Source organism: Xyrauchen texanus, chromosome 32 (assembly GCF_025860055.1).
Source record: "Xyrauchen texanus isolate HMW12.3.18 chromosome 32, RBS_HiC_50CHRs, whole genome shotgun sequence".
In the NCBI taxonomy this organism is placed as follows: domain Eukaryota; kingdom Metazoa; phylum Chordata; class Actinopteri; order Cypriniformes; family Catostomidae; genus Xyrauchen; species Xyrauchen texanus.
Window position 1 is genome coordinate 7,841,113 of NC_068307.1, and position 54,813 is coordinate 7,895,925.

Sequence of the window (54,813 nt, forward strand, 5' to 3'; positions counted from 1 at the left end):
TTATTGGAGAGATGTTAAAGAGGCAACGTTAAGGGTGTTGCTTGTTGCCGCTGAGAGGATCTCTGTCGGCTTTATCCAAGTGGGACCAGCGGGAATTTGCGGTAACCGCAGCCGCTCAGATGATTGTTGGTGTTGAAAATGAAATATAACTCCGAAACACATTTAAACATAATAAAGGGGGAAAAAATTAATAAATAAAAACTGATAAAAGTGATCAAATTAGTTAGTACTGAATTTATTTAAAATGTAAGTAAGTTTAGTGAATGCGCAATTACGCACGTTTGTTATGGCGATAGATAACGGTTGGACACGATGAAGCCATTGACACTAAACATGCGGCTCTTTTGATATCAATACTCTCCACTTAGCCCACATATTATAATGCTGCTATAAAAATAACCAAGCTCGGATTTGATAAAAATGCGACTTGCCCTTTTCTGTCAGTTTGGACACACCGTAAGCACCAATAAGCGGTGGAGGAGGTGACACATGATCATTTCTATGTCCGTGACCTTGGAGGAGATGATAAAAAGGTGTCCGGCCACTTCCCCCGTTCAGTCCGTGTAAAGGTCAGTTACCGGATTACGACTGGACACTTTATAATTTTAAGTACTCGTGAATTTGTTTATAGTGCAATAACAACAACAGCGGAAACAGTAATTATAAAATGTCATCTAAACTAATTTCATAAAACTTCAGTCAAAAATGAAACTTTTGTATCATCAAATGTTGAAAAAAGAAAAACGATTTCTTCTATTATTATTTTTATTTCAGGAATTGTCTTATTATTTCGTTTTTGTCAAAATAATAGTTATTGTGCATGCGTTCTGCATTTATTTTGAAAGTTATTTCTTTTTCAAATGTAAAGAAAATATTTGTTTTCTATTAAGGTATCTGAAAAGTCGAGTTTTATCGGATCTTCAGTGCGTAACGGATCGGTGGATTTATCATCATGTCTAGACTGCTGGATATGGAGGAGTTTGGTGAAGCTGCGCCCTTTCTGCGCAAAAGCGACCAGGGGCTGATGGCAGCCCAAACTGTGGCGTTTGATGGTAGTCTGCAGACAATACATTTTCGAATGAACAAATATTTGCCGACGGATACAAACATTCCAATTCTCTTTGAAACACTTACCCTGATTTTACGCGGCGGCTTTTACGTGTTCGTACTTGCATGTTACGTGTAACTTGTTAGTTTTGAACAAGCATGTCAAAATTCATGTAGCCATTTGAATTCTTGGATTTATAACAAACAAAGCAACGATAATCTTTGTGGGCGCCTGGAGATTTCACTGAAACTGCCTCCCTTGTGCGCAGGAAAGAAACGCGCTTGGATACCAGATGAAATTGACGCGTACGTTGAAGTCGAAATCAAGGAGATCGATGGTGACAAAGTCACCGTTGAGACGAAGGATGGAAGGGTAAGACTTTGATGTGACTTAAACCCTCTGAAAAATTACTTTTTCATTAAATAATTGCACTTCTTATTTTTATTTTTGCATAACCTACTCGTGTTATGTTGTGTAATAGTGCTTTTGACTCAAGGGTGCTGATCTCTAAATTGTAATACTGCCCGTCAATCCTGTAGTGTCTAACTGTCAAGGAGGATGACATTCAACAGATGAACCCCCCGAAGTTCAACATGATAGAGGACATGGCTATGCTCACACACCTGAATGAAGCCTCAGTGCTATCTAACCTGCGGAGACGCTACAGCAGCTGGATGATCTATGTGGGTACCATCACAGCACAGCTCAAAGGAAAGACCTGCCCTTTCTCACTAATCTTTGATGCCGCAAATAACCTGACCTGAGCATTAAACATAGAGGGGCAGCACTAGCTATACATAGAACTTCACCCTCATAGTAACACATTTACCACTTGTCCTTGCCAAGGGACAAATACAAGTGAATTCCCAAGTGGCGTGTCCTTTATAACTGCCACTGTTAAATTACATCTCTAATGTCAGGTCAGGAAGGTTTCCTGAAGAGCTTTTAAAAATGGCATATTTTGTCTTAAGAAATAAGTGTATATCCTGACTACCAGAGATACCTCTGATTAATCCTGTCAAATGCACTCTTTTTCTTTCTTTCTTTCATGTCAGACCTACTCTGGACTGTTCTGTGTGACAGTGAACCCCTATAAATGGCTTCCTGTCTACACGGCCCCTGTAGTGGCTGCCTACAAAGGCAAACGCCGCTCCGATGCTCCACCTCACATCTATTCCATCGCTGACAATGCCTACAATGACATGCTGCGCAGTAAGTATAAAATCAAAGGATGCATGCCTCTTTCCCTTCCCTATGTGATGACTTTAAGTAGGGATCCTTTCTTCTAGTGCACTTTGGCCACTTCAGTGTCAGACAGAAAGTGTGTTCAGGAAAGTCTTTTATGCCCTGAAATTTTTTTTTAATTTTCTTCGCTTACAGATCGTGAGAATCAGTCCATGCTAATCACGTAAGTTTGGAATTTTACATACTTGAAACCAATCTTCCTAGTCCATTGATGAATAAAAAAATAATAATTATAATATTATTTTTTTTTTAAGTAAATTGAGCTACTGAAAAAAAAAATGTTTTTGTTAGTTTTTTTTTTTTGCTTCTTACAAAAATATATATTTTCAATGGTTTTGGCTTGTGGTATTTTTATTTTTTATTTTTTCAAATATGTCTTAAACCTCAATGATTTCTTGGTACTCATAGCGGAGAATCCGGTGCTGGCAAAACAGTTAACACGAAACGTGTAATTCAGTATTTTGCCATAGTAGCGGCTCTGGGTGAAGCACAGGCTAAAAAAGGAGTAAGACACTACGTTCTATCGATTTCCCTCACCATCATTCCCTCTTCTTTTTTCAATCAGCCTTTTTTACCTCTCATGCTGACAAGAGTTCATTTTCATTTTGAAGTCGCTCCTCATCTAGATGTCTGGCACATTGTTTGCAACAACAATACAAAAATGTATTGTAACATGTTTTTTTCCAATACAAATACGTGTTATGGACATCTAGAGTGAGGTTTGACTATCCCTTTCATTTGCATATTAAAAATGTTTTTTTGTGGGGTTAACTTGACTCCGTGTGTCTTTTATAGCTTAATCCCAACATATCTCCCCCACATTTGTCCTCTATGTTTTTTGATGAAGTTTTGATTTTCAACCAAAGTTGTGATTAACGTTAAATGTTTTCATTCTTTTTGGTTACAAGACCAAAATTTTCTTTTTTTTTTTGGGAACTTCTTTTTTGTCTCCATTTTTAAATTAATTATCCATGGCCTAATTTTTTTGTACTCTGTTTGCCTCTGGTTATCATATAGGGTGTGACTGTCCGATACTTTGTTGTATTTGATGTGAGCTAACAAAATATACCATAATATTTCTAATTCATAAGCAATTCTTTCTTTGAAAAAGCTTTTACTTGTGTTCTTAGTTATGGCCAATTAATTTTGGTTTATTAGATTATTTTTGAAGACATCAATCACTGTAAACCCTAAGTTAGCAGAACTAAAACATTTTGAGGCAATCACTTACATCAAATTATTTAAGTAAAAAACTCCAAAGTTTAAGTTAACAGAACATTCCGATTTAAATTTTGTATTACACATGCATTTTAACCCTTAAACAGGCACGGGTGGAAAATGATTAGCAAAAAATCTTTTCATGTCACTTTTAATATAATTTGGACTTAAATAAAACATATCCAAATACATTTTTGATATATTTTGAATTTTATGAGTTGTATTTCCCAGGATACATTGCCTATTTAGGGAAAAAAAGTCAAAGTCATCAATATTTCTGCTTTATTTGAGGCAAAAAATTATCCCCTTTTAAACATATAATTTCTGTGTGTGTGTGTGTGTGTGTGTGTGTGTGTGTGTGTGTGTGTGTGTGTGTGTGTGTGTGTGTGTAACAAAACTGAGAAGATTTTTTTAGTTGCATGTATGACATGTGTTAGTTAGGTTTCACTGTACCTTGTTGGTGGAATGATCTTCTTAACTCCATCCATGAAGTAGACTCACTTTCTGACTAAAAAAAAATGACTAAAGACTCTTTTCCACCATGCACTCTTGAATTTAAAATGAACAAGTAATCTCAACTTAAATCTTCAAGTTGAGTAAACCTAGCTAGTACTAAATAGAATAAACAATGAATGCTAACATGCTAGATGTTAACACTATGCATTGAGTAGCATAGTCAACCTAAGCTCAAGCTCCACTATTCACAAAAATAAAATAAATACTCCAACATAAACGTAACACAACAAAATATAAAACACTTCTACCCCTTCACATTCATCTTGCACAAAGGCTCATATAAAATGAATAATGAAAAGTTAATAAAAAATTGTATAACCCTTAATGTTAACATTTACTCTCCCTGTCCAGTGCTGGAAAATAGAAATCCCCTCCCTAGTTTCATCAAACTCAAAACAATACCTAAAAAGTGTCAAAAGTAACTTTCCCTGCACAATTAATAATTTAGAGCATTAGGGTTTACAGTGATTATCAGCTCATATAATACAATTAAAAATCTTCCAAATAATAAAAAATGGATAATAACAAAAATTCACATGTTCACATTAATTAAGCTGAGAAGTATTTACACTTTAATAAAACAACAATCTTATTTCTTTAGGCACCTGCCACTAAAACAGGGGTGAGTACATCTTCATATTAGGGGACTTACTGCATAAACTGGAATGAAATAAACTGAAAAATCAAATCAATAATAATTTATTTTCCCAGGGTACATTAGAGGACCAGATTATTGAAGCTAACCCTGCCATGGAGGCTTTTGGAAATGCCAAAACACTGAGGAACGACAACTCGTCCCGTTTTGTGAGTATTTGACACAAAAGACAATACAGGCCAGCGTTGTAGACCTCGGGTTGTTCTCATGGTCTCTGTCTTTTCCTCATACACACTGAGAGTGATGCTACTATATTGTAAAATAAAATTGCTGTATTAAAATGACTGCACATTTTAAAAGATATCAAGCTTAGTCTTGGCCATTCTTGGTTTTGGTATTATTGGTGTTAATTGAGTGTGCTTTGGTTACAACCATTCTGTGACTTGATATAATAGGTGATGTGCAGATTCATTTACACTCTTTTCCGGTATTTACTTCAACCCCTCCACAGGGTAAGTTCATCAGGATCCATTTTGGACCAACAGGGAAACTGGCTTCCGCTGACATTGACATATGTAAGTAAATGCTTCAAAGACAAATTATGTCATTCCAGTTAAGGTCAACCCAAAATGTAAAACCAATGCAGTCTTTTAACAAATCCCTTATTTCTGTAGATCTTTTGGAAAAATCCAGAGTGATATTTCAGCAACCTGGAGAGCGAAGCTACCACATCTACTACCAGATCATGTCACAGAAGAAGCCTGAACTTCTTGGTATGCTGCTATACTTGTGCAACTGCAACAGCTCAATATCTTAATGTCCTAACATTAGCAACAAATTCACTCTTTCCTTTTTGGATTTCAGACATGCTCCTGGTTTCTTCAAACCCCTATGACTACCATTTTTGCTCCCAAGGAGTGACAACGGTGGAGACAATGGAAGATGGGCAAGAGCTTATGGCTACTGATGTAAGCTTATCATTTGACTGGACATTGGCACCTAACATCTATTAATGAACTGCATCAGACCAAAATGCATTAGTGCAGCAAATTAAAACCATATTGCTTATATAATTGTAGACTATAAGAAAATGCTTTTTTCCCCTCCAGCATGCCATGGACATCCTTGGCTTCACTCCAGAGGAGAAGTACGGCTGCTATAAAATAGTAGGGGCCATCATGCACTTTGGGAACATGAAATTTAAACAGAAGCAGCGGGAGGAACAGGCAGAAGCTGATGGCACTGAAAGTGAGTGTGAAGAATCAGATTTTGAAGTGTAATAGTTCTCTGCACTGTTAGCATCTGCTGTTTTCAAGGGATAGTTCACCCAAAAATGACAATTCTGTCAGCATTTTCTCTCATACTCAAAGGTTATTCCAAACCTGTTTATCCTTCTTTCTTCCATGGAACACAAAGGGATTTATAGATAAAATGACATCATCAGACACCATTCACTTTCATTGTATGGAAGAAAGATGTAATGAAAGTGAATGGTGCCTGAGACTTTTGTCTAACATCTCACTTTGAGTAGCACATAAGAAAGTCATAATGGATTAAGTAGGATTAAATATATATTTTTTTCATCAGAGATGGTTCAATCTTGAATAAAATCACACTCTCATTACTTTTGGTTCCCACCAATCATTTACAACTAAATGCTGTAATTATTTCCCCTGTTATTTCAGGTGCCGATAAAGCCTCCTATCTAATGGGTGTTAGCTCAGCAGACCTCATAAAGGGTCTTTTGCACCCTAGAGTGAAGGTGGGCAATGAGTATGTGGTTAAAGGACAGAATGTTGAACAGGTGAGAAGTAATTTGAAATGATACAATCATAAATTATCTTTTATTTACAGTTATCAATTTTAATTTGGGCTTATTCCTACTTTTCTATAAAAAAAAAAAGTGCCAGTGAGGCACATACAATGGAAGTGAAACAACAAGTGTAAAAACAACGATTTAAACAACATTGCAGTTAAAATAATTCAGTTTTAACAGAATAATTAATGTAAGTGTTTTTACAAAATTATAAGCTTTAGTGTTTAAACCCTCACAAAATTGGACCCATTCACTTCCATTATAAGTGCCTCACTGTAACCTCGATATTGCTTTTTCTTTAAGAAAAGTCAAGCGGGGCGGAGCTAGGGGATGGCCAGTATGAACCGAAGCATGGCCACCCCATTGGCCACCCCCCGAGTAGAAATACATTTTTGTGGAAAATTACATTATGGCACGAATGCTGTCGATTGAGCTTAACTTTTACACTGTGAAAGAAAAACTGAATTATTACTGCTTGGGGTAATTTTGCTATGCCAATAATAATCCTTGTTTAAACCACTGACATTAAATGTAGATCTATGCTAAGATAAAATGAATAAAGCAGTTTGAGCAATCAGCCTGTATCCAGGCAACTGTTGCAATCCATGTGAGTGACAGCTGTGGTCTTCATGTGCTTTCTGAATGTGTTCCGCACTTATTATGTGGTTTTATCAGGTTAACTATGCAGTAGGAGCTCTGGCCAAAGCCACGTACGACCGCATGTTTAAATGGTTGGTGGGGCGTATAAATAGGACGCTCTACACTGTTCTGCCACGCCAGTTCTTTATCGGAGTGCTGGACATCGCCGGCTTTGAGATCTTTGATGTGAGTGACTCTAAAATTCCACACCACACTGATCTAGATTTCCGTCCGCATTTACTCTAAGGCCTGTGCATCTGTCATGTGAATTCTCTCAACAGCTCAACAGCTTTGAGCAGCTCTGCATCAACTTTACCAATGAGAAACTGCAACAGTTTTTCAACCACCACATGTTCATCCTGGAACAGGAGGAGTACAAGAGAGAGGGCATTGACTGGACCTTTATCGACTTTGGTCTTGACCTTCAAGCCTGCATTGACCTCATTGAAAAGGTATTAGAAACAGAGAGTGATTGATTTGATTAAATCTGAAGTGTGTATTTTCTGTGCCATTAGCATCAACCAATGGAATTGAAACAATAATCACTGTTTTTAAACTGATTCCAGAAAACTCCCACCTTAAACTCCTCTAATTTGTTAAGCAATGTAATGTAACATATAATTGAATTACATTTCGCAGAATTTTTTGTTTACCATGATTAACGCATTCACCAATTTTCACATTAGATTCTTACATTTCATTCAGCTCCGTCTGAGTCCTGAACACTGGTTGGAATAGGGCGAAACCTTTGTGATATGTCACTGACGCGCACACCACAAACTCACACAACAGTGATTCCGTGTCAATGATTACATGATTGAGAAAGGACTTCTTAATCATATTTTATTGTACAAATCAAACCTTTGAAAAGCTGCATTTAGCTACATGACTCACTAAAGTGAAACATCATCATTTCCCCAAAACCGTTTTGAGCTTCCGTCTTACCGGACAATTCGGATGAAGTATCGTTAACACATGCAGTGTCAGCGCTAAGAGCAAAACAAGTTCAATATGGTGCAAATCATATGATGTGACTTGTTGTGGAGAATGGGGGGGAAACTATGGGGGGTAGATCTTTCATTTAGTCAACCTCCCAATTAGACTTTGGGAAATGTTTAGTGTCACTTGAACTGGTGCTATTTTGGTGCACTTCTATCTTTATATGGTGGAATACTTTGTTTGGAAAATGTTAATATAACATTAGATTTACACATTTTGTTTTGGTCACAAAGTGTATCAAGATAATAAAAAAATAAAAATTGTAAAGATTATGGAATAACAATTTATTTGAAGAGAAATTATAACAGAAGGTTGTTTTGATTAAAATTGTATTTAATTTATTTTGCCACACACTTGGAGTAAAAGGCCCCCAGGGTGGTTATACTGATATCGTGTAATGGGGACAATAGTTATAGGGCAAATTTTTTCAACTTAGGCAAATTCTTTTGAGATAGCAAGATTTTTGAGTAGGTAATACTTTTTCCAAACAACCACTTCAGAATGCGACAACATTAAAATAAATATAAACAAAGATAAACAGAAGCAATTCACCAAATATTTTGCTTAAAAAAAGATGGGGCTCAAATGAATTAGTGAATCATTTATGTGAACTATGTGCATTTACATAAACCGTCCGAACTAACCAACTCATTAAATTTACTGGAGTTTACATTGTGACCAATTTATCATTTTGGGATGACGCAACGTGAATCTTTAGCCCGTTGCTGGAAAAGCTACACTATTTTGAAAATAGCTGAACTACTGTCACGCTATTGAAACATGTAGGTTAGTTTTAGCTAGGTACTCTTAAACACTTATTATAAAATAAAAAATAAAAAAAGTGATATAACAGCAATAAAATATAACGATAATAACAATATTTTGATTATCACAAGATGTGCTAAAAATTAAACGATACCCTTTAAAGCTGTTTATTTCTTTGTTAGCCATTAGGAATCATGTCCATCCTTGAAGAGGAGTGCATGTTCCCTAAAGCAACCAACACCAGCTTCAAGGCTAAGCTGTTTGACAATCACCTTGGCAAGTCCACCAATTTCCAAAAGCCAAGGCCGGACAAGAAGAGAAAGTATGAGGCTCATTTTGAGCTTGTGCACTATGCAGGAGTGGTGAGTTTGTTCCAATAATTAAATTAAAGGTCTTAAAAGGTCTCTTAGGTAGCATTTGATACTAAATATATACAAATTTTCAGTATCTTTTCTGCATCTGCATAAAGATATTTAAGATATTCTTTCCATCTTTTTTTCTGAATACAGGTGCCATACAATATTTTTGGTTGGTTGGACAAAAACAAAGACCCTCTGAATGAAACTGTGGTAACCTGTTTCCAGAAAACATCCAACAAGCTTCTGGCTAGCCTGTATGAGAATTATGTTAGCTCTGATTCAGGTAAAAGAAAAAAAACAGAAACCATAAAATGGTTCTATAACCATAAAATACTACTTATACAAAATTTAACTAAGTGTTTCATTTTAGTCTCAGACACAAAGACAGGAGCCAAAGAAAAGAGGAAAAAGGCTGCTTCCTTCCAGACAGTGTCACAGCTACACAAGGTGGGAATATGACCAAATATTACTGCTACTTGTTAATTGAAATGCTATAACTGAACTAAAACTTATATTATAATTTATGGTCGCTAAAAGAAAAAAAACCCTCTTGAGTACTGAGAGGGAGGCAGTTAAGACTTGCAGTGATGTTTAGAGAAATGAACACATAAACATCACTTTAAGTCTGTGCTGGCTCCTGTTCTATCTGTTTCCACAATGAGCATCAACCAGTCCAGGTAAGTCTTTTCAAGAGGAGAGGGAAACCTTTGCATTTGTTTTCACTGAATGCATTTGCTTTATGCAGTGTAAAATGTTGAGAACTGCCATACAACATGAAATACAGGAATTGTGTCTGCATCCACTTGTATTGTCTCATGATTGCATGCTTGATTGCATCTCTTTCAACTGCAGGAGAATCTAAACAAGCTGATGACAAACCTGCGGAGCACTCAGCCCCATTTTGTGCGCTGCATCATCCCAAACGAGACCAAAACTCCAGGTGCTGTAACCACTTGTACTTCAACACAACCACACCGACAAGCTGTTGATGAAAATGACTATATCTAAGACTCAGTCATACCACTTTATTTTCAATGTGTAAAGCTTAGCCATACATTTAAATAATGTAACCTCAGTATAAGAGTCTAAAATAAACATTTCTATCCATCTGTAGGTATCATGGATGCTTTCCTGGTGCTGCATCAGTTGCGCTGTAATGGAGTGCTGGAGGGCATTCGCATCTGCAGGAAGGGATTTCCTAACAGAGCTCTCTATGTCGAGTTCAAACAACGGTGAGTAGAGGCACTATTAAAACTGATGTGTATAATTTTTTCTATGTTAAAATTATTTCTCGTAACCCAGCTTATGTCTACTATAAGTAAGCCCTTTATATGTTGATTATAACTAAAAGTGTAACAATTTGGCTCTGTAGTGCTATCAAAACATGGCTCTGTTTGTTTAAGTGACCCATCCAGCCTGATACAGCAACAATGGCTCAACCAATGCTGTGAGATTGGGGCAGGACTATCTGTTTGTACAACCAATGAAAGATGGGAGATGTAGTGTAGTGTAGTGTTCTGGAATCAGTTAGAAAACTGTGGTCATTTTTGCAATTTCGTTTGGTAGCGCAAGTGGAGCAGAACTTGCATACTTTAGCTTTAGGCAAGTTTATTTATTTATTTATTTATATATGTGCAACCCCACATTCACATGCATGCACATTGTATTTTGGCTATATGCAATGCATAATTTAAATGAATTTAAACAACCTGCATAGTGTTCACAACACTTTAGACTGTCATTTAAGGGTTAAACATTTGGTGCACAGTCACGTGACACAACAACATGGTGTCGATTTCTGTGAACTGCTTTTATAAAGTGCTACTACTTAAAATCAAAAAGGGAAAAGGAAAATGGAAAATGCACACAAAAGTCATGTTCAGGTCTGAGGAGGTTAATGTAATTCCACTATTTCTTTACAACCCCAATTCCAAAAAAGTTGGGACAGTATGAAAAAAGCGAATAAAAACAAAAAGGAGAGATTTGTAAATTATATTCACCCTTTGCTATACTGAAAGCACTACAACTAAACATTATATGATGTGAATTGTATTGTTTGTTTGAAAAAATACAGTAATTTCAAATCAGATGATTGCAACATGCTCCAAAAAAATTGAGACAGGGGCAATTTAAGACTAATAACAATTGGACAAGTTAAAATAACAAGGCAATGTGAAACAGGAGATGTTAAACAGGTGAAGCGATCGTGTCATAGTATATAAGGAGCCTCCAAAAAAAAACCTAGTCTTTCAAGAACAAGGATCGTTCACTTGGCAATAGATGCTTCAGCAAATAATCCAGAACTTTGGAAGGATTTTGGGCATTTCACCCTCTTCAGTACACAATATAGTTAAAAGATTCAAGGAATATGGTAAAATCTTGGTGCGTAAAGGGCAAGATGAAAAGCACTTCTGAATGCACGTGAGCACAGATCCCTCAGACGTCACTGTCTTAAAAAACATAATTCATCTGTAATGATATCATGAACATGGGCTTGGGATTACTTTAGTAAACCTATGTTAGTCAAAACCACTCGCCGCTGCATCCACAGATGAAGTTAAGACTTTATAATGCAAAGCAGATGCCATACATCAACACTGCCTAGAAGCGCTGCTGACTTCTTTGGGCTCGGTCTCATCTTAAATGGAAAGTAGAAGAGTGGAACTATATTTTTTGATCCGATGAGTCCACATTTCAACTACTTTTTGAAAACACAGCCATCATGTTCTCCGGGCCAATGAAGAATAGGACCATCCAAGCTGTTATCAGCGTCAGGTCCAAAAGCCAGTGCCCATGGCATGGGTAAGGCGCACATCTGTGAGGGCACCATTAATGCAGACAGATATGTAAAAGTTTTGGAGCAACATATACTGCCATCCAGCACCGTCTTTTCCAGGGACGTCCCGGAATTTTCAGCAGGACAATTTCAAACCACATACTGGCCGAATAAGCAGAGAGAGCAGGTCCTAGATTGTTTTTTCTGCAGTCTTGACCATCTCCAGTTGAGAATGTGTGGTGCATTACGAAGCACACAATATGGCAACAAAGATTATGCATTATAGATGAATGGGGGAAAATTCCACTTTTTAAACTTAAACTTGTATCTTCAGTGCCCAAATGCTTAATAGTGTTGTAAGAAAAAATGGTGATGTTTCAAAGTGTTAAACACTGAGTAGAATTATGAAAATAATATTGCATCCAAAAAGGTTTTCCAAAATCTCTAACCTTCCCTTCCACCCTGTCACCTGTCTGCACTGCTTGAGCAAACAGACCACCATTGGTGGAGACAAAAGTTAAACAAACAGAACACTGTTTTGAAAGCACAAGTGATTGCACTTTTAAGCGATTCAACCTATGAATGACTTACTTATATTTGTCTCTTCACATACAACTACAAAGTACTTCAACATTAAAAAACCTACACTCTTCACATTACCTTTTCGTAAGTCAGCTTGTTCATAATAGTCCAAATGTATACATATCCACTAAACCTGAAACAATTATTAACACTAATATTTTTGCTATGCAGATTGGATAATAATAAGTGAATAAGAATAAACTGAGTTCACTCCACCTTTTTAAAGGTACCGCATTCTAAACCCTCATGCTGTTCCAGATGACAAGTTTGTGGATGGAAGAAAGGCTGCGGAGAAGCTGCTAGCTTCACTAGATATCGACCATAATCAGTATAGATTTGGAGAAACTAAGGCAAGCTGTTCTCAGACTTTAACCAATAAAAGTGGGCATTGTATTTATCTTTGAATACAATATTGGTTGTATTTACCAGTCTGTGTGTCTGCACTACAGGTGTTTTTTAAAGCTGGTCTGCTGGGGCAACTGGAGGAGATGAGGGACGAGCGTCTGGCGAAAGTCCTCACTCTGCTGCAGGCCGCCAGCCGTGGCAAGCTCATGAGGGTGGAGCTGAAGAAGATGACAGAGAGAAAGTAAGATATAATTTAAGATAAGGTAGATCTGAGACTTTCCCGTAGTTTTCAACCATACCCAACTTGCAGTTTTCATACTATATGCTTTCAGCCCACTCGTATATGGAAAGGGGCTTCAATACTCAATATCATATTGTTAGGCTGTATGTGAAACCAATGACTGCCTATGACATAACAGTAGGGATGTCAGTTGATTCAAATTTGTAATCAAATTAATTACAGGATATTATGATTAATAAATATAATTAATAGCATATATCAATATTTACAGAAAGCTCCTCATTCTGTCCTGTTTTCACAGGATTTGTTCTTGAGTTCTATTTTAAATTATATTGTTGGTCTATGTACAAATGAAGCTGTGCTATCTTGATGTAAGATAACATCATTAAAACAAATTTAAGTGAGCTATTGCAGTAATCATGCCAATACAGTATTTAGTGACTACAATGCTTGTTTCTTGGTAAAAACGAGCAAAAGGAGTCATAAGTTGAAAATAAAAAAACTAAGAAAGAAATATTGGACATTTCTAAATTAATTTACAACTTTCAACCAGCATTTAGTCTTTTTCACCAACTGCCAAACTGCAAGTCATTGCTGGGTCAAAGGTGGTGCTCCCCCAGATTTTTTTATTGTGCCCCACCAGAATCTTCTGAAGCCCCCCACCCCTGTTCGATGGCAAAACAACTGACATTATCCTGTAGGATATCTTAATAAACTAGGGAATACATTTTCCCCTTGATGATGGCAAGCTGTCCAGGCCAAGTTTAACGTTTTCCATACAGTAGACACATGAACAGAGATGTTATCCATTTCCAATGATTCCATAAAGTCTAGTGTTCTTTTATTACCTCACTGAGCATTCTGTGGTGTGCCCTTTGAGTCATCTTGGCTGGATGGCCACTTTTAGGGAGAGCAGCAACAGTATTAAATCATCTCCATTTATAGACAATTTGTCTGACTGTGAACAGATGAATATCTTAGCTCTACAAGATATTATTATATAATTAAATTTATAACCCTTTCCAGCTTCATGCAAAGTAACAATTTTTTGCAAGGCATGGTCCACATCAGCAGATGCTTCTTGTGAATAGCAAAACAAATTTGTTTTAGTCCTTTTTATAATTTAAAGTAGCTCTAACCCACACCTCCAATCTCGTTTCATTAATGGGATGCCAGGTTTGCCAACTCTTGACTCTAATTAGCTTTTGTTGATGCCATTAGCTTAGGGGTTCACATACTTTTTCCAAACTACACTGTGAATGTTTGAATAATGTATTCAATATATAGAAGAACAATACAACAATTTGTATGTTATAAGTATAAAAAAGACAATGTAAAGATAAATGCAGGTATTTCTAAAGGGTTCACATACTTTTTCTTGCCACTGTTTATGCTGGCTTCAAAAACCGATTGCATGATTTGCAATGCATGTTATGCAAACATTGAATTCCTGGAGGCCTGTTTATTCAATCAAACCCTACTCAAAGATATTATAGAAAAGGGCTTCCATACTCAAATTCCATAGTCTAAAAAGATGCCCTGCCATACACACACACGCACACGCACGCACGCACGCACGCACGCACGCACGCCACGCACGCACGCACACACACACACACACACACACATACATATATACACACACACACATGCACACGTATACACAACTGATTTATTCACTCCTAATAAAGTTAGCAAAAAGCTGTTGTCACATGATACCTCTTAAGGTATTTTGGGGCCATGTGGATGGAGTGTGTGAGGCGTGTGACTTCAAACATGTTTTTGTCCATGTCGTCATATGTTCCAACACTCTTTGAAACACGCAAAGTTCTCCATGACCATATCACTGACCTCCACCCTTTCCCTTTATTAGACAATGCAGGCGGTGTCCTTAAAGCCCAGAGGGTCACATGGCAGCTGCTCGCCCACCCTCCTCACTAAAAATACAGGCCAGCACCATTCTGTAAGGCTTGTTTTGCCAAGGCGCCTGTGCCTCTAAAGGACCACGTTCAAAGCATATCTGCAGACTGGCAAAGGATTAAAGCTGCTGGTCCAACAGAAGGCCTCAGTTTCTAAATAAATATTAGGCACTTCACCTTTTGGGTGGCCTAGGGCACAGTGGCACAGCAGTTATTTGATCAGACCAGATTCTCCGACCAACACTGCCGTCATCCACAAACATGTAACCACAGCAAGCGCATGACATCTGAAAGTAGCCCAGTAATAGACTAACTAAATTAGGCCTCATTTCATTCATTCATGGATATAAGCCAGTGGGTCATTTGGGGGTGACACAGTCTTCTCATGATGCGCTAACAGCTGATGGTTTCATGTGGTTAACAGTTGTTTTGCCATTAAAAAAACACATGAACGGTAAAACTGCAGGAATGTTTGTGTTACAGTACCAAAGAACAAGAGGAAAAACCTTAATTGTGAAAGTATAAACAACTTTTTCAATTATACTGTGAAATTGAAATATCCCTTGTCATTAGGGACGCTCTGATGATCATCCAGTGGAATATTCGGGCCTTCAACTTTGTGAAGAACTGGCCGTGGATGAAACTATTTTTCAAAATCAAACCCCTGCTGAAGAGCGCAGCCACAGAAAAAGAGCTGGCTGCTATGAAAGAGGAGTTCCTGAAGCTAAAAGAGGCTCTCGAAAAATCAGAATCCAAACGTAAAGAGCTGGAAGAGAAACAGGTCAGCCTGATCCAAGAGAAGAATGACCTTTCCCTGCAACTTCAGGCAGTGAGTATTTCACAATATCACTTCAAGCAGAAAATTATATCAGTTTGCTCACAAAAACCACAAAAATACAGTGGCCAGTTTCCCCCTCTTTGGACTTTCACGTATCTCTCATCAACAAAGTTCTCTACAATGTTATACCAAATCACCTAGACAGATTAAAGACCTTAACAGTGCACTCAGTAACACTTGTGTTTATGTTGCGCTAACTCCTAGCAGTGTAGATGCAGCATCACGCATAAAAACAAGTTCTCAGTAACTGGTGTCAGTGTAAAACTGTGGTATTTGCAGTCAGCCATGATTCATTTATGCCAATAGTGAAAGCATCTATTTAAAGGAGATTATTGAGATAAAGCGAGTAATATTCAGCTGGATATCTGATCTCAACATGGTGCTCATGATTGTGCGTCAAGCACCATGTGTAGAATGAAGCAGTTTCTCTTTAAGACTGATATGACTGAACTCTTCATCTTATGTGAGTAAACATTTTAAACATATTTTTAAAAAATACTATTTTACTAAAACTATGTCTTGTGTCAATCCATAGGACTGTCAATCGTTTCAAATTTTGAATTGAATTAATTACATAGCATGCCGAATAATTAATCAAATTAGTCGAATATATAAATATTTGCAGAGAAAGCTCACAAATAACAATAATTAAATATATAATTATTAAATAATGATATTTCAATAATTATAAAAGTATATGATATATTATAATTTAATTCAAATAATTAAAATGCATTACAGTACTGTTGTAGATGAATAAAGCATTGATAAGGCAATACAAAAATAATCTTTTGAAGGCAATTGTTTATGTCTATAGTATTAAACATAAGCCTATCATTGGCCTACAGCAATCCATTTTGCAATTGAATTTGTCAATCTGTCCGGGAGAGATTTATTATAAAGTATTTTCTAAGGAAGTTTCAGAAAATGGTTAAATGCAAAAAACTATTCCTCCCCCAAAATTACCTCTAAAGTAACTACCTCACTTATCCAAGTCATAATTTGTTATCTTACCTCATAAGACCTGACTGGGAACACCAAGGAATATAACAAGTAAAAAATATTACATGCAGGAATATTAAATGTCTGGATATTTTGGACTTTGTTTTGATTCTGGCAACATTTCTCAGTAAGGGTACAATATCATAGTTTGATGCAATAAATTCAAAATGAAACCGTTTGTGAAAAAGGCGGAGAGAAATCTTGGGTATTAAGATGCTTGAACTCACTTCGTTATCAATCTATAGGAGCAGGACAACCTGGCAGATGCAGAAGACCGCTGTGACCTTCTCATTAAGACCAAGATCCATCTTGAGGCCAGAGTGAAGGAGATTACTGAACGTCTAGAAGATGAGGAGGAGATGAACGCTACTGTTCTTGCAAAGAAACACAAATTGGAGGACGAGTGTGCAGAGCTTAAAAAGGACATAGATGACTTGGAGATAACTTTGGCCAAGGTGGAGAAAGAGAAGCATGCCACTGAAAACAAGGTGAGCTCTACTAAGGAAATATGAAGGTATTCAGCTATACTGTGAAGTCTGTGAACATAATCATAGGACCTTTCCATAGGTGAAGAATCTGATAGAAGAGATGACAGCTTTGGATGAAACAATTCTGAAGCTTACCAAAGAGAAGAAGGCCCTACAGGAGAGTCACCAGCAGACTCTGGATGACTTGCAGTCTGAGGAAGACAAAGTCAACACTCTGACTAAGGCCAAAGCTAAGTTGGAGCAGCAAGTAGATGATGTAAGTCAATATGTTGGATAAATCAGGAGTTTTCAAACGGGGATCCGGACTAATCAATTGTATTGAAAATGTTTGTCATCATATTTGTATAATAAAAGTTTGAAAACTCCTGGGATAAATATTAACAGATCACTGGAGGTATTCAAGCAATCAGTAATACACTATAATCACCTGTTTTAGTTGGAGGAGTCTTTGGAGCAGGAAAAGAAATTACGGATGGACTTGGAAAGGGTCAAACGCAAGCTCGAAGGCGATCTGAAACTGGCCATGGAATCTCTTATGGACCTTGAAAATGACAAGCAGCAATTAGAAGAAAAGCTAAAGAAGTAAGATTAGAATGAAAGAATGCCATATTTTGAACTGTTCTTCTTCAGTCAGCGTAAAAACAAAGTTGTTCTTTTTTGTTTTTGTAGAAAAGATTTTGAAATGAACCAGATCAGCTCAAAAATTGAAGATGAGCAAGTCTTAATTATCCAGCTTCAGAAGAAGATCAAGGAATTGCAGGTACATTAAACAAGGCCTTATAGCTCTAATAAAAAGCACTAAAAGTGTCTCTCTCTATCAGAACAATAAATGTTCTTTCACTTTGCTCCCAGGCTCGTATTGAGGAGCTCGAGGAGGAACTGGAAGCAGAGCGTTCCACCCGAGCGAAGATGGAAAAACAGCGAGGCGATGTGTCCAAAGAGCTGGAGGAGCTCTGCGAGCGTCTTGAGGAAGCTGGAGGTGCCACCTCTTCCCAAATAGAGATGAACAAGAAACGGGAGGCAGACTTTCTTAAACTGCGCCGTAACCTAGAGGAGTCCATGTTGCACCATGAGGCTATGACTGCTGCATTGCGCAAGAAGCACGCAGACAGCGTGGCTGAGCTGAGTGAGCAAATCGACAGCCTTCAGCGTGTCAAACAGAAGCTGGAGAAGGAGAGAAGTGAGGCCAAGATGGAAGCCGATGACCTCACCTCTAATTTAGAGCAGCTGGCAAAGAGCAAGGTGGAAAATATGACCAACGTTGCATAGCATTCCCATATTCTGATCTAATTTAACTAGCATTAAATTAGCATTGACAGTTACTCTGAGATTTCATTCAGAAGCTGATTTTAATTCAGAAGCTGAGCTCAATTTTGAAACTATGTCAGATGGTGGGATTTTGCTCGCTGACATTTTGGATATCCTGTTACAGGCTAACACTGAGAAAATGTGTCGCCTGTATGAGGATCAGATGAATGAGTCAAAAGCCAAAGCAGAAGAGCTTCAAAGACAACTCAGTGACACCAACACACTGCGAGCCCGTGCTCAGACTGAAAGTGGTACACAAACAAATTACTCCTTTACTGACCAAATTCAACCCTTAAGACCACATGAATTAAAAAATTTTGTTTTGGTCCATGTCTTTTAGCCAGGAGGCCATCTATATGCTAGTGTACTCAAAATAGCTTTTAGTGGATATACGCATTTCTATTTACAGTCTTCCTCTTCCAGGAAAACGAACCAAAAATACTGATACCCCCTTAGAGAACAGGAAGGGAATCATGTTCTCGTAAATAGTTTTGTGTTCCCTCGCAATTAAATTATCCTTTTCTAATGAAAATGAAACATTATTTTATTTCAACAACCATAGTTTAACTACATTTACCATGGTCTTACTACAGTATCTTTATTTTAACCATAAAAACCATGAACTATATTGAAGGGCTGGTCCCTATGTTTTTATTTATAAACCATGCTCAATTTTTTTAAATCGAGGCAACCCAAAATATTTGCAAGGGATGCAAAACTGTTTGTGAGGGAAAGCAAAACTATATAAAAAAATTATCTACCCCCTGTTCTCTGAGTGGCTAAATTACAATCAGAAATACAGCAACACTGTAAAGAAAACTGCTTGTCAAGCAATTTCATGGGGTCTTTTAAAAGAACTACTGAGGCATCCATACATTGACGATGAGACAGCTAGTGTCCCTGCTAACTATAGGCCTATTTTACATGATTTTACAGCCGAACTGGGCAGAAAGCTGGAAGAACATGAAACTCTGGTGTCTCAACTGCAGCGCACTAAGAACTTCCTCAGCCAGAACATCGAGGAGCTTAAGAAACAACTAGATGAAGAAACCAAAGTAAGGGACACTGAGGAGAAATGCCAATTCTGCCCTCATGCCACAATGACCTTGACATTTGACAAAGGCTCAATCGTGTTGTTTTGGCATCTGCTCCTTTCAGTCAAAGAATGCCTTGGCCCATGCCCTGCAGTCATCCAGGCATGATTGTGATCTACTGAGGGAGCAGTATGATGAAGAGCAAGAGGCCAAATCCGAGCTGCAGCGTGCCCTGTCCAAGGCCAATGCTGAGGTTGCCCAATGGAGGACCAAGTATGAGACAGATGCCATTCAGAAGACAGAGGAACTGGAGGAAGCAAAGTGAGTGTGTGAAGTGCACAGAAAATGATGGCTTTGTGGTGCAATCTTAATCATTAATTTTTTTACTTGACAGGAAGAAGTTGGCTGTCCGTCTCCAAGAGGCTGAGGACCAAGTTGAAGCATCAAATGCCAAGTGCTCCTCCCTTGAAAAGACCAAACATCGGCTGCAGTCGGAGATTGAGGATCTGGTAGTAGATCTGGAGCGCTCTAATGCAGCTGCTGCTGCCTTGGATAAGAAGCAGAGGCAATTTGACAAGATTCTTGCTGAATGGAGGCAGAAGTATGAGGAGTGCCAGTCTGAGTTGGAATCTTCACAGAAGGAATCTCGGAATCTGAGCACTGAGCTGTTTAAACTCAAGAACTCGTATGAGGAGGCTCTGGACCATCTGGAGAGTATCAAACGAGAGAATAAAAATCTTCAGGGTATGATTTCAATTGTTTAATGAATTGTGGTTTAGAGAGAAAATCAGTATTACTGTCAAAGATGCAAACTCTGATTGATAAATGCCTTTTGTTCCTGACAGAGGAGATTTCCGACCTGACTGACCAAATCAGCCAGGGTGGGAAGACCATTCATGAGCTCGAGAAGATCAAGAAGGGCTTGGATTTAGAGAAGAGTGAGATTAAAGCAGCACTAGAGGAGGCTGAGGTAAGTCTCTTTTTCGCCACTGTAAACTTTTGACATGGTAACTGAAATGTGAATTGTTTTTAGATTTATAAACAATTGACTTCACTTGGACAAATTCAAATAAGAGACTCAAGACAACAAAAGTCCTGGTTTCTACAGGGAGAAATACCTTCTCTGATCACCACAACACATTTTAGATAAAAAGGAGGGGGTAATTATGTTGGCTTGACAATGCCAACATACTGTTATTTTACAAACATTATTTAGTTTTTCCCAAAATCCCTAAATTCAGCCAAAACTTTCTAACATTAACTCTTCCAAGAAAATATCCACCAAACTTGGCACAGACCTTCAGACCATTCTGGAATAGTGTTCTATGTCTTTTCTAACTGATTTGAAAAATGGTTTTAACACAGCGGACAATCAAATATTGCATAGACTTACATTGACAGAATGCTCAAATGGGCCAACGGAATGCTCGTTAATTCAAACTCCAACTCCCAAAAATTCAAATGTAAACAAACCCACAAAAGGCCTTTAGGCCACATCAAAGTCAATCCACAGTCAGCCATCTTTGCTCTTGGGAGGCTATTTCCAGTCTGACAGTGCAGTTCCTATCTACTTGAATGGGGAAAGATTGAATTATCCTAAACTGATGATCAATATTATGATCAAAGAACATAGTTCAAATCAGCAGTAAAATCTGAGAAAACTGGAATTATAAATAGTGCCTCTTTTCCTCAAATTATGCTAAAAAACTAATTTTTCCCAGCTTATATAGCTAATGTGTATGTACTTCTTGGTGATGTCTTTATCTAAACAGTGATTGGCTCTTTTACCTGTAAGGTGGGACTTCCTTTATAAATCTGTTGAAATGCTGGCTGGCATTGGGCATTCCAATTTCTCCCATTCATTTGAATAGAGGTGGCCCATCTCTGCTAAATAATCTCTGGCTACGTCCACACTAAAATATTTTTGTTTTAAAAATGCATTCATTTTGCTATGTTTACATCTCTCATCCACTCTGGAATGGCACTGAAAACAGAGACTTTTGAAAATGCTTTCCATAAATGCATCCTTAAAAAACTATGAGGTTTAGAAACAAAGAAAGTTTTCAATAGATAACTATAATGGTCTATCTGACTTTCTACCCTATGTGTCAGTCTGTCTGACAATCTATCTGTAACGTTTGCAGGAAGGAGTCGAGAGAAAAAGGACCTAGATGCAGGCTATTTAATAAAAACGTACATTTAAAATAAACATCAAATCGAAAATAAAACAAACGTTACATCCATGAATGGAAAACAACTGACAAAGAACCCAAGGGATTAAATACACAAGAACCAATGAAACATAAGACAACGACAAAAACTACAAAACCCATAATCAACACACAAGACAGGCAGGGAAACAATTAACAAAAATGGCGACCCCTAGTGGTCACCAGGGTAATCGTGACACTATCTATCTAGCTGGCTGTTTGTCATCCAAAGCCTGTATATCCATCAAAATTCCAACTTTTAAAACTAGTTTAAACTTTCCAAAAATCTTTGTCAAGCCAAAATTTGACAAACTTTACCTACAGTATCTATTTCCCTATTGAAATGGGCATTTACAGAAAGAATTCAGAAAGTTGTGTCTTTTTAAGATCCATGGTCATGCAGTATAACAGAATTGACAGTATTTTTATTAATCTTGGTAAATGTGATTTTTATTACATATACTAATATTTTTTTACTTTAAAAGTTGCATATGTTTTCATTAGTTATGAACTAACATGAACAAACAATGAACAAAAGTTTATTTATTAACAAAAGTTTTGTTAATTTTTTAGTTCATAATACCAAATGAATTAAAGTTAACAAATAGAACCTTTTACCTTATTTTTTATCCCAGGGTACTCTGGAGCATGAAGAGAGTAAGACTCTTCGTATACAGTTAGAGCTCAACCAGATCAAAGCAGACATTGACAGGAAGCAGGCCGAGAAAGATGAGGAAATTGACAATCTGCGGTGAGTTCTGCCAGATAAAATGCAAATAATAAAGAGAGTCATGACTAGTGACAAGACCATCATTTTTACCTTAAGGCCTCTTAACTTTTTACTCACCATTATCACCTACTCTAGGCGTAACCATCAGCGTGCCATAGAATCCATGCAAGCCAGCCTTGATGCAGAAGCCAAATCCCGTAATGAAGCCATCAGGGTGAAGAAGAAGATGGAGGGAGACCTGAATGAGATGGAGGTTCAGCTGAACCATGCAAATCGTCTGGCAACCGAGTCCCAAAAAATGGTCCGTAATCTGCAGACACAGATCAAGGTAAATCCCAAATGCATTTTATTATAATGTACATATCAAATGTTCATTTTGATGACGGTGCAAAATATCTTCAAAATCTTACAATCATCAATTCAGCTGTTTTGTTTTAGAACCCACTTTGCTTTAAATTTAAAGGACCTCCAGATAGAGCTAGATGAGACTGTTCACCAGAATGAAGATCTAAAAGAACAGGCTGCCGTTACTGAACGCAGGAATAACCTTATGACTGCTGAGGTGGAAGAACTGAGAAGCCAGCTGGAGCAGAACGACCGTGTCCGCAAACTAGCAGAGTTTGAGCTCCTGGAGACCACAGAGAGGGTCAACCTGCTGCATTCCCAGGTAACTATCAATGGGCGAATCTCACATTAATCAATTTTCGACATTCTTTTAAGTAACATAGTTACGACATAAATGGATCCTCCCACGGTTTGTTCCCCTTGGCATGCTCAATGGGAGGGTTGTAATGCACTACTATTTTATATTTTTCTATAAAGCTTTTCTGGAACAATATGTTTTGTAAAAAAGCACTATTCAAATAAAACCGAACTGAATTTCTCCAAATCATTTTCAATAATCCTTTCTGCCTCTCCAGAACACATCATTGCTCAATCAAAAGAAAAAGCTGGAGAGTGATCTTTCCATGTTGTCTAGCGAGGCCGATGATGCTATGCAAGAGAGCCGAAATGCAGAAGAGAAAGCCAAAAAGGCCATCACTGATGCAAGTTGCTTATTTCTCTCGAAGAGGTAAAGCTAGTGTTGTGTATTGTATTATAGAGGGAATTAAAACTGATGCTTTGAACATGCAGGCTGCCATGATGGCAGAAGAGCTCAAGAAAGAACAAGACACCAGCGCTCATCTGGAACGCATGAAGAAGAACATGGAGCAGACCATCAAAGATCTGCAGATGCGTTTGGATGAGGCTGAGCAGATTGCTCTAAAAGGGGGCAAGAAGCAAATACAAAAATTGGAAAGCAAGGTGACAAGGACACAAACATAGATATACAGGAGGATTTTTGTCAACATGCATAAAATGCATACATTGATTTTTTTGGTTCCACGTTTGAATAGGGAGGGGGCTTTGAGAAACATAATACGTGAAAAGGCATTTGCTTCATGCTTCAATTTACATTTGCATTTTTTTATTTTTCTCAAGGTGAGAGACCTGGAGAATGAGCTGGATTCTGAGCAGAAAAAAAGCAACGAGTTCCAGAAGGGAGTCCGCAAATATGAGCGTAGAATTAAGGAGCTCACCTACCAGGTACAACATCTAGACTCCCTTTGATGGAGCTTATATCAAACAAGAGATTTCAAATCAATTGGCAATTGTGCACGAGTTGCACTACTCTGAAAGAGTAAAGTATATGGCGCCACCTGCTGTTTCTGCAGACTGAGGAGGACAGGAAGAACATGGCCCGGCTCCAGGAGCTTATAGACAAGCTACAGGCAAAAGTGAAGACCTACAAGAGGCAAGCAGAGGAGGCGGTGAGTCTTAAATGTAATATATGTGTTAAATCACATCCACCATAATGTATGACACATCACCAGTGATGATTTCTGCTGATTGGATTGTAGGAGGAACAAGCCAATACCAACTTGACCAAGTACAAGAAGATCCAGCATGAACTGGATGATGCAGAGGAACGAGCCGATATCGCTGAGTCTCAAGTGAATAAGCTGCGTACACGTACCAGAGACCCGGGCAACAAGGCCAGTCCTAAGGCATGTAGCACATTCTAAGCCTTATTAATTGGATAGCACGACTATACATTTTCGGTTCCACTGAATCATTAAGTTATTAATCAGCTTTGCTTCCAATCATTTCAGCTTGCAGAGTGAAGAGGAAGGCTCTCTCGAACCATGGGCACAGCTCGTAGTTTAAATAGTTTTGCGTGACATTGAAATAAAGCCTACGTCAAAAGTTATGACCAACATTTTACTTGGGTTTTTAAAATAAAGAAAAGGTTATTTTATATTGATGTAGACAACATACACATGTATTTAGGTATAGCAATGTATACTCCAATTTATAAAAAATCAAACACTGGCACTCATTTCAGCAAACCTCTTTGACTTTAAACTTCAAGATTGTTGTTTTCTAGGTAAAGTGAGGTGTTTATCATAAAGAAACAATTTTTAAAGTTGATGACTAATGCCGCATTGCAACACTCACCAGTTTCAGCAGTTAAAAAATTAGAATTTATCAACAGTACTGTAGAAATGCAAATCCATAAAAAAAATGCAACAGGGCAAAATAATTTTGTCAAATAAAAGCAAAGTATTACAAGAAATGATTTTTTTTTTTTATTGTAATGTTGGCCCCACTTAATATTAGGTGTCTTTAACTACTATGTACTTAAGAATATACTACAATGCACTTTTTATATACATAAGTGTTGCATTGTAATTACATTTAATCTCCTGAGACCCGAGCGTGACTGTGTGCATTTTACCTTCCCCATTTTGTTTTGTAACTATTAGCCTCTAGGAAACATGCTATAAAATAAAATGTTATATATATATATATATATATATATATATATATATATATTAGGACTGTCAATCGATTAAAATGTTGTATCAAATTTATTACATGATGTCCCGATTAATTAATCGCAATTAATCACATATACAATATTTGCTGAGAAAGCCCCTCATATAACAATAACTCAATATATAATGATGAAATAATTATACATAGTAATCTTAAAATATTATATATATATATATATATATTTGTTTTTAGAACACATCTTGAGATGACTTAGATCGAATTTGCGCTCCATCAAATGTTTTGAAGGCAAGAACATAACGCATGTCTGTCTTGTGCTGTATGGTTATTTTCTTCGCTGTAAAACTGCACATTGCTACACAGCTGAAATGTCAATTACTGCCCTCTGGAGTAAACAGGTGGTACTACAAGCTCGCATTTCTCAGGAATCTTTCGTATTACAATCCGGGGGCATTGCGATTAATTGCGTAGCCTACATTTTTTTTAACGCGTAATTTTGAGTAAAATTAATGCGTTAAATCGACAGCCCTAATATATAAAAAATCTTTACCAATTTTTTTTCTAAAAATAGATGGAATCATATTTGGACAGTGGGATTAAGTTGTCAAATTTTAAATACCAAGCAATTAAAAGTTTTCTGTTTTTTTTTTTTTAAATTGTTCATTAGGTTTCCAGGAGTGTTGGTTATTCATGTTGAGACGTTACAGACATTACATCAGAAATTAGAATAAATCATTCTGATTCAAAGTAATGGCCAGCAACTTCTGCATGAAAAATTATGAATCTATGTAGCCTACTAATTACCGTTGTCTCATGTCTACCAAACATCTCATGTCGAGTGGCCCAAACGTCATCTGCTGTCTGAAACAGAGCCTTTTGACCCTAACAGATAAACTGTACCCTGCTCCTAAACGTAGCAGCAAAAGTTAATCTTGTGACAATTTTTCAGAGCAACATGTTACACAATATATAAATTGTATGTATTTAAATGTTAGTACATAGTAACTAAAGACACCACATATAAAGTAGGTCTGTTTTTTTTCTTAGTTGGGGTGGAGTCAAAAACGATTATATTTTCGGTTTAATTTTTAAATGTATATAGTCATGCGGACTCGCTTGCACATGTTGTATAAGACGAAGAACGCTGGTGAAAGTGTTTACATGCAACAACATGCCATTGGGGTAATGGACAAAAATTGACACTTGCCAATTGGTTTATGCTTTAACAATTTATGGCCTTACCCTGATAAATGAAAACTTTTACATGTTGTCATCCTTTTAAGCATAACTGTTTGAAGATCGGTCAAATAAACGCACTTTTGAAAGAAACAGACGTATGGACTCTGGCCAAAAAACAAACAAAAGACTCTGGCTCTCCAAATATGAACCATTGATCAAGACATTCTAAAACATAAACACTATCAAATGTCAGAGTTAGAATATTGAACTCAAGTTTATTTGAAGCAAGTTTACTGGGCTTGACATGAATATCACTTTTCCTAATTTTGTTTTTTATTAAACTCCATCAAGACAGCTACATAAAATCATGTCACTATTTCAAACTACTCAAACCAATGTGATACATGTACCAAAGAGCTGTAGTGACATTCAGATCTTATGTTTATGCAGCAACCATTCACATCACACTTACATTTTGTCAGAAAAAGTACATTCACACCACTGCTGATATTATTAGGACAAACTGTATAGGGAGTGACCAAAACTCTAACATTGTAGCATTCAAACCACTTTATATGAATTGTACGAAATTGTGTTTTGCCAATGCAGAGCACTGTGACAGTATATCAATTGATAAGAGAATATACATAAGAGAATTGTGAACATCCACAGGTAAAAGCAAAGCAATTCTCATGAAACGTACATTTAATCATTTATACACAAGAACTTTTGCATACAAAGTGAAAATAGGTGCAACAGATTAAGCCACAGCATGCTTAAACTACAGGAGTGGTTTTTGTTAAAAAACAAACAAAAAAAAAACAATGAAAAGAGGTAGTTGATTGGACGTTTTAAGTTTAGCGCTTCTAGTCTAGCTCAGATAATACATCCAACACAAAGCGACTGCAGCGGACCACTGCAGGTTCCCAGTCACTAAGCAAGAGCCACGTGTTTGAGTGCAACAAAGATTGTCGACCTGTTAAGTTAGAGGATGGTTATTTAGTTTGCGACCAAAATAACAGATGGCAGCATGGAGATGAAGGCTAGCTAGATATTTATGTCCATGTTGTGAGTGAACCTGCATAGATTATTTCTGTTAAAACCCTTCAGTGCCCATATAATAAGTGTTGTCAGAAATTAACAATGGGATGATACCTACTATTAAAAAGAATTTATACAAACAATTAAAACAATAACTAAAAATGTCTTATTTTGCATGTAATTGATCAAATCTAACCAAGGAGAGAAGCATTGGAAGGTATTGGGTTTTACAATGTCATTATGAGAGCAAATTTACATGAAAAATACAAAATAAATAAGACTTATCAAAATCATTTTCTGTCTTCCATCATCTATATTGTGCAAACATTTTGACATCACTCGGTGTAGCTGGAGAGCTGTTCACCCCATTCATCAATTCAACACTTCCTCTCTTGACGTTTTCATCCTAAATTAAAGAGAAACTCTCTTTACATTGAAGGCCGGCTTTGGAGTTCATAGATACTTAGATCATCAGTTTCTGATCTATTCGATCCAAGACACTTTCAACACTTTTGCTGAAACTCAAAACTCCTCTTAAACAGATTTGCTGCATTATATGCCTATATATTTTTTCTTTGTATATTTCTGTATAAAAGGCCCCATACAATTGCACCGAAAGAACACCACCGAAATACAAAAAGACCATTTACGATCAGAGGTTCAGATTTAGCTTGAGCTGTTCAGGAACTGCGTTCCCATGCGAATATGACGGGATGGGCTATCCTCTGCGGGACATCCTTTGCACCCTGTGACCTGGAGATGAAGCGGAACATGGGCACCAAGTAGAGAATGGATGGCTCATTGAGCCATTGCATGCAGTTGGATGAGCTGGTAGGTCTTTTCTTTCTAATGTCTCTTGACTGAATCAGAGTGGAACGTGCAAGCCCCTCCCTCCCAGCCCTCTTTCGTCCTAACCACACCCCATCAAAAAGTCAATCTTCTAAAAGGTCCCTGTCTAGCTCCATATAAGGCTCATCTATATAGCTGATAATGGCACAGGGAGAAGTCCTGTCCTCTCCGAGCAGCACTGAAACCGTCTCCTTCCAGAAACTGAAGGGAATACAGGAGCTCTAAAGGAAAAGAGAGGGCACACAAAGTTTGCACAAAGACTGAAACAGATACCAAAATTTGTAAATAACTAATATGCAAAACTTAGTGCTTTTATTTTGCACATCACTATGAAGAAAAACATTTACTTTAATCTTTCTCATCCCTACATTTACAAATGCAGTTAAGACGGGTGTGTGCATTAGTTTAGGACACACACACACACACACACACACACACACACACACACACACACACACACACACACACACACACACACACACACACACACACACACACACACACACACACACACACCCCCTTTGTAATTAAAGGAATTTTACCAGGTTAAATTTAGATAAAAGAATATTCCAGTAAAGCTCCATCGACAGCATTTGTGGGATAATTTTGATTACCACAAAACAATTTCTCAACTCATCACTCCTTTGACAGGTTACAGTGAGGCACTTACAATGAAAGTGAATGGGGCCAATTTTTGCATGGTTTAAAAAGGCAGAAATGTGAAGCTTATAATTTTATAAAAGCACTTACATTAATTCTTCTGCTATAACGTCATCATGGCAACTGTTATAAAATGTATAATAACTTTACACAGAAAAGGTTAGTGTACAATTTTATCACACTAAAATCATGTAAAAAAACATGATAATCTTGTGGCTATACTTTTGAAACAGTGAGTATTTTAACGTTTACTGATTGGCTCCATTAATTTCCATTGTAAGTGCCTCTTAAATTCATTTTTGTGGTAATCAACATTATGCCACAGATGCGGTCTATTGAGCTTAACTTGTTAAAGCAATAATTGTGTTTACAGTGAGGCATTTACAATGGAAGTGAATGGGGGCCAATCCATAAACATTAAAATATTTAAAAAGTATTGCCACGAGATGTAAACAATACAAGTGTTGCCATTATTTTAGTATGATTAAATCGCTTGCAAACCTTTTCTATTTCTAAGTTATTTTATGCACAGCTCTATGCATCAACGACCCAATATCTTTGATATCCACTGTGCTACAATATAAAACAATGATACTCACATTCTCCAGGCAGGTGCTGTCCTTGTCCTTGTTGAGGTAGTGGTGCTGCCAAAAGCGCAGCAAGTTGTGGAAGTTGTTGAGCAGGCAGCCGGGATATTTCTCTGCGTATTCCTTCTCCCGCAGCGCGCTCAGGTAGAATGGAAGCTTCCCTCTCCTCCGGGCCAACATCAGAATAACCAGGCTGGTGTTTAGACAACTCACATTTTCCTGGGAGAGTGGCCAGGAAAGAAAAAAACAGAACTATTTATTAAAAGTGCTATTGAACAATCCAAATGAGTGCGCAAACAAAGTAGGACTTACCTGTGTGAGGGTCTGCACATTGATGATGTTAACAAGCCGGAAAAGGAAGGACAGCCTGTTCTCCACTCGAGCCATATAGCACAGGAGACAGCACTCGGAGAGCACTTCAACCACTGCAGAGGCAAACACACAGATCCCAATTACTCAACAGGCTCTCATGACAGATTAGAATACAGTCCATATCACAGACGATCAGGATCCACCTCATTAAAGGAATATTCCGGGTTCAATACAAGTTCAGCTCAATTGACAGCATTTGTCAATTATCACAAAAAAAATAAAAAATTCAGACTGAACCCAGATTTCTGCCTTTTTTAAAAGCAGGGACGAGTCAAAATAATGTTTTTTGTGGTAATCAACATTGTCACATATGCTGTCGATTGAGCTTAACTTGGATTGAACCTGGAATATTCCTTTAAGATGTAGGTTTTGCCAATGTAACGCTCTGTTGTGTGACCAAAAGTTGAGAATATTTCAACTTTAGCAGCAACACACTCTGATGTTGGTATTCGTTAATCAAGGAGAACTTCTAAGAGGCTCCACTTTAGGAAATGCAATTCGCTGTATTCTCACTTTCAAACTGACACAGCTCTTTCCACAGCTGTAAAATGCATCTGATGCACTCTCATCTGTCAAACATATAGACACCCTTAGATTTGCACTAATGCACTGGACAGATTACCCATCTGATAAAACAATTTACAAAGTCTGTGAAAGAAATGAGATCGCTGATCGAATCTCAAGTTACTTGGGGAAATAATTTTCTGACAATCTTTCATCAGACTTGGCCTTTAAAAGTCTTTCAGAGACATTTCAACATAATTTTTTCAGAAGCCATCCAAGAGTACGGTGACTAAATTTACCCTTCACATCTTCCGTCTCACTCTCAAAGCGATCCAGAGAGAGGACAATACAGCGGACGAGCATGTTAGAGTCCACCAGAGAGCTGTTGATCTGCGTGAGGAACACCTGGAACTGAAGGAGACTTGTTCTTTTACCAACCAAAGTTGCATAGCAAAGTCTCAATACAGAGCTTGTTTTACTAAAGCATTTGTTACTACAGTTTCTACAATAACCACAACAAAGACATTCAGTGTCTAGGGTGCATGTTTCGTCACTGGTGGTACCTTTTCCTCTGTATTGACATATTTGTTGAATCTCTTAAAGGCATCAATATTGAACTTCATAAGCTCTCCAAGCAGGTCAAAATAGCTCTGCAGGACATCTCTGGACTTGCAGCCGCTGTCAATGATGCAAAAAAGGATGTGCTGCAATAAAAATCCATAATTAGACCAATATATAAACCAAAACGTATCTAATACTATTTTGCTTAAAAAGATTAATAAATAAATAAATTATCCCCTTTTTTCTACCAATTTTGGAATGCCCAATTCCTACTATTTAGAAGGTCCTCATGGTGGCATGGTTACTCACCTCAATCCAGTAGGCACAGGACAAGTCCTAGTTGCCTCTGTTTCTGAGACCATCAATCCGCGCATCTTATCACGTGGCTTGCTGTGCATGACACTGCAGAGACTCATGCTACTCTCCACGATTCAAGCACAACTTTCCACGTGCCCCATTGAGAGCGAGAACCACTAATCGTGACTATGAGGAGGTTACCCCAAGTGACTCTACCCTCCCTAGCAACCGGGCCAATTTGGTTGCTTAGGAGACCTGACTGGAGTCACTCAGCACACCCTGGATTCAAATTTGCGACTCCAGGGGTGGTAGTCAGCGTCAATACTCGCTGAGCTACCCAGGCTCCTCAAATACAATTTTTAATATGCCACTGCCATTGCCTGTATAGGGAGTAATTTTACTGGAATATTTATGGTTCATATGACCCTTTGATTTTAGTGTGATAAAATCACTTACTAAACTTACTGTATCTGTGTCAAGTTATATCCAATATCATAACTTTGCTGTCTGGTCCTTCGTATTCATTCTAATAGTTTTAAGACTCCACAACTATTCAAATAAAAACATTTTGCCCCGTAGGGCAGTCTGCATTAATGTCTTTACCTCCAGCAAACCTCTCTTCAGCAAAAACATCTGGTCTGCATATGATGTGGCCCCTCTTAGAAAGCTCTCGACAGCTCTAGCCTGCCAAAACCTTTAGAGAGAAAATATATAATGTCACCATGACCATGTGACATTTCAACATGCAAAATCCTTAGCCAAATCAGACATTCCAAAATATTAAGGATAGATATGAAGGCTCTGTTGCAAAAAATAGTGAGGCAGCATTTTAAAGGAACAATTCAACTAAGTTACCATTCACTGTCATACAATGAAAGTGAATGGTGACTGAGGCTAACATTCTGCCTAACATCTGAACTGTACCTGTAAGTTAACATTTGCTCGAAGGCAACATTAATTACGCTGCCAAGATATGATGTTTTAGAAAAATTCTAAGGTAGCATTTAATGCATCTTTCACAAAGCAGGCAATTTCATAATGCATTGCATCAAGCTCAATGAAAAAAGATGATAAACAAATTTAAGAAATGTTGATTAAAATTAAGATTATTTAATCCAAATAAAAACTTTATAATGTTAAATGTGTACAAAAAAGTAACTATACATGTTTGGTATCATTTAAAATGTCTCAGTGCGCCTGGTAAACTGGTCTCATTCTCCCAGCCATAATGAAAAGCTAAAAGAAGTTGAGAAATGAGAGTATGAGAAATGTGGTGTGCCCCTTAAAGGTGTGCCCTCCCCCTGGTCCTCCATACAAACTACCTCCTTTATGTAAATCTACAGGAATCAAGAACCCATTCAATTACAAATTCTGATCCCTCAGTTGTGAACCCCTCAATAGGGGACCAAAATCTAATTATAATAACAGACACCACCATTTGGTAAGTTTATTGAATTATCTGGGTTTATAAGGAAAATGGGCAAAAGGTTCAGGGAGTCTGTAGGTAGACTTCCCACACGATCGCTGTGTGTAGTTTTCGTTGCCAGGTAAATATTTCTATAAATTCCTCGATTTCCGAATTGTTGTTATTATATTTGATTGATCGATGATTTTACTCTATTAATTGGATTTTGAATTATTGTTCTATTACCTGGTCAATAAATTGTCAACATTTGATTTTATTCTGACTGACTCTGAAATTGTTTTCCCAAGTAGATTAAACGATTTGTATGTTCCCGCAAGTCTGCGTCAGATTAGTGACAACTAATATTTGGCATCAATTGAAGTGTACTTGGTTTGCAAAGACAAAAAGGGAATTTCCGTTTAGAACCACAAATGCTGCTTGACCAATCTAAATTCGGGTGCGTCTAATTGAATGTTTCTCCAGATAAGTGTACGAGGGAAACCACGGCATGGCCAATCCAAAGCTATTACAAGAGAAGTTATGTTGGTCAACTTACATCTGTAATAGTGGCCGTGACCTCTACTGAAGAAAACGTTAAGTTAAATTCAAGTGTGCAATTCCATGGGGGCTATACTGAAGTATCTTTGATTGTGTAAACGTGAATGTGACCGATCTTAGGTATATAGCAATTACCTCCGTTTGATGATCCAATCTTGTGATCGGGAGACCCGCGTAAAAGAGAAAAACATGCGAGGACCTCAAAGCGACATAGTTTCCTAATCTGAACGGGTAAAATATAATTAAAGAGTTAAAAAGAATAAATCAAACATTCGCTCACTTTTAATGATGCTCAGATATCATTAAAACCTTTTTCATTTATGGAGTCAGATTAAATAACGAGGTAATACATAAGAGAAAATGTATTTCATTTAATCTTGTTGTGTTTTGCGTAAAAGACAGTAACGCGCAGAGACCTTCACCCGTATTATTGGAGACCGCCATTGGACCGATAAACAGGCTTACAAAGCGTTCCCAATCAGTCACTTGTGAGATTCCATGATGGTTATGATCAGTGTTGGGTAAGAAAATTTTAAAAAGTAGTCCACTACTGATTACTGCTCTAAAATTTTAAATGGACTACTGATTGTTTCATAGGGAAATTAATCAGATTACTATTAACTTTAAAGTTACTTTTCAAAACCAATCGAACCTGCAAAAAATACAACGTGACACAAACAGCAATTTTAGTATTTTAATATTAACTGAAAATAATAACAAAATTATAGCAACTTGCATTTAGAGAGCCAATGAATTTCTAAAAATGCAATTTAACTTTCTAATCTAGTCCGCTAACCTTCTTAGCTGCGAGTGGCATGTAAATGTATAGTATGACTGTTAAACAGAAAACATATTTCCAAACAATTTTGATAGTAAAACCACTGTGCATTTGAATGCTTGTTTCTTTTCGGTGTAAATACACAGGTTTGCTTGTGTGTTGTATCATGCATGTGTATGTGTCATATACAGTATGTCTGTTTGTGTGTATACATGTGCAGCTTGTGTGTGTTTACACAAATTTACAGCGAGTGGATTAATTCTACCTCCCTTGTTCTCGGTCGAATTGAGTATTCTTTGTTATTTGCACATCTGTAACGCTATTGCATTGTTTGTGTACAGTACATACAGAACATAAGAGTCATTTGCTTAGCGATGTATTTTTCAGGACACCGTTACGCAAATATTTCCACCTTGTGAGCAATATATCCCTCTGTCAGACGGGAACAAGCGCTGTTTTCCATATACGCCCGAAGCTGATGCCCTCTCCTCCTGCAGCAGCTACAGAGGGACACACGAGAGAAGGGTGCGAGGCTGGGGTAGAGCGTGGAGATTTGAGGACGATTTGCCACCAGACCAGCCTTGCGTGCCTCACTCCTCCAGCCAGGGCTGGGAGCATGCTGACACAGCGCTCGCTGAGATTGATAATAAGCGCATGAAAATTGAAAAGCTTAGCTTTCATTTACAATTTGAATAAACTACACTCCGCTGCGTCCATAGTAATGCCGCTCGCTCATCTGCAGTCACTTCGATATGTGTCCTCTATACCATGGTGGTTTGTTAGAGCGCATGCTTATTAGCTGACACAGCAACACACACTAACATAGGAACGCATTACATTTTAAAATGCATTATACTTAATTAATATTATTGTCAAAGCAATAAATGTGTCATCCAAGTAACAATTTTATTCATGTCTGTAACTGTAATCAGATTACTTTTTAAAGTAACACGTTACATTGCTGTGCTACCATGAAATGTAATTAGATTACAGTAACTTGTTACACCCAACACTGGTTATAATGCAGTAAGTACAGATCTATTTTTGGAACAGAGCTATAGTGTCTCACCTGAAGGAAGAGTCTGGTGGTTCTCTTTTCATAACAGTGAGGAGACGTGTGAGGAGCCCTTTTTTACCGTCACACACTAAACTCCTGAAAGACAAGACAGACATGATAGATGTGAGATTTGTCTACTTGAGAACATACTTTGTTGACGTTGAGAAAATGATGTTCATTTTGGCATCACAACAATACCTGTCAGTGTTTACCAGGGCCTCCACCTCAGGGATGTTAGCCTTCAGGGAGATGGCGCTCAATTCATTCAGCTCTTGAGCGTTCAGGAGCAGGTACTTATTCCTGAGAACAAATGATAGATAAATGCATTAAATTGTCAATCCACAAAACTGTAGCATGCCAAACAAAGGTTGTGAATTTGTAACTTACTCATGGTGGTCACTGAAGCTCTGCAGAAGCCTCAAGAACTGGATTTTAAATGAGATTTCCTGTGCAATAAACAATAGCATACCATGATCCATGAGAATGATGTTGGAATACAGTGAATGGGATGATGCTGTGTGTATAATACTTCAGCAATATCACACAAGCAAGAGTGCTGTTATTCTGAATAATTAGACAGCGCATCAGTTCAACAAACAAGTAAATAATGTTGAGTAACTTCCATTTCAGACAGAAATTGGCCAGTTAGTTAAATTTCCTCTCCGCCAGTGAAAATAGTTAAAAAAAAAAAAAAAAAAAGCCAAAGCCCAACACCGCTATTCACACTTCTCTCATACTCTGAGTTTCAACTAGAGTTTGTCACCACCTACTGGCGTACAACTTTAATCTTCAGAAAGTGAATGAAAACTAAATTAACGATTAATAAATTGCCCACCACTATTTGGAAAGCCACGAAGACAAAGAAGCAGAATGATACAAGTAATGAAGCGTCCCAGTGGTATTAAACTAAATATTAGCACTCTTGGAACATCCATGTCCAAACAAATTATAGGACCAGGGCTAACTGTTGAATAATTTAAAAACAAAGCTCACAGGGCTGCAGTCGCAGTTCTCATTCTGTCCATGGACAACGTGATTAGAGGCAGTGAACTTCCTCCAGATGAGCTTGTCAAAGAGGTTATTGAGGCCAGGAATCAGACGAAACTCAGCCAACATTTTGTGCACCTAAAAGATCATGAAATGTGAGGGTGGGAATTAGAAGACTGATGTAAGACCAATAAGGAGTCTGATGTAAGACTGATGAAAGAGTCAATAATGCAGGCCCTTTTACAAGGCACTGGTCTGTCAGGAAAGAATGACAGCTCTTACCTGGTTTCGCTGTCGACCCATGAGCAGGACACACAGCACATAAAGGACTTCCACCTTATACATGATCTCATGGATGAGCTTCATGGACTGTGGCAAACGATGCCTCAGAGGCATGGTGGCCAATGTACTCTCATCAGATGATTCTGAGATAAAAGGAATATAAATGTAAAACTTTTTCTTTAACTTGGAATTCAGATTCTAATCTTTAATTAAAGATATAACACAATTGTTAAGATATGGTGACCCTTTATTGAATATATGAAAATGGATTCTATTTTACAACCATCATGGAAGTGGTGTCTAATAATATATATTTTTTTAAATCAACAGGGGGCAAAGTGAAAAAACGAACCTGCTTTTTGCAACATCTTTTCGTTTACAAATAAATATTACAATAAAAAATCATTAGGTTATGTCATTACATTTCTCGCCTTGGCTAATTTCCTTGGCTCTTTAGTTTCATGACTATTTTCCCTCAATTTTTGATTTGGTGGGTTAACCAAACAAGACAGTTATAAATCAACACAGGACAGACTCAATGATGTCCAAGTAGACCTGTGTCAGCAGGTACTGTGGCAGGTTGAACTTCCTCAGCTGGCAAAGGAAGTACAACCTCTGCTGAGCCTTCTTCAGTTCCTGAAAGATTCCTGAGAGAACCAGAATGACTGCACTGCTGCCATAGTGCGGTTCATGATGGTGAGGGGGAGTGCAGGGGAATTTCTCCTGAAGTCCACTATCATCTCCACTGTTTTGAACGTGTTCAGTTCAAGATTGTTGTGACCGCACCAGATAGCCAACTGATCAACCTCCCACCTGTATGCAGACTCGTCACCATCTCGGATGAGGACGATGACCATGGTGCCATCCGCAAAGATGGAGCTTGACAGTGGGGTCTTTTGCAGTGCAGTCATTTGTGTACAGGGAGAAGAGCAGTGTATAGAGAATGCATCACTGAGGAGCACCAGTGCTAATAGTGAGAATCTCAAATGTGAATTTACCCAGTCTCACTAGCTACTGCCTATCTGTCTGAAAGCTGCTAATCCATGGACCGATCGGGGTGGGTACAGAGAGCTGGGTCAGTTTGGTTGAGAGAAGATCAGGCATGATGGTATTGAAGGCTGAACTGAAGTCCACAAAAAGAACCTTGCATATGTCCCAGGGTCAGCGCAGATTTTCAGACAGGCAGGTAAAAAAAACATCTGGGCGTGAAGCTTTCCTAGGCTTTTGTTTCCGAAAGACCCGGAACACATCCTCCTCACAGATCATAATTGCAGATTGAGTAGCAGGAGGGGGGGGAGGAAGGGGGTTCCAGGAGGTGTTGATGTGTGTGTGAATTAAAGATCAGAGCGGGGGAGGGGTGCGAGAATGGGCCTTTCAAACCTGCAGTAAAACACATTCAGTTCATCAGCCATTAGTTGACTCTCTACAAAGCGAGGGGGAGGAAAAAACTGTTTTTTCAGCTTTTCAGAGTAGCGTCTTTTAGCCACTCTGATGTCCTTAGTCAGCCTGGCCTGGTTGTACAATATTTTATCACCACTTTTGTAAGCATACTCTTTGGCATGATGAAGCTGTCTGAGTTTTCCTATAAACCATGATTTATTGTTATTGAATGATAAAAATGTCCTAGTAGGGATGCACATATTCTCAAAGAAATTGATATATGAGGTCACAGTATCTGTGAGCTCATCCAGGTCTGTGGCTGAAGCCTCAAAAACACTCCAATCAGAGCAGTCAAAGAGGGAATTTAGTTCCATCTCAGTTTCACTGGTCCAACTCTTTACAGTCCTTACTACAGGCTTAGCTGATTTTAGTTTCTGCTTGTACGTCAGGAGAAGATGAACCAGACAGTGATCAGAGAGTCTTAAAGCTGTACATGGGACAGAGTGATATGCATCCTTTACAGTGGTGTAGCAGTGATCCAGTACATTTCATCATGTGCTGTGTTGTTTGTATTTTGGCAGTTCACAGGTGAGGTTAGCTTTATTCAAATCTCCCAGAATAATGATAAGAGAGTCTGAGTGTTGTTGCTCTGTGTCAGTGATGTGATCAGCCAGCTGTAGCAACGCTGCATTCATGCACGCATGTGGCGGGATATAAACACTCAACAGAATGAACGAGGAATACTCCTGCGGCGAGTAGAAAGGCTTACAGCTGATGAAGAGCACTTCGAAATTAGGACAGTACATCTTCTTCAATGCCGTTACATCTGTACTCCAACTTTAGTTGACGTAAAAGCATGTTCCGCTGCCTCTCGTTTCCCCGATGATTCCACAACGCGATACGCTCTGGACAGCTGGAAGCCCGGCAAATGAAATGAGCTGTCCGGGATGGCTTCATTCAGCCAGCTTTCCATGAAACACAAAGCAGCTAGAGTTAGATAAGTCCTTATTTGTTTGAGTGAGCAGAAGCAGTTCATCCATTTGTTGGCGAGGGAGCGGACATTCAGCAGATGAATACTCAGCAGCGGAGTCCTGAGGCCACGTTGAAGAAGCTTCACAAGTGCACCGGCTCGCTTCCCTCGCGTGAGTCTTTTGGATCGCTGTAGAGCACCGCTGCACCTCCAAATAAGATGTCTAATAAAACGTCTGAATAATCAAACACCAGCAAAAGATTATCAGGTATGCTCTGCAGTTAATTACCGGTGAAACTGATTGGGAAAGAGTGACAAAAAACATGACAAACAAAAAAAAGTAACAAAAACGCTAGAGAGATCCACAATGAAACTGCTATCTGCGGCACCATCTTGTCTGATTCCCTTGTCTGTGTTGGATAAGAAATTAATACGTAATACATTGGGTATTCCTGTAGCAATGAACGATCATTCACAGCAATAATCGATTATTCAATATTCAGAGTGATGCTGCAGTGTTACCTGTGCTGCTGTGCTCAGCTTCATCAGTTGCTATCTGCATGAGTGCATCCAGCACTAGCGTGTTGTCAAGCCAAGTGTACCATTCCTCTAGTTCCTGTAGAAAGTTTGATGTACCAGTTGCCTCTGACACCTTCCGTGTGGCCAACTTACAGAGACGCTCGATGAAGCCAGGGATATTCAGGAGTGTGACTGGAAAAAAAATGACATTATCTCTTCGTTAGTCATTCTCTATTAAGCCTAAGTCCAGAAGCTGTAAGGAAAATATGGTAAATGGACTGAATGTACTGAATGTAAAAGCTGCCATTTCACCATATGACAAATTTCCCTTTAGCAATGACCCAATTCTCCACAAATCTTCAGTCAGCATTCACTTCTTTTTCTGGTATCAACTCAAAGCAAAGTCACGGTCAGTATATTAATTTAACCACGGAGTGGTGGTGGTGTAGTGGTCTAAGCACATAACTGGTAATCTAATAATCAGAAGGATGCTGGTTCGAGCCCCATAGCCACCACCTGTTCTGTATCTTTTGTGGAAGTCCCAGATATGTTGACGTTGTGTCATACAATTCCGGGTGCCCACACACCACTACAACCATTTTCTCATCCATTTTTCCTGATTTCTTCTGCTATGTCAGTACGTCAGAGACATACGGACAATCTCAATGCTGATATGGCTTTTGCGACAACGCTTCATGCGAATTTCTAGCTCGAGTTGAAAGATTTTAACTAGCAAACACGCGATTGAAGCGATTTCGCTTCGCGCCATACACGCCGCCCGCCACAAATTTGCATCTTTGCACTGACTTTGTATGTAATCGCACCGTGCAAAATGCTCGATTCGCTTTGCATGTGAACGCACCATAAGATTTGTTTTTTACCTACCTTGGTTGACCTCGGCTTGAGAGGGGCTGGTGTTGCGTTTCTGCTGTGCGTTTTTAGCCAGGAGGGTGTGCTTGTCATCGTTCCCCACATCAGGCTCTGAGATGGTGACAGAGAGGATACGGCAGAAGTTGGCAAGCTGCTGTTGGTCAAAGCTCTGCACCAGTCCTGACAGGTTAGGGATCCATTCCAGCTGAATCATCTCCTGTTGAACACGATAATTCATTTATTACTGCCTGATAATCACAATTAGTGTGTACAAATACAAAAGTTTGTATCAGTAGACGACGAATAGTTAAAATCCTTTTAAAGGATTTAAAGCTAGACCAAAGTGTCAATGCAGCAATTAAATCCAGGGGCATTAAAAAGTTTATAAAAGCTTTACTGCATTTAGACACAAGGGTACAAAATTAAGTTGCAGACAGCTGTATAAGATTGAGATCCAGCACTGACCTTTTTAACTCCAAGAATATCCTCAATTAACGTAGCTGTTTGTAAGAAGACCTTCTTATTTGTCATCAGTGTGAAGAGAAATAAGACAAAATTCTCCCTCGTGGCCAGGCTTTTTGTGACCCCTTCCGTCTGCAGGAAAACAGATACAGTTAGTCACTGTGGAACTCATTATGTTGATACAAGTCACTCTTGTGCTCAATTCAAAAATGGGGGAGAAGCAGCAATACTTACACATATGCAGCAGTTGTATAGCACACTGAGGCAGTCCTTAAGCAATTCGTCATTCACTAGAAGCAGTCAAAATTACCAAGCAATTTAAATTAATAGGCAAAATTCAAATTTTTACATTTGTTAATGACCAATATAACAACATAACATAATGGCTAAAACCACCAACACACGAATGTATATACACACATAAATAAACTTACTCTTGGGTTTTGGTAGCGTAGTGAGAGTGGGTCTCATCAAAAGCTCCACCAACAACTAAAAGTGAGAGAAATAAATTAATAATTCTGAACTGATCCAGGGCTGAAACTGTCAACCATTTTGATCATTGATTAATCTGCGGATTATTTGTAATTGATTATCCTGTATTTCATTTAAAAAAATTTTTAATTCATTCATTTAAATTAGAGGTAGACTGATATAGCAGTTTTACCCATTAATCTGTGCCGATAAGATACTTTTTGGAACTACTGGTTATCTGGAAAAAAACCTACGCTAAAAGATCCCCCCCCTCCATGTTCCTCTCTGGCTGGCACTGGAGGATACTACAGTAAGAAAATTTTGGCTCTAAAGTATAAAAGTTGCCTTTAAGAAGTGAAATAAAAACAATCATAGGCATCTCGTGAGGACTGAAAATATTAACCCATATTTTTTATCCCCATATTTTGAAGCATGCAGCATCAGCACATACATTGTGTCTCCAACTACTATGAAATCTTGTGAATAATAATTTACCTTCTTTCTCATTAAACCATATCTGATGACATACTGTATGTATGCATGCATGCATGTATGTATATATAAATAAATACTATATATAAATACTTACATGTAGAGCATTGGAACAGTCAAGTCTCCTTCATTGGAGTTAAGTGTATTTTGGACTTATTTATAGTTAAAAGTGCTACGTTATGCAACCCATTCTTATCTTTTCTTGTTTTCTAGTATCAGGGATTGTATTTATTTTGGACTCTTGTTACCTCCATGTCTGTGCCGTCATAGTAAGGAAAGACTATGAAATGTTTTTAGATTTGAAATACTATCTACCATTTCCACCACCTTAGTTATCTGTATCTGTAAAATCCACTAAGGGCCGACCTTTATATAAAATGACGGACCTCTGTGCAAAATCCATCAGTTTACAGAGCAAAATAAACACTGAAATGAGATAACAGGATTTGTTCTGATTTGTCAGGCAAAATGTATCACTATGATCAGCTGTAAAAAGGGTTTATTCAACCAGCTACTACACAAAGAGAAAACACAGAACTCACATCTACACCTCCAAAGAGGTCAAAGGTGTACGTGTTAGGAAAGGTGGACTCCTGCGCTGTCTTCCTTTCCTCCGTTACAAAAGACATTGCCTCCATGGAAAGCAGGGATGACAGCTCCTTTATCAGAAAGCCACAAAAGGAAAAGCATGACTAACAATTGTGATGGTGTTTGACAAGCCAATGTGAGACAAATTCAGCCAAAAAGAGTACTTGAGTGTGATGCCTAAACAGAAATGAAATGTCTCAAAACACTCATGTTAATAAATGCGTGCTGCACAAACATTTAAAAAGTTTTGGATATGATTGAAAGACTATCCTGTCCCTCTGTCAGCAGTGCACGGTGGGGGGATGTCGGTACTGTCAACTGACAGCGAGGCTCTTTATAGTATGAAGTGCATAGATTAATGAATAATCATGAGACAGCCCGTTCTCATAGGATAAGGCCACGCACTCTCATCAATATTTATGAGATACTGTTGAGGTGACGATGCACTATAGTACAGGGACACGTCACATCGTGTAACGATTTTATTTTTTAAATCCGGAAGATGAAAATAGGAGCAAAAAGGCCTCTTTATCCTCTTCCTGCTCACAGTGCAACGAGCCAGAATAACTACCGTAATGACTCTAGAAAATGGGCAACTTCATATTCATACATGTGTAATTCTTAAAATTTTTTAAAAACAAAACAGCATATTCATGTGAATTACATCATGTCTGAAAGGTTAAATTCGTGAATGCTTAGAATTGCCAACAACTTACCCTTCAAAGGCAACTCTGTCATGCTTCAAGGGCTGAGCCAGCGCTCATTTATTAGAGGAGCAGTGTATGTGTGATTCCATGCGTGCTGCAAAAAAGATCGGCCTTAAATCTAGGCACAATCGGCTGATCATGGATTTATGCAGAATATCGGTCGATTTCGATTGGTGGGCGATTGATCAGTGCACCCCTATTAAATATAATTAATATTACAAACATTACAAAAAAATAGGATATATGGAGCAGATGTATACAAAGCTTCATTTTACCTCAGGCAGCATGTGCTTCTCTCACTCACTTGTGGCAAGCGCAGAAAAATCCCACTAGAGTTCTTAACCGAACCGATCATAGGCAAATGCACGTCTTGAAATACGTGCAAGTTTTCAACACAATTTTTCTCTAACATAGATTTGGCTAACCTGAATTATTTTCAACAATGTCCTGACTGTTTTAATGTTAAGTTACTTTTACTTTTTAAATTTAGAACAGGCTATTAGGGTTGCTTTATTGGTCCTGCACTATTCATTCAATGTTTTCAATAAATATGCCTGTATTCAGTGGTCATTTCAAGACTGGACTACTGTAATGCTTTGTTGGCCGGCCTTCCAGCTAACACAATCAAGCCATTGCAGATGGTCCAGAATGCAGCAGTGCATCTGGTCTTCAATCAGCCAAAGAGGGCTCATGTCACCCCACTCTTGACGTCACTCCACTGGCTACCTGTAGCTCCCCACAACAAATTCAAGGCTTTGACTCTGGCCTTCTGGACAGCCAATGGAATCGCACCCTCTTACATCAATTCACTTTATGGTCCAACTCGCGCTCTGCGGCCTATGAATGAGCAGTGCCTGGTGGTCCAATTACAAAGAGACTCAAAGTCTATTTCACGATCGTTCACTTTCTCTGTGCCTCTGGGCTGGAATGAGCTTCCGACCTTCTCACGATCTGCTGATACCATCGCAACATTCAAGAACCAGCTGAAAACACATGATCTGTTTCGCACGCACTTAACCAATCCACACTAATTGCACTTAATATTGAACTTAACTTGCCCTTATTGTACAAAATATAATCACCTATACTACTCCAGCCAACTTGAGAACTTAGCACTGCACATATTGATGAACTTTGTATGACTAATTGATTGCTATGTTCCTCATAGGTAAGTCCCTTTGAATAAAACCTTTTGGAAAAAATTATTAAATGTACATTTATTCGCTAATGTTGATTCAGTGAATGATTGTCATGTTCTACATTTAATGATAATACAAGTCAAGCATGTCACAGATAAATGCCCCTTTTTCAGTGGAATTAATGTTGGATTTGGCTGTTAGAAGTATTTTAAATGAACACATGAACACACAAAATGCTTTTTGACTGTTTTCTGAGGGTTTCTTTCTTTTTAGACTAGTCAACTCCAAAATTTACTTTTTCAAAAAGCTAAAATGTGAAATGATAAAAAGTGAAATATGAATATAAATGTACAAAGTCACATACTATATTGCGTGGAGTCATATATATGAATACTCTGCATTAGGGTTCCACTAACGAAGTATCGTGATACCAAAACAAAAACATTATAATATCATCTTGTTGCTAATTTCAGTACCATCTTACAGTATACTATCATTAGCAAAACTATAGGAGATGAAATCAATGACATTTTGAAAAAACCTCTGGATATGGCCAAGTGAGATCATTAAACAGCAGAAGGATGTAATTTAATTAAATATTATACAGACAGATGTGCTGCATGCTGCAGAATGAACAAGAGGTGCCGCTCTACACTGTCATCTGCTTTGCATCTACAGTTACCAAAATTTGAACATACTGTATGTAGATCTCAAGCCGGACTCAGGAACAGGAAGTCAGCCATTTTGGATTGTTTGAAAATGGAATGGCTCTGGAATTTGAAATACTCCTCACAGGGAATTCATCTGACTGGCACCAACCTTAGGCAACATCATGCCAAAAAACATTGAAGATGCTGAATTGTGAACAGATTTTTGATGTCTCAAACGGTGTCATCGTGGTGACACGATAAAAAAAATAGGAAGAAAGAATTCTCTCATCTTCTGCATGCATCGTGTGATTTACATAAAAATTGACCCCTTTGTTTGGCCTTGGACTGATCACATTGATGTATCTACTGTGTGACACAGTCGTAGCACCACCAACTGGCAGCAGGAAGTGTGGCCCTTACAACGGTCTTTGAAAAAATCCATTTACATTTACACAAATTGTTTCATAATTTTAGATGCATTGTTTTACTAAAAGCCGCCAGGAGGAAATGGGCTCACGGTGCTTGGGGCCCGTTGATTGCTGCTTGCAGCATTATTTATTATTATTATTATTATTATTATTATCTTAACGCAACATCACAAATGCAAGTGTTTTATCAGCATGTTGTGATTCAGCCACAGCAGCCTTGTACCACAGGTAATCAGATTTTTTTTTTTCATTAATGTTTTCATTAATACTGTGACGGAAGCTCTGTTGTACAACATTTTATTTGACCAAAAATAAAATTGCAATTTATATAATATATAAACATTTCATAACATCACACTTTAAGCAGTTCTTTTTATCGTCATTTCGGGTGTAATTTCGTTACAAAAACATCTGAGGCTTTTTATTTGTTGGTTATATTATCGATTTAGTATCGATACCAAGGCTGGTATCATACCGAAGCCTAAATTTGTGTATCAGAGCAACCCTACTTTCCATATGTGAAGATGCACCCTTCTCAGTTTGCTAATTATATTTTTCAATTTGTAGTTGCATTACACTTATATGATGTCAAAAGTCGGGTGAGTAAAAACAATAATGTACTAGCCAATGGCAATTCTTTCTCAAACTTGTCTGTAGAGGGTTGTCTCACCTTCAGTACATTGTGTGTGTGGGTGAAGTCACAGTTAAGGTGGCTGCTCTTGTACAGTTCTTGGAGTAAGACAGGAATCCCATGCCATTTCGCCCTCTTATCTCTCTCCTTAAGAAGTGCTTCTGAGAGCTGGAAATAAAACAAAACTTTAATAAAAGCCCACTTCATTTTTGATAACTGAAATTAATGCAATTTAGAAAGATTTACATGAGAGTCTCCATGGAGGCAACAAAGTATGCTTTACAAACACAGTGCATGTTTCAATCAAATGCAAATGACCAATAAAAGCAAGCAATATAATATTTGTGAACAATACATCCATATGACTCAAACTCTCAACATACTGGCAACATATTAATTTAGTTCAAAATTCAGTTCTAAAACTATCATCAACCGTTTCTATGGATAATAAGATATTTCTGTTGAATTCTGAGTAAAACAAGTGTTTCATTTCAGTTATTTATATTATGTATTCACTGGTGGCTAAAAGTTTGGAATAATGTACAGATTTTCTCTTATGGAAAGAAATTGGTACTTTTATTCAGCAAGGTGGCATTCAACTGATCACAATGTACAGTCAGGACATTAATTACTATAATTACTATTACAATTAGAATTTTATATTTTTTAAACTTTTATATCTAACTTAAACTACTTCAAAGAGTTCTCATCAAAAAATCTTCCACGTGCAGCAATGACAGCTTTGCAGATCCTTGACATTCAAGCTGTTAGTTTGTCCAGATACTCAGGTGACATTTCACCCCACACTTCCTGTAGCACTTGCCATAGATGTGGCTGTCTTGTCGGGCACTTCTCACACACCTTCCAGTCTAGCTGATCCCACAAAAGCTCACTGGGCTTAAGATCCATAACACTCTTTTCCAATTATCTGTTGTCCAATGTCTGTGATTCTTTGCCCACTGCAACCATTTTATTTTTGTGTTTCTGTTTCAAAAGTGGCTTTTTCTTTGCAATTCTTCCCATAAGGCCTGCACCTGAGTCTCCTCTTTACTGTTGTACATGAAACTGGTGTGGAGCAGGTAGAAGTCAATGAAGCTCTCAGCTGAGGACATGTGAGGTGTCGATTTCTCAAACTATAGACTCTGATGTACTTATCCTCGTTTAGTTGTACATCTGACCTTCCACATCTCTTTTGTCTTTGAAGACTGTTGGATACACATTTGTATGAAATCTTCGGGTTTTTGGCAATTTCAAGCATTGTATAGCCTTCATTTCTCAAAACAATGATTGACTGATAGGTTTCTAGTAGGGATGCACCGATACCACTTCTCTTCTGGTCCGATATCAGAAATCTCAGTATCGGCCGATACCAGTGTTGTTGTTTTTTTGCATAATCAGTTTACAATATCTACATTATTGTGTGGAACTAATTGGGTGTGCCCTTTAATATGTAAAGAAACACAAACCTCTAACTACGCATTTTTTCAAAATAAATGTATAGCTTATTAAGAAACACTTTATTATTAACTAGTTTACTGGATAATGTAGCAGCAAAATGAACATTAATTCCAGTCTTCAAGTCATCAGTAGAAAAGAAGCTGTTTTTCTTTGCAAAATGTTTTCAACTTGTATCTGGACTATAAGGATTCAGATCTCTTTTTTGTTCAATTTATAATATATCAGCTCACTTTTCATTCACACAGTTATTTTTTGGAACCCATTCAACTGAAATACTATTATAATTTGCAAACAAATGATAATAATAATAATAGTAATAGATTATAATAGTAATATATCTCAATCATGCACCTTTAACTTTTAAACCCTCATGCTTTTATTTTGACATTCTGAACTCTCCAGGAAGTTGTGTGTCTGTTTGTAGGCAAGCTTCTTATTCAAAATCTGGTAAAAAAAAAAAAAAAACAATGAAATATTGAGCATCTAAATCTGAGATGTTATCCGTGAGTAGCACTCAAATACTGCACACTGCATGAAGGCTAAAAATAGCAGCGAGTGTGTGTAAACAGAGCTGCGCCATTCACTAATGCGCTGGAGCAGCACGTGCATTTTATATATTTACTTTTTAAACACAGCCTTTTGTGATTTACAGAGCTATTGCACGTCATCAAGTGGCTTTTAATAAAATGCACGAGTTGTATGAACTATTTTAATTGTGTTTTTATGATTCTTTTATGTAATTTGTGGTGCTTGACAGTAACTAACATGACTAACACACGGTATTGGATTTGGATCGGGCTTGTCGGACCGATACCCAATCCGTCTAAAAGCTTCAGTATCGGAGCCGATACCATTCCAGGTATCAGATAGTTTCTAGAGAACTCCGTTTCTTCTTTTTTGCCATTTTTGACCTAATACCTAATTAAGACATGCCAGTCTATTGCATACTGTGGCAACTCAAAAACAAACACAATGTTAAGCGTCATTTAACAAACCAAATAGCTTTCAACTGTGTTATAATGGTATAACGGATAGTGATTTTCTAGTATCAAATTAGCAATTTAACATGATATCTCAAGGATAAGGTGTTGGAGTGATGGCTGCTGGAAATTGGGCCTGTCTAGATTTGATCAAAATTGACTTTTTTCAAATAATGATGGTGCTGTTTTTACATCAGTAATGTCCTGATTATACTTTGTGATCAGTTGAATGCCACTTTGGTGAACTGAAGTACAAATTTCCTTCCGAAACAGCAAAATCTGTACATTATTCCAAACATTTGGCCGCCAGTGTATATCTGTATTAAGAAACCTGTTTCTCTAGATATTGGTATCACATATTATAACTAATACAAGAAAGGTCGACCACTATAATTAAGTGTTTGCCAAGGTTGTTATAAAGGCTGATAAATAAATAAATGTCAGAATGAAGGCCAATGCATAACAAGCCTTCTGTATACCATTTATACCCTTCTATAAAACGCATATCACTTGCCACTTATAGATGATCCTGTTCCTTTTCTGTCCTTTCAAAATATGGTAAAGTATTTAGAGGAAGAAGAAAAATGACACTGGCAAAAACAAAGCAAAAGGAGAACACAAGGACACAACTGCTTAATTCACAGTCAATATAGAAACATTACACACACAAAAAAAAATCTTTGTTAACTAATTTTAAGTTAATTCTAAACTGTAATAGGTTTTGTCAAATACAGGGCACCTGATAGAGAAGGGAAAGTGAAACCAGTTGGGTTTAAATTGAGTAAAGTTCCCAGGCTCAGATTATTCTCAACGGGACATCTTACATAATTCAAGCCCTTTTAAACTTAAACTGAGCCATGAAAATATCACTGCCTGATTCAATAACACACACCAACTGAAGTTTTGACTCTAGACTGGTTAAAAATCACAATCATTTAAGGAAATCAGATATATTTGGTTTATAAATGCAAACGGAATACTAGGAAAATCTGGGACAGTATTTGTGGGAATCACAACGCTCGAATACACCTATAATGCGGTCTATGCAGACAACTCACTAGGTTTTAAAACTTGTCTGTGTTTATTTGAATCAGCTGTTCTGTTAAAGACGTTACAGGATCACAAATTGATCATTGCGTGATCAATACTAATGACAGTGATATTGGTCTTTTATATTAATACGACTCCATGTGTCTGAGTCTTTAATTGGATTTTGATTGTTCATTTAAAACCACGTTTAACTCCAATTATGATAGGATAGCCAAAAACAACCTAACGAGTTAACGACCCCTGCGAAAACGAAAGCCTCATTTATAAACCACAGCGACCATTTAACTTAACATGCATTTAGAAATCACTCAGACTACTTTTACATCAAAGTTAAGAGTCAAGCCCGTCCGACTAATTTTGTTTCTCAACTTGAAGCAGGTTGATCGATGGTTCTGCTGCTAAACGCGGTTCATGACAGCGGCTTTTCTCTGCCCAGATAACGAGCTATCCCGTTTACCTGCGTCCCTCTGCTGAAGCCGTGGCCAGCGATCTGACTGTGCTGTATTCTGGTGAGGATATTCCTATTACGAGTGGTTTTCTTTCCTCCCGTCCAAGGGGACTCGGGTCCCAGTATCGTCGCCATTTCTTCGTCTTCCTGAACTGTTCCAAACAGGAAGTTCAACTCGCTCTGCTGTCGACGTTCAGTCCTGTGCGTCGAGCGCCCTCAGGTGGACGTTACTTAAACTGGCCAGACGAGGGCGTCGTGGATTCCTAGTTTAGGCGGACACTTGACTTTTTGAGTCGTTGATTTTGTTTGAATAAAAAAATATTATAATAAAAAAATATGGATCAGTGGAGTTATATTAATTTTTTTAATACATTAAATGCACAATAATAATAAAATACTTGAGAACACCTCAAATTAATTTGATATTTTTTCTGGGGCTTTAAGTAAACATATGGGATCAAAATCCCGCCAATTGTATTGCGGTTACGGATCTAAAAATAATAATCGTGAATAAAAATAATGAGCGTGAATCAAAAATAATAAGCGCAGAAAAAAATATATATAATATAATATATTTGTCAATAATAACAAGCATGAATAAAAAAATATATATAAAAACTATATATAATAAAATAATATGTCAATAAAATATATAAGCACATTTAAAATATGCTGCAAAAAAATAAAATAATTAAAGCAAAGTCATCAGAATTTGATTCACACTTATTATTTTAATTCACGCATATTATTTTTGGATCCGTGACAATACATTTGGTGGGATTTTGATCCCATATTATCAGACAGACAGTAAAAATTAAATAAATGAAGTTTTTTATAGTTTTGTAATTGTAGTTTTTTTTTTTTTTTGGGCATTATTAGTTAGGAATAATCTTATATTATTATTTCTTTAAAAAAAATAAACAGGCAAACAATTTGTTTTATATATTACTAATATAAATCAAAGTCAGGTGGTGTAACTGACATGCAGGTAACCTTTTTGTTGTCATGTTGTCACAAGAACAGTGATAAAGTCCCATTTAGATAATAATTACTCAGTTTGAAGTTATATATTATATATATATATATATATATATATATGGTATTATTTATAAAATTTTTTATGAAAAGGAACATTTTGTTTAGTTCAAATGGAGTAACCCTCTTAAAACTATTTGATCTATATTTGATTTTTGTGAATGTGATTTTGTGAATTTTGAAAAATTGTTACCTGACAAATGTGATTGAAAACTCTTAAAATTCAATTATAAGTTGTGTACGCTGAAGTGTATTCAAGGAGCAAGGGAAGTATTTTATTAGGCTACCTTTTACTTGATGGTTACACCACTTGACATTGATGTCCTTAATATACTGTGTGTATTCCCTTTTTTATCGTAGAGAACGCTATAAATGTTTCTCAAAAATATATGAAACCAACACATAAACAAAGATTACATTTCTATGATTTTGACAAATGTTTAAAATATATATTTGAAAAAGATTTAGCACTTATCATTTCTGACAACCTTATTTGTCATTAAACCATATGTCGGAAACATTATTTTTATTAACATTTATTTCTTAAATACGTGTTACAGTTTGCTCAAACAAGAATAAAACATGACATGACACGTGCATTTCCATTCAAATTCCAACTTAACATTTTTTCATAATTTATTTGAAAAATAAATGCAAATGTTGCATATAAAGCAAAGGGTAGTCCAGAAAATGCCAACAATAAGGCTTTATACATAAATTGCAACATTTTAGATTTATGTGAGGCCAAAGAACAAATTATTAATGTTGTCATTTTCTAGAACAACAGCAAAGAAATCACAAAGAGACATCCTGTCCAGGTCGGCAGACACAAAACTTGACTGAAACTGACAATGACAGCTGAAAATGACAGCCAAACAGATAAACAGAACTATTTTGAATAACATGCAATCTGTGACCCTGGGAACACTGGGAACTCATACTGCCCTTGTGAATGTTACAGAGACATTTACCTTTGGAAGAGACCTAAAAGTCTATTATTTATCTTCATCAGTGCCTCACAAGTCTGACATGTTTTTGGATATCACTCACAGCATGACTCTTCTGTGACATAAATATATGCATTCATAGTCTCTCGCAATCCTTCAATGTCCAGACTAACAAGATCAGTCACTCTTAGGTTGCCTTTGAATCATTGACCTGAAGATAAACAGTTTGTAAGTAACAATCAATGTACCTTGCAAAATTCCAAAGAAACTGAACAAGCAACAAAATCAGTTACATCTCTCCAGATAAGATTGGGTCTCTGGATGACTATGGGTATTGTCTCTACAGAGTTGTGTTTGTTTCTTGATTTAAGCAAGGTTCAATCATCTGACAGTATACATTAGAATACCCTGTAAAAGGAAAAATCGGATTATTTATTTAAAATTCTAATTTTCATTATATTTGTGTTCAATCTTTACTGAAATGCAAGATACAGAGATTATTTGTGTTCAGCAGATGAAAGAAAGTCATTCACATCTGGGATGGCATGAAAGTGAGTAAATGATGAGAGAATTTTTATTTTTGGTTGAACTATTCCTTTAAATGTATTACATCATTTACAATAAAAAATACAACTCTGTGGACTCCTGGAAACTTGAGCTAACATGTGCCCATACAGTACGATCAAAAACACTTCCATCTTTAGCCACTGGGGCAGTGATACAAATCTTAGTAAGTACAGACTTCAACACACCTCCTCTGTAACAGAAACAAATCCATTTAGGATTAAGCTTAGCAAAACTTACATACTTTTATGTCAAAAGACAATCTTACACTGATATAATGTTCAGTCTTTCTCCTATGAATATGTATGCTCAGAAGAACTTTGGGATAGAAATCGCACAAAACCACTGCCATATACATGTGACTTCTTGTGTCTAAACAGACAAGCAAGTCAATAGATATTTATGCACAAAATAAATGTATATGTTTTTCTTTTTTGGGGGCAATACCAGTGTTGAGGAAGCTACTTTGAAACTTTGAAAAGTAAATAACTACATTAAGGCTATTTAAATAAGAAAATACTTTTACATTTATAATATCAGATGATACTGTTTATTTCTACCATAGCAGAATTATTTTGATATCATCTGAAATACACTCACTGTGCACTTTAATAGAAACACTATGTTCCTAATAAAGTGCCTGATGTGGTCTTCTGCTGTTGTAGTCCATCTGTCTCAAGATTCGACTTGTTTTGCATTGTGAGATGCTATTCTGCTCACTACAATTGTACAGAGTGGATATATGAGTTACTGTAGACTGTCTGTCAGTTCGAACCAGTCTGGCCATTCACTGTTGACCTCTCTCATCAACAAGGCATTTTCATCCACAAAACTGCCACATACTGGATGTTTTTTGGCACCATTCGGAGTAAATCCCAGAAGATCAGCAGTTACAGAATTACTCAAACAAGCCCGTCTGTCACCAACAATCATGCCACGATGAAAATCACTGAGATCACACTTTTTCAAGTGCAATAGTGAATCATTTACCAGTGCGTAAACTAATACATTTACATGAACCGTCCAAACAAACTGACTCACTAAGATGACTTTGAGTTCTAATCCCTAAATATTACTGTAAATGAATTGTTTATTTCAATCGGTAGTGCTACATGAGATTGAGGACTGTTTAGGTGAAAATGACACAGCTTTAAGTATAACAACAAACCATTAGTAAAAACAACCGTGCTTTACGAGGCCCCCTAGTGGTTCGGAGGTCCTTACATCACTTATAGCTGGAAACAGTCCTGATAAAGCTTTTGTGATGCAACACTGCTACTCGCTACGGAAATTCAGGTATTTCGCTACAGGAAAACCTTCACTAAATGTAGCTATATTAGTAGCTTCGCTACATTTAGTTAGATATAGCCTGCTCACCAACTCTGGGCAAAACAGTCTAAAAGCTAAATTAACTGGTCATTAATTGCATAGTCATGTCCTACCTGCATCAGAAACATTGGCTGCTCCAGGCTTTCAACAGAAGACTGACTCCTTTGTCTGCTTGGTAGACAGCCCATGTTCATGTTATGATGACCAGAGCTGGGTAAATTACTCTAAAAAAGTCATTAATTACTAACTACTAATTACATATTCTACAGTGTAATTAGATTACAAGTAATTGCATTACTTATTATTAATTACTTTCTAAAAACACTTATCAACCTCGACCAGATGAAAAATACAAGGATAGACATGAAACTGTTCTTTTAATTCTTTCAAAGAAATCATATAAAATCAAATAAATTATTCATAAACTGGCTAAGGAATTTGAGGGTGCAGCGTTACATTACAAAACATATATTTTAACATTAGTCGTTAAATTTCAATGTTAAATTAACTATTGTTTTATATTCTGATTTATTACATCAGAAGTAACTGCAATTAAATTACTGAAAAATTAAGAGTAATCCCTTACTTTACTTTTTTAATGAAAAGTAATTTAATTACAGTAATTAATTACTTACCCAACACAGATGATGACCATGTCTGATTATTAATCTATGCACAGAAATCCACCTCTGCAGAAACACAACTGAAGAAATGACACTGTGCTAAGAATTTCTATGAAATTAGTTTTGTTGAATTGTTGAGTATAAAAAGGTGGTGCAAGGGTGCATCAGCAACATTGACACATTACATTTCAATGTAGTTATAACTATAAAAATGAGGGCAATGAAGAGCTGATATTAGTCCAAATATAAAGGGCAGGTGCAGACCCAACTCTGCCCTAAACACTTTACATTGTTATATTTAAATATACATATGTTATAAATAAAAAAAAAGTTGTTCTTACTGTAGACATTTCTTGGCCCCAAATGCTGTGTACAGATATAATATTCTCAAATTGAAAGACTTTTTTACTAATAGGTATCTCACTTCAATTTATGATGAAATGG

General features: G+C 37.3%; 2 protein-coding genes across 4 annotated transcripts; one reads left to right on the forward strand and one right to left on the reverse strand.

The window, feature by feature from the left end:
* Nucleotides 1-579: 579 nt before the first annotated feature.
* On the forward strand, nt 580-27,515 carry myh7ba (myosin, heavy chain 7B, cardiac muscle, beta a). Of its 3 annotated transcripts, XM_052101301.1 has the most exons (40): nt 580-1,052; nt 1,317-1,420; nt 1,588-1,731; nt 2,104-2,260; nt 2,429-2,456; nt 2,702-2,798; nt 4,739-4,831; nt 5,134-5,197; nt 5,297-5,395; nt 5,487-5,590; nt 5,732-5,870; nt 6,308-6,426; nt 7,114-7,263; nt 7,359-7,529; nt 9,024-9,203; nt 9,351-9,483; nt 9,571-9,647; nt 10,053-10,140; nt 10,315-10,432; nt 12,785-12,908; nt 13,008-13,144; nt 15,637-15,892; nt 17,149-17,391; nt 17,471-17,647; nt 17,828-17,973; nt 18,061-18,151; nt 18,244-18,633; nt 18,824-18,950; nt 19,636-19,754; nt 19,858-20,054; nt 20,128-20,477; nt 20,579-20,703; nt 22,579-22,694; nt 22,809-23,001; nt 23,137-23,340; nt 23,594-23,719; nt 23,808-23,978; nt 24,156-24,260; nt 24,389-24,484; nt 24,575-27,515. In XM_052101301.1, the coding sequence occupies exons 1-40, from the start codon at nt 953-955 to the stop codon at nt 24,737-24,739; spliced, it is 5,823 nt and encodes a 1,940-aa protein (XP_051957261.1). In that variant the 5' UTR covers nt 580-952; the 3' UTR covers nt 24,740-27,515. The 3 variants fall into 3 exon arrangements, with proteins under 3 accessions (XP_051957261.1, XP_051957260.1, XP_051957259.1); XM_052101300.1 differs by lacking the exons at nt 580-1,052; nt 1,317-1,420; nt 1,588-1,731; nt 2,702-2,798 and adding an exon at nt 4,629-4,649 and having other exon boundaries at nt 2,162-2,260; nt 24,575-24,721; nt 24,827-27,515; XM_052101299.1 differs by lacking the exons at nt 580-1,052; nt 1,317-1,420; nt 1,588-1,731; nt 2,702-2,798 and adding an exon at nt 4,629-4,649 and having other exon boundaries at nt 2,162-2,260.
* A 155-nt stretch (nt 27,516-27,670) lies between these two features.
* On the reverse strand, nt 27,671-50,023 carry LOC127625874 (short transient receptor potential channel 4-associated protein-like). The gene is made up of 19 exons (XM_052101303.1): nt 49,881-50,023; nt 45,975-46,103; nt 42,335-42,451; nt 41,264-41,318; nt 41,064-41,119; nt 40,833-40,961; nt 40,383-40,584; nt 39,501-39,689; nt 36,629-36,771; nt 36,353-36,484; nt 35,747-35,805; nt 35,558-35,659; nt 35,372-35,455; nt 32,165-32,255; nt 31,267-31,407; nt 31,003-31,114; nt 30,140-30,252; nt 29,840-30,046; nt 27,671-28,801 (listed from the first exon to the last, which is right to left on the reverse strand). Exons 1-19 carry the CDS (start codon nt 50,004-50,006, stop codon nt 28,664-28,666), a joined length of 2,325 nt encoding a protein of 774 aa, XP_051957263.1. The 5' UTR covers nt 50,007-50,023; the 3' UTR covers nt 27,671-28,663.
* Nucleotides 50,024-54,813: the final 4,790 nt, after the last annotated feature.

Excerpts from the sequence above, each read along its gene's own strand:
- myh7ba (XM_052101301.1), top strand. The coding sequence starts at position 953 with ATGTCTAGACTGCTGGATATGGAGGAGTTTGGTGAAGCTGCGCCCTTT. Across the intron at positions 5,591-5,731 it reads AAGAGCTTATGGCTACTGAT|CATGCCATGGACATCCTTGG; the intron begins GTAAGCTTATCA and ends TTTCCCCTCCAG. Across the intron at positions 23,002-23,136 it reads ATCTGCAGACACAGATCAAG|GACCTCCAGATAGAGCTAGA; the intron begins GTAAATCCCAAA and ends TTAAATTTAAAG.
- LOC127625874 (XM_052101303.1), bottom strand. The coding sequence starts at position 50,006 with ATGGCGACGATACTGGGACCCGAGTCCCCTTGGACGGGAGGAAAGAAA. Across the intron at positions 41,319-42,334 it reads ACCTCTTTGGAGGTGTAGAT|TTGTTGGTGGAGCTTTTGAT; the intron begins GTGAGTTCTGTG and ends TCTCACTTTTAG. Across the intron at positions 31,408-32,164 it reads TGAAGAGAGGTTTGCTGGAG|CACATCCTTTTTTGCATCAT; the intron begins GTAAAGACATTA and ends TTTTTATTGCAG.